The sequence below is a fragment of the Zingiber officinale genome, chromosome 7B, assembly GCF_018446385.1.
Source record: "Zingiber officinale cultivar Zhangliang chromosome 7B, Zo_v1.1, whole genome shotgun sequence".
Lineage (NCBI taxonomy): Eukaryota > Viridiplantae > Streptophyta > Magnoliopsida > Zingiberales > Zingiberaceae > Zingiber > Zingiber officinale.
In genome coordinates, this window is record NC_055999.1 from 41,617,990 (window position 1) to 41,690,078 (window position 72,089).

The window sequence follows — 72,089 nt, forward strand, 5'->3', positions numbered from 1 at the left end:
AGCTAGGGCACGGCTCGGAAGGGAAGGTTGCTCGAGTGGCTGGCAAAGGCAGTGTCGGGACCCTAGGGTTGAGATCGGCGGTGATGCGATGCCAAATCTAGGGCACGACAAGTTCCTTTAGTGGCGCAGCAGCAACTCATGAAGAGGGAGAGGCTCGACTGTGCCAGGAGATGTCGGGCGGTGCTAGGCGGCTACGGCACAGGCGCTAGGGGCAGAAGAGAGGTGCTCGGCTGCCGGCGCTCAGAGGAGGAGATGAAAAAGGTCGGCGCTATGGTTGAGGAGGAGCGACACGCGGCAGTGCTAGGGCACAAGCGACGGCGGCACTGGGTCAAACCTGGTGGCCGACGAAGGTACTGTGCAGAGGAAGAAGATGAAGAGGAGAAGGTGGAACCGTCGCGTGAGAGGAGAAGAAGGATGGCAGCGTCGGGGAACGGCTTGGCACGCGGGAGAGAAAGAAAATGGAGAAGAATAAAAGAAAAGAGAAAAACAAAAGAAAATAAAACATTTCCTCGCCTAAACGGGTAGCCAAAACAGGCTTTCCCGAGCCCCATTTTTATCCTCGTAAACTCGTCCATACGGTCTCTGAAAAATTCCAGAAAAATTTCTAAAATTCCGGAAAATTTCCCTTATCATTATTCGCCATTTTTTTTTCTCGGTATTTTACAATTTTTATTGTATTGCAGGTCTGGATGTGTGAATATGTCAGAACAATGGATCCTTACAGATGGCATGCCCTTCCCAGAATATGCAGATGGAAGTGGTCAGGCTCCTGGGTGGAGACAATAAAGGTTAGGATCGCAGAATTACCTCCTGCAAAAATAATTATTGATTTAAGTCCATCGAACCTAGAGACACACTTGCTCTCAAACGTTTCTCTAGAAGATCTTGTAGAGCATATTGATCAACAAATTGCAAAGGAATTTTTACAATTAGCTGGTGAGGGAAATTATGAACAAATTCCAAAGCAATTTACTGAACAGGCAACCGATGCTCAGGAAATTCCCCACCAAGTTCCTGCACAGGAAGCCGTAGCTCTGGAAATGCCTGAATAAGTTATTGAGAAATTAACTCTAGAATATATTCAGAAGAAAGAGGCTTGCACAAATTGTCAAGCCAGGGAGGTTGAAATTTCTCAACTGGAGTCTGTGGTTGAGGGCAAGGACCAGATCATTGCCCAGATGGAGGCCACAATTAGTGAGTTAATTCAGGAGAATAAAAAAGGTGTCAATGATTTTGAAACTTTAATAGATTGCAAGGACAAAATGATTGAGGAAAAGGACAGAATTATAATTATAAAAGATAAAATTATAGCAGAGCAAGAGAAAAAAAATCAAAGATTTTCAAAGTCAGTTGATTGCCAAAGATATAGTGACATCACCTGCTAAACAACCAATAACAAGGGGAAAAAGGAGTGCTTAAAAGAGATTCCCACCCTCAACTACAAAAGAGATTAAGTTAGTGCTCTTGGCAAAAAGAATTAAAAAAGTCACTTCCCAAGATGAGCATGAGTTAGAGATTGCTAAGGGCAGCGGAGAGGAAATTATTGAAGTTCCTGGTAAAGCGCAGAGGGTCGTGACTCATCTACTGATGTAGTGACCACAACTTCATCATCTAAACGCTTGCATGCGCTTGTCAAACACAAATATAAAATTATGAAGGTACGATTTGTTGGTGCGGGAAGCATCCGACGATCGAACCATAGTTTTGATAATGACAAAAGAGATTCAAAGTTAAGGTTAATTGTTATCTAACGAGCTTAAACAAGTTTGTAGGAAAGTCCTAATTGCGGTTAGACAGGTGAAAAATCCTAAGGGGAGGTAACCTTAGGTCCTAGGGGGCAGTAACCCTAGGTGGAGGAGAAATCCTAAGGGGGGGGGTAACCTTAGGTCCTAGGGGGAGGTAACCCTAGGTGAAGAAAAACCCTAGGTCCTAGGGGGTGGTAACCCTAGGTGGAAAGTCCAGTCGGTCTGGAGGACCGAACTGACATCAGGTATGATCTCCAGAGTGGAGTAGGTGATGATGTGTTCCCCGGAAGAGGGAACAGTAGGCGTTGGTTCGACCTAAGGTTTTCGGTCGAAAATTTGAAATCAGAACCGGACAGTCCAGAGGCTGTCAAATACTCTTTTTATTGTATTTATATGTGTGCTAACTTTGTCTTGCAAGGTATGTGGGTGTTTTGTGAATTAACATATTTTGTAGGGACTAAAGTACACATCTTGCCTCGGTTGAACAGTACTCGAGGCGCCCTCATGGAGCTTGGAGGCGCCTCGGGTGCAGAGTGTGAGCTCGCTGCGAAGAGGAGCTGGAGGCGCCTCAATGGTCATTGGAGGCGCCTTGGACCATTACTTTGAGGCGCCTCAAAGGGTGATGGAGGCGCCTTAAACCAGATAAGTTGCGACCAGTTCTGTTTTGATCCGCGCGACTGACTCGGCAAGTTGGATGCACCTTGGACAGGCTTAGAGGTGCCTTCAGTAGGTTATATAAGCAGATTTCGAGCAACACTTCGAGATATCAATTGACAAGCAATCTTTCCTCGATTAGCTGCTAACAAGATAGTCCAACAAGGCTACAACTCGACGCCGATGACCCGGAGCTTTCGAATTTTTGTTTTCTACTGTCATTGGTATAATTTCTTTTTGTACTTAGCTTGTAACACTTTTACGAAATTATAGTTGTTGCCCACCGAAAAGCAATCAATGCACTACAACAAAAACCCTCATAGACATCAGTGGAACAACAACGGTTTTAAGCAAAAATCGATGTCTTTGAGTATTTTACACCGGTTTTTTCAAAAACTGGTGTCTATGAGCGCAGATTTTCGCTCATAGACATCGGTTTTTTTAGCCGATGTCTATGAGCACCCATTTTTCATTAATAGACACCGGTTTTAACAGCGGGTTTTAAAACCGGTGTCTATGATAATTTTCTTGTTCTATCTACAAAATCGGATAGTAAAAAACTATTGTTAAAAGTGATGTTAATGAACCAAAATAAAATAATTTAATTTTCCCACCATTACTTAGCTAAAATTTTCAACTCTTCTCTCTAACCTAAACCTATATGACGCCGTCCACGGGAGGCAGAGAGAGAGAGAGTCGTCTTCGGGCGACTCACCTTCTCTGCCTCTATCTTCTCCTCCCCTCCCATCGCCGACCCAATCTCGACCTCCTTCATTCTCCCAATTCGAAGCAGACAGAAACAGAGCTCGGAGATCTATGCTTCCGATTCACCGCTCGATCCGCCAAGATGCAGATAGGTTCCGAGAAGGCGTCGTCCCTCGATCTCTTGTCGGTCGTCGTCGCCTCCCTCTCCGACGGATATGGGCTCGATTCCGGCACCGGGGATGCGTTCGTGGAGAACCGGCTGCTGATCGCCGTCCTGAGCATCGTCATCGCCGTGCTTGTCGGTTGCGTGGCAATCTTCTTCGTCTGGCGATCGAGCGGAAGGAAGCCTGCCGAAGCTGCTAGTGGTGAAGACCCAGATGGATACAGAGGAGGACTAAGGGAAGAAGAAGGTCACCGTCTTCTTCGAGACGCAGACCAGGACGACTGAGGGGTTCGCGAAGGTTAGGGTTTTTATCCGAGTAGTTCATTTTTTGAATTTTTCTCCCATGATCTTAGATTTTCGCCCCTTCTAGGCGCTGGTTGAGGAGGCAAAAGCACGGTACCCTAATTCCATATTTAAAGTCATGGATATCGTAAGATTATCTTCCTTCTGTTTCAGATAATTGGAAATACTACTGATTAATTGACTGATCTGTAGTTAGTTTCCTCAATTATAGGACGAATATGCTACTAAGGATGATGAGTACGAGGAGAACCTGAAAAAGGAGAGCTTGGCTTTGTTCTTCTTGGCTACCTAAGTTGAAAGCCAGGAATTTTTTATTTTTATAAACGATCAGTTTCCTCAAAGTTCGAGCTGATCCCTTTGTTTTCTTTAGGTATGGAGATGGCAATCCTACTGATAATGCTGCCCGGTTCTACAAATGGTTTACAGAGGTTCTGGAAACATGCACATTTAGTTAATCTATTCTACCAATAATCCTTTTGCCTTGATCGATTGCTGATTATTAGTTTTTATAGGGGAAAGAGAGAGGAACCTGGTTGGAAAATCTTCAATTTGGTGTGTTTAGTTTGGGCAATCAGTAATATGAACATTTTAATAAGGTTTGGCATGATGAAATTGTCAGTATTCTTTTTGTGGGAATTGCTTGGCTGATATATTTGTGTATTGTGTCCTTGCAAAGGTTGCTGTGGTGGTCGATGAACTGCTTCATGAGCAAGGTATATAGTTGATTTATTTAGTTTGTGATTTAACTAAGTCACATATGCTCCTAAAGCTGATTTTAAATCCTATCTTCAGTTGCAAGCTCAAAGTTCATGCATTTCATTTTTCTAGAGAATTTAACTTGTTTTGTAGACTAATTGTTACTTTAAAAACTTGTAAAGTCAACATGGTATGAGGAGTTACTAAGAAACAGTTGAGTAGTCATGTTATCTGTGAGTTTCATACATACAACTGTAATGTAGTAGTCATGTGCAAGTTTGTAGATGTGTTTAATGAATTTAAGCATCATTCGTACTTGGATATTCTTCTATATTTTTTTTCCTCTGCATAGGCGCCAAGCACATTGTCCAAGTGGGGTTGGGAGATGATGATCAGGGTATTGAGGATGACTTCTCTGCATGGTATGTAGTATCAGCAAACTTTTATGCATGCCATCCAAATTTCAATGTCGGCTACTGCTATTTTTTAGTTTTCTATTTTTTTTTCTCTTTTGCCCATCATTATCTCATTACTCCTTTTTGGAATATGAAATATCAACTGTACTTTCAGGAGGGAGCTTCTTTGGCCAGAGTTGGATAAGTTACTTCAGGATGAAAATGAGACAGGTGCATCTACTCCTTATACAGCTGCCATTCCTGAATATCGGGTTGTATTTGTCAAGCTTGAAGAAGTTCCATATCTGGACAAAAGTTTGAGTTTTGCAAATGGCCATGCCATTCATGACATACAACATCCATGCAGGTAGAGATGCTCTTTACAAAGACAAATCTGTTGGGTTACTTTACAAGCCTTTGTTGTCATTGCTAGTCTTTTGACATCCTTTGGTATTCATGCTAGCCTCTTGGTTCATCTTCAAGTCAGATGTATATGAATGCTTACTCTGTGATGCCAAAATTTGACTGTCTTGGTAATAATGCTAAAAGAATATAGCTTTGCTGAACTCCATTTTGCTTCATCATGCTTTAGTTATTCAGATGGTATAGCTAATTTACTCCTTCATCACACAGTTTTATGGAAGGTGGCTGGAAAACTAATCATGCCAAAACCAAAGGGCTTAACATCTGAGATTAAAAAAGCTCCGTCATCTAGACTTAAGTGGTCCTTTTCTCCTGGGACTAACCTGCTATCAGGTGGTGCTGCAAAACTTGAAAAAGAGTCTAGGCAAAAACTAAATGAGTTTTTCAAGGAACTTAGAACATTCAGACGTGTTGACTTGTCAGGTTAGCACACTAAACTTGTTAGAATGTATCTACAGCAAGTGATTACAGTTATTCACTCTATAACTGATTATTTCTAAATCTAATATCTGGTAATGAATATGCTGAGATAAATTTTTCAGGGGATTAAACTTACATTTACTTTACCAAGGTAATGGAATACTTGTAGATATTTAACAAATTCATGATTCTATTAGGTCGTAACTTTGGTGATGATGGTCTGTTTTTTCTTGCTGAAAGCCTTGGTTACAACAGGTTAGTTCTTTTCCTTCCTTTTCCATAACCTTACTTTTTTTCTTGTTCCTACTTGTAAACTATTACTGAACCAGACTCTTAAAGGTATGACATTACTAAAGCAAGACATTTAAGCATAACTTTTTTTAGTGTCGTTTAGCATCTCATTAGTTTTTTTTCCAAGTCTCAGGCAACAGAGGAAGTTGATTTTTCTGGCAATGGGATTACAGCAGTTGGCCTAAAGGCACTTGATGGTGTTCTTCAGACGAATACCATGCTTAAAACTACAGTTTCTGTGAGATAATCAAGACTCTTTCACATGCCCACAGTTTTCCCTTTTGTTTTTGGGGAAAGGAAAGCAAATTAGAATACTAATTCTGATCACATTCTTTTTGCAGTTCAACTTTGGGCTTCTTCCTCCACCGGCAGCCAGTGACAAAGCCCTCATAGAACCTTGCTTGTCAATATGCCCGAGTGCTAGCCGCCGCAAAGATCTTGGTACCAACAAATTTAAACAATGTCCTACAGTTTAAATGTTCAGATGTATATTTTACCTTCTCTTTCATGTTCCAGGAATGCATCCATGGTTTTTGAAAGCGCTTGAACTAGCAGTGGATCAAATATATTTATGGTAACTGGTTCTTCAGCCAATTATCTACACTCAGTGATTCCTTAAAATTGTTTGGTATTAACGCACAACAAATAAACTTGTAATTTAGCACGAAAAGATGATTGTAATTTAGTTTTCATTTCTTATGAAATTTGCATCAAGTTACCTTGTTTATTTTTTTGGATTTGTTTACCAGTTTAGGTGTTGGACTGAGGCACAGAATTTCGATATTCAGTTTCTTATTTCTTTTGGCGAATTTGAATCAGGATAGGATACAAATTGCTAGTTCTTTAATACTCATGAAATTCAATGCATGACTACATTGTTTATTGTTGAATCTCACTGTCCCAGAATTATCACTTAGTATTAGTCACTTTGTTAAGATTAAGAGAATTATACTTTTCAAGTAACATTTATTTCTTCTTTGTCATCTATTACCAGCATATTTTTTGTTTTTATAACTTTTGTCAAAATGAGTAATTTAACATTTTTTAGGTATTGATTTTGTTTTCTTTATGTGCTTATTTCTTAATAATTGTTCTCATTGACCAAGAAGTTTTTGGACATGTTATTTTACTTTACATTATTCCTATTTCTTTTCATTAGATGTTGAGATTGTGGAAATTTCCTATGCAGTGTCTTTCAGATATTTTGAAGGTGAATGGATGCATTCAGAAACTCCAGCTAAACAGTTCAGGTATTGGAGATGAGATTGTTTAATTTTACTTGTTGCAAGTTCCGGTTGTTTGTTTCTCGAGGAAGAAAGTGATTCTTGATTCTGGTAAAGTCTAAATGCTAAATATGTTATGTAGGGTGCAAGGGTTATTGCAGATATGCTGAAAGAAAATCAAACTTTATGTGTACTGGAACTTAACAATAATATGATTGAATATTCTGTATGACCTTATTCTTGGGCAATCTTTCATGTTTTTTTATGAAATTCCTAGATCTTTTACACTTTATTTCTGGTGTCCTTACTCCTTACACCTTATTTCCATGTGAAATTTTATAGGGTTTTGTAAGTCTTACTGGAGCACTAGTTGAGAATAAGGCAATTCGATCTATACATCTCAAGCTAATAAGACTTACACACACTTAGATTTTCTATCCATGCAGTTCTTTCTTGCAGATTTAATTTCTTCATCAGATCTGTTGGCTTTCCAGTATTTATTGATTGTACTACTTCTCAGCAATTATGTAAAACTATATTTCTTCTTGTTTAGGAAAAATAACACTTCTAGATATTGGCAACAATGAGATTGGTCCCAAAGGCGCCTTTAGCATCGCTGAGTTTGTTAAGAAAACTAAGTCCTTGCTATGGCTGAATCTTTACATGAATGACATTGGCGATGAGGTGTGGTTATTGACTATTGTTGCTTTTGTTAGCTAGAGCCCTAGAGCCAATCATTTGATGATTGTATTTTGGACTTATTGTATCATATTCTATATAAATAAGGGCATTTGGTTTTTTGTTATTATACTTACTTGTATTGGTGCCAAATAAACTAAGTATAATAACGTCCTTGAGTAGAAGGTTCTTACCTATATCAATCGATTGGTTGAATCGATAGTGAGATGATATAGGGAACACTACTCTTAATCATTCCTAGTCGAGTATTAACATTCAGGGACAATGTTAATGCAATAAGACTAGCATGTAGGTCAACTCGATGACTTGATCTCACAAGTCATGGATATAGAGATATCAAGTGACACATGAGTATGCATTAGAGAATGTATACTGAATGACCCGCCATGAGAAAGTATCATGGATCATTATATGAGTGTCATATACTTTCTCATGTGGCTATTAGTATGACTACTAGTCCTTAGACCTGAAGTCACCATGGTTTTCTACATAAGGAGTTATGTACTTTGGTTTCGTCAAACGTCACCCGTAACTGGGTGGACTATAAAGGCGATTACTGGGTATGTAACGAATTATGCAGAGGGATGTGAGTGATGTAGATGAGATCTATCCCTCCTATATGACGGGAGAGACATCGGTATTCTTGATAGAGTGAGACCACGAAGTACATGGCCATGCCCAAATGAGTCAATATGAGATATTGAGCTCATTTGTTTTAGTGAGTCTACTTAGAGTTCAAGATTTAGATTGATCAGAGGATGACACGGTCTATGCCTCACATTGATCAATCTAGATGTTTAGGATAGAAGGACACTTGTCATATATTGTGAGGAGTCACAAGGTGATGTTGGATCTTAACATTCTTGTAACATTGGGTAGTAATGATGTGTTGCTAGATACCGCTCATTACTTATGCTCCTAAATGGGTTTAGGGGCATTGCCAACGTTACAAGAACCTATAGGGTCACACACTAAGGACAATTAGATGGAGATTTGATTCATATGATGAACCAAGAGGATTAGATTCATTTGATGAATCAAATTGGATTAAGTGTAATCCTAATTGGGCTAACTTGAGTTGGACTCAAGTTGATTCATGTGTTCAATGAGTCTAATTTAGATTATGACTCATTGAATCAATTTAATTAAATGAATTAGATTCATTATATTAAATTGGCTTGAATTAAATGGTTGGATTAGATCAACCATGAGAGAGATTAAGTCAAGTTTGACTTGACTTGAGAGGAAGAGAAAGAGTCAAGTTTGACTTGACTTTTTGCCACATCATTAGTGAGTTGGCAAGATGTGAACCAATGATGATGGTCCACATCATCATGATTAATTAAGTGAGATGCCACCTCATGGAGGTTACAATTCTTCACTTTAATGGCTACACATTAATTGCACTTAATGCAAAATGGGAGTTACATTCTTTTGAATGTCGCCGGCCACTAGTGTGTGGAGTGGAATGAATTTTTCATTCATGTGTGCATTCACTCTCTCTTCTTCCTCTCAAGCTCTCCCTCTCCCTCTTCTTCTCTCTTGCCGTGACCTATCAATGTGCTAGCACACCTTCGTTTAGGTCTTCTCCACCTAATTAGTTCATGTGGATACTTCTAGAGGAGTATCTATTTTGATACTCTTGAGATCCGGCACCGTTTGGACGAGCGGGAACTCGAAGGGCTTCGCTTCAAAGGTATAACCCTTTTTCATGTAGATCTAGGAGTAGATCTCGGTAGAAACTCGTATTCGTAGTTTTCGAAATTTTTCTTTGCACGGATCCGTTGGCTTTGGGGCTTTCGGGGTTTTCGCGGCCAGAAAAACCCAACAGTGGTATCAAAGCCATGTGCGAAGATGAATACGAGTTTATTTTGTGTTTTATGAAAAATTTTCAGTTCTGTAATATTATGTAAATTTAGGATTTTTATAGTTTTTATGGGTATTTTTCTCGTAGAAGCGAAGCACAAGTGTTTCGACACTTGTAGGCTTCGACTACCGAGAAGAATTTTCCAAAACGGCCAAGTTTCGCCCCAAAGCTTTTTGGGACAGCGGGCTAAGGCGCTGTTAGATCGCAATGGAACCCTCGCGATGGTTAGATCGCGGGTAGGGGCGCTGCCCCTGGCCCCGCAAGGGGATTCGTTCCACGATTGCGCCCGAAAACTGCTAAACGGAACCGCCGGGAAATTGTACTCGTAAAAATTGTAAAAATTATAGAAAAATTACAAAAAATTATAGAAATATATAATTTTGAATTATATATTATTTTTGTGATAGTCATGGCCCAAAGACCCAATTTGATTGGATAATTTGTGTTGTAATTCATAATACGGCCTACGTCCCGTGAAGTGATGTGCGTGTTGTATTTTTTTTTTCGCGACCTGCGCGTCGTGCCTTTCTTTTATTCTTGTTGTAAATTAGATTTAGACTCGAATGTAACTCGAGTTTCAAAATGTAATGTAAATTTTGAAGCGGTGGAAGGTCCACTCGAGACGGAGTTACGAGGAGGGCGCGAGCAACACGAGGTGGTCAAAGGAAGGAGCTTGAGAACCTCTTGACCTTAGGTTGACCATCCGATCTTCTCATTGGCTTGAGAAGATCGTAGTAGGGCCATGACATAATCACAAAATTATTTAATTAATTGCTTTTGTGTGTATGTGATGCATGCTAGTTAATTAAGTAATTAATTAGTGCCTAACGATTAGATTAGATCTAAGTCGTGCACATGAGGCACCCTTCGATTAGATTAGATCTATCGAGTATATTATACGCATCATCGTTTAGATTAGATCTAAATCGAGTCAACTCGTAATGCCTACCATGCCGTGATACCTACCACTACCTCGATCGCATGTTGTTGTTGAATCTGCCAAAGCAGAGCAACACATACTATCTTGATAGGGTACGGAGGGACAATTTTGGTCCCGCCTATCAACGCATGGGTGAGTACAACTCAATTAGATTGAGTAACTAGTTAACTCAATTAGATCGAGTTTAACTATAGGCATTATCCAATGGTTGGTAGATAGGTCAAAATCACGTTTATATTAACTCTTGGGCGTATTAGCCAAAGCTAACTCGAGTTTTAATATACATGCGGATTTTGATGCTATAAACAAGAGTTGCATAGCGATGTAATTGGTAATCGTTACCTACTGATCATACTAAGTCTTGGGCGTATTAGCCAAAGCTAACTCAAGGGTTAGTATGATGTGGATCTTGTCTCACATGAATTATAGAATTCAGTGGGAGCATCATTTAGTTAAAGGCCTAATTAAATGATTAAGATTATGATACTTATTTCTGTATTTATTTCTGTTGTAGATTACCATGACGTCGAATACGAACACCTTCTCCCTGCGATCTGTCCTCGAGAAGGACAAGCTCAACGGAGCACACTTCCTGGACTGGTACAGGAACCTGAGAATAGTTCTCACTCAGGAACGTAAACTGTACGTTCTGGAGCAGCCCATTCCGGAGGCTCCTCCTGCCACTGCCCCGCGCGCTGACCGAGATGCTTTCAAGAAGCATCAAGATGACGCATTTGATGTGTCTTGTCTAATGCTCGCGACCATGAACTCTGAGCTTCAGAAGCAACACGAGTTAATGGGCGCTTACGATATGGTTGAACATCTTCGTCAACTGTATCAAGGTAAAGCGAGGCATGAGAGATTTGAGATCTCAAGGGCACTGTTTCAGTGCAAGATGTCAGACGGGGCTCCTGTAGGCCCATATGTACTCAAAATGATTGGGTACATAGAGAACCTACAAAGGCTGGGGTTCCCACTTGGCCAAGAGATGTCCACTGACATGATCTTGCAATCCTTGCCGGATAGCTACAGTCAATTCGTTCTAAACTACAATATGAACGAGATTGACAGGCCACTACCCGAGCTGCTTAATATGTTGCGAACTGCTGTGCTGAACCTTAAGAAGGCTAAGCCCAACACTGTTCTGATGGTTCAGAAACATAAGGGCAAGGGCAAGCCCAAAGGCAAAGGAAAGTCCCAAGCCAAGGGCAAAGGCAAGGCACTGAAGCCTAAAGGAGGGGTCGCCAAGGATGCTACCTGCTTCCACTTCGGTCAGACCGGGCACTGGAAGGGGAACTGCAAGGTATGCTTGGAGGATCTTAAGAAGAAACGAAGTGAGACTTCCTCTTCAGGTATATATGTTATAGAAGTCAATCTATCTATTTCTACATCATGGGTATTAGATACGGGATGTGCTTCTCACATTTGTACCTGTGTGCCGGTGCTGAGAAATAGCTGGGCATTGACAAAGGGTGAGATGGACCTACGAGTAGACAATGGAGCACGGGTTGCTGTTGTTGCTGTAGGAACTTACTTTCTATCTCTGCCCTCTGGGCTTGTACTAGAGTTAGTCGATTGTTGTTATGTGCCTGCATTAACTAAGAAATTATATCAGTTTCTTGTTTGGACAAGAAAGGTTTCTTGTTTACAATAAAGAACAAATGTTGTTCCATCTATTTAAACGATATGTTCTATTGTAGTGCACCTCTGATAAACAGACTCTATATTCTAGACCTTGAGAACCCTATCTATAACATAAATACCAAGAGGTTCAAGTCAAATGACATGAACCAAACCTACCTCTGGCACTGTCGCTTAGGTCATATAAATGACAAGCGCTTATCCCAGCTCCATAAGGATGGTTTGCTGGACTCATTTGATTTTGAATCATATGAGATATACGAGTCATGCCTACGAGGCAAGATGACCAAGACTCCCTTTAGTGGGCACAGCGAGAGAGCGACTGATTTGTTAGGACTTATACATAGTGATGTATGTGGCCCTTTCAATGTCGCTGCTAGAGGTGGTTATAGGTACTTCATCACATTTACTGATATGGTTATGTGTACTTGATGACACATAAGTCTGAATCCTTTGAAAAGTTCAAAGAATTCAAGAATGAAGTACAAAACCAGCTTGACAAGAGTATTAAGATACTTCGATCAGATCGAGGTGGAGAATACCTTAGCCATGAGTTTCATGACTACCTAGCTGAGTGTGGAATTCTATCCCAACTCACTTCTCTTGGAACACCACAGTGGAATGGTGTATCCGAAAGGAGGAATCGTACCTTATTAGATATGGTACGATCTATGATGAGTCACACAGATCTTCCGACATATCTTTGGGGCTATGCTTTAGACACGACAGCTTTTATACTCAACCGAGTTCCATCCAAGGCCGTGATAAAGACACCATATAGGATATGGATTGGGAGAGATGCCCAGGTGTCTTTCATGAGGATTTGGGATTGTGAGGCTTACGTTCGACGTCAAGTCTCAGACAAATTAGGACCCAAATCTGACAAGTGCTATTTCATTGGATATCCCAAAGAAACTAAGGGATATTACTTCTACATTTCCAGTCAGCACAAGGTAGTTGTGGCAAAGACTGGGGTCTTTCTAGAAAGGGACTTTGTTTCTCGAAAGACTAGTGGGAGCACGTTCGATCTTGAAGAAGTTCAAGATGCAAACAATAGCACTGAAGCCTCGATGGAAGTTGAACTGAAACCACAAAGTGTTGTGGATGATGTTGTTCCACAAAGAGTTGAGGAACAACAACCAGTTCAAGTAGACATACCTCTTCGCAGGTCTGATAGGGTACGTCGTCAGCCTGAGAGATACTCATTTCTCTTGTCTGACCATGATGACATTGTGCTCATAGAGGATGAGCCTACCACCTATCAGGAAGCTGTGATGAGACCAAATTCCGAGAAATGGCTAGAAGCCATGAGATCCGAAATGGAATCCATGTACACCAACCAAGTATGGACTTTGGTTGATCCACCTGAAGGGGTAAAATCCATTGGGTGTAAGTGGGTCTTTAAGAGAAAGACTGACATGGATGGACTTATCTATAAGGGTCGCTTGGTAGCTAAAGGTTTCAAACAGATTCATGGTATTGACTATGATGAAACCTTTTCTCCAGTAGCGATGTTTAAGTCCATTCAGATCATGCTTGCTATTGCAGCCTACCATGACTATGAGATATGGAAGATGGATGTCAAAACCGCGTTTCTGAATGGAAACCTGCTCGAGGATGTGTACATGACACAACCTGAGGGTTTTGTAGATCCACAACATACTAGCAGAGTATGCAAGCTGCATAGGTCCATTTATGGACTAAAGCAAGCTTCTCAGAGCTGGAATCTTCAATTCGATGATGCAATCAAACCGTTTGGTTTCATCAAGAATGAAGATGAGCCTTGTGTCTACAAGAAGGTTGTAGGGGATATAGTTGTCTTCCTCATATTGTATGTGGATGACATACTACTCATTGGGAAGGACATCCCTATGCTTCAGTCTGTCAAGACCTAGCTAGGGAGTTGCTTCTCAATGAAGGACTTAGGTGAGGCATCCTAAATTCTAGGGATACAGATCTATAGAGATAGATCTAAGAGATTGCTTGGCCTAAGTCAGAGTACATACATTGACAAGGTACTCCTACGGTTTGCCATGCAGAACTCCAAGAAGGGATTTCTGCCGATGTCACATGGCGTGAGTCTTTCGAAGACTCAAGGTCCCTCTTCTAGAGAGGAGAGAGACCGCATGGATCAGATCCCTTATGCCTCAGCCATAGGATCGATCATGTACGCCATGCTATGTACTCGACTTGATGTCTCGTATGCTTTGAGCATGACGAGCAGATACAAGTCAGATCCAGGTGAAAGTCACTGGATAGCGGTCAAGAATAGTCTTAAGTACTTGAGAAGGACTAATGAATATTTCTTGATATATGGAGGTAATGATGAGCTAGCTGTAAAGGGTTATAGTGATGCCAGCTTCCAGACCGATCAGGATGATTACCGATCGCAGTCAGGGTTCGTATTTTGCATTAATGGTGGTGCTGTCAGCTAGAAGAGTTCGAAGCAGGACACAGTAGCTGATTCTACAACAGAAGCCGAGTACATTGCTGTATCAGAGGCAGCAAAGGAGGCAGTTTGGATTCACAAGTTCATCAATGAACTTGGGGTGGTTCCTAGCATTGCTGACCCCATTGAGCTCTATTGTGACAACATTGGAGCTATAGCACAGGCGAAGGAACCTCGCTTACACCAGCGGACCAAACACATACTACGGCGCTTCCATCTCATTCGAGAGATCATCGAGAGAGGAGATGTGAAGATTTGCAGAGTACCTACAGAGGCTAACATCGCAGATCCCGTGACCAAGGCTTTGGAACAGAGGAAGCATGATAGTCACACTAGGTCATTGGGGCTTAGAGCCTACACTGATTGACACTAGTGCTAGTGGGAGATTGTTAGCTAGAGCCCTAGAGCCAATCATTTGATGATTATATTTTGGACTTATTGTATCATATTCTATATAAATAAAGGCATTTGATTTTTGGTTATTATACTTACTTGTATTGGTGTCAAATAAACTAAGTATAATAACGTCCTTGAGTAGAAGATTCTTACCTATATCAATCGATTGGTTGAATTGATAGTGAGATGATATAGGGAACACTACTCTTAATCATTCCTAGTCGAGTATTGACATTCAGGGACAATGTTAATGTAATAAGACTAGCATGTAGGTCAACTCGATGACTTGATCTCACAAGTCATGGATATAGAGATATCAAGTTGACACATGGGTATACATTAGATAATGTATACTGAATGACCCGCCATGAGAAAGTATCATGGATCGTTATATGAGTGTCATATATTTTCTCATGTGGCTATTAGTATGACTACTAGTCCTTAGACCTGAAGTCAACATGGTTCCCTACATAAGGAGTTATGTACTTTGGTTTCGTTAAACGTCACCTGTAACTGGGTGGACTATAAAGGCGATTACTGGGTATGTAACGAATTATGCAGAGGGATGTGAGTGATGTAGATGGGATCTATCCCTCCTATATGACGGGAGAGACATCGGTATTCTTGATAGAGTGAGACCACGAAGTACATGGCCATGCCCAAATGAGTCAATATGAGATATTGAGCTCATTTGTTTTAGTGAGTCTACTTGGAGTTCAAGATTTAGATTGATCAGAGGATGACACGGTTTATGCCTCACATTGATCAATCTAGATGTTTAGGATAGAAGTGTTGGTTGCTACTTGGAAAACCTAGAGGTTCCACTGTACAAAAATTTTGTACAAAGGTCTGAACCTTTTTCTAGCTACCATGTGTTCTTTTAAATTAAATTTTGGATCGCCGGCGGAACTTAACACGTTTGATCCAAAACTTAATCTATTTGTTCTTTTAGGTTTAGACTTGGATTTCATGCGGAACTTAACACGTTTGATCCAAATCACCTAAGTTATTAATTCCATTAAATATTAATTTCCATAATTGGTTCCCAGTACTGACATGGCGAGGCACATGGCCTTCTTGGATATGGGAACAACCACCACCGACTAGACAAAACCTTTTAAGGAAAGCTAATATTTAATTTCCTAAAATAACTTTAGGTTAACTGAAAGGAACAATCAAATCACAAGGAAAAGAAGAAAACATAAGAACACTACATCGAAAATAAATTCGAAATACTAGAATCGTAAGCCTCTTGTATTTGGTATTATTTCCAAAAATAACTAGTATGATGCGGAAAGAAAAAATACTAGTTATACCTTTTAGAAAGACCTCTTGATCTTCTACCGTATTACTCTTCTAACCTCGGACGTTGTGTGGGCAACGATCTTCCGAGATGAGAACCACCTTTCCACCTTCCTTCTTTCTTCTAAATTTCGGCCACAATAAACTCCTCCAAGGATGAAGAATTTCGGCCACCACCAATGCTCCAAGGGATGCTAGAGACGAGACTTGCTTTCTCTCCTTCTTCTCCTTCCTTGATCCGGCCACAAACAAAAGCTCCACCAAGAGATAAGTTTCGGCCAACAAGAGGAGAGGAGAGAAATAGGGCCGGCCACCAAAACCAAAAAGGAGAGGAAAGAAAAAGAATAGAAGTTTTCCTCATGAAGGCACCTCTACCCCCTCTTTTATAATCCTTAGTCTTGGCAAATAAGGAAACTTTAATAAAAAATTCCGTAATTTCTTTACCATGAAAAAGAAAATTTAATTAATTAAAATCAAATTCCTCTTCTTAATCAACATGGCCGGCCACACAACAAATCTCCAATCAAAGGAAATTTAATTCAATCAAGAATTAAAACATTCCTAATTTGTCACGCCCCCAGGTAGTCCCTGTCCGAAGAAATTTCGGCAGCATCTCCCCTGTACGGCGGACAATATGAAGCTCAGTATACATATATCTCCATACCTCGGCCACACACGGCCGGAATAATACAATACAAATAAGAACAAGCCACGCAGTTTATATCAACAATCCACATAAGTCAACATATAATCAATCCACGCAGTATAATAAGGAAAGACGATATAGAATCTCGAAGATATATGTAAACATCCTACTCCACTACATCGAAGAAAACCAAATCCACGAAGTAACGGAAAATATCTGCAGCGGAAAACAATAGTAGTAAACCCGAATGTCAATGTCTACAATACAACCCACAATACAAGTATATAAGATGCAAAAGCAGGATAAAATCCGACAAAGAAAATCCTCGCTGAATGGGGCTAGCGACTGGAATATCTCCCGACGGCCTCAACCTGAAAAATAGTAACAACGGGGTGAGTCCAAAGAACTCAGCAGGTAATCCAATAGATATGTACAGCAATATATAACTACCAGTAATATCCTAAGGTACAGCCTCCTAAACCATAAAGTCTATAGTACAGTCTCCTATCAGTATAACACATATGCATAACTGAATAAAATGCAGTAACCAACAATAGGCATGTAACACAGTCTACTGCACAAATAATAAGAAATGCGATACTGTAATAAACTGTACTCACCTGCGAGGCTTGGACAAATAACTGTGGACATGCACAGACAAAGATAGTCAGAGCAAAAGCATGTATCCTGTATGCATGTCAATCATATGCAATCACCAAAATGCATCAATCATAACGAATGCAGTCCGTGCATATGATGCAATATGACATGGTCACCCCTGTCAACCAGTCAGCCATCTCACACACAATGGTGAGACCGAGTGGGTAGGGCTGTGACACCGTGCACTCTGCCATCACTGCCCCTGAAGAGTGACCGAGTGGACGGGATGCTGTCGGAGTACACCTATCCTCCTACCTCAAACATAGTGAGGGAGCGCAATGCTCTCAACTCCCGGTACGCGATGACGGGGAGGGATCCCTGTCTGCTACCACGCTGCAGTCACACTACCCATGAGCGGACCAGCGGAGCACTACAGAGCTACTGCCATACACACCCTACTGTGCTGTGCCACTACCCATGCAGTGAAACACGTTGTGTGCAGGCCTATGTAGCCGGCCGACGAGCTCAACAATAATGGAGTCGTCAATCGCCCAGCATGCAATCATGCAGGATGGTGCATGATGCTACAGTATGTCATACCTGAACATAGCCTCCTCCATATATGTGTGCCAAAAAGGTAAACGCAGATATATGACAGAGATGTAAACAACATGAATCCAACAATATATAACAAGTATCTCCAGCATCTAATCATGGGTAGGTAAGCACTATAAGTAATCATAACCACGGACACATATACACATGGTAAGAGATAAAAGTAAACAGACTAATGTAAAGCATCTAACAGTAGAAGCATGTGATAGGTATCAACTAAGCTAAGACCAGGGAAGAATAAATCTACCATCCATCACTAGCAACTATATATAAACTATACATATCATAAGACAGTATCAAAAGATAAGTCAAAGGGTACCCGCCTCCAATAGAAGGTACAATCCAGTCCTAATCCAATGTTGAGACGTCTGTCTCGAATCAAAGTCCTGTGTAAATAAATACATTTACTGTTATTTAGCTAGAATACAACCACATAGCTAAATAAATCCTAAATAGAAATTTAGGAACAAACCCTAAACCATATCCTTCAACCTTTCTAACGGTTAATTAGGGATAGTTCCCTAATCCCTAATCAACCATTAGATTAGCAAATCAACCCTAAATCCATTTACACATGATTAATTATCTACATAATCATTCACTTAATTCCAAGCATATAAAACCGTAAGATCCAATCCAAATAACCTAATTAATCTACATAACCTAATGATGAATAAACTATCAATAGGTATCAAGATCCTACCAAATCATCTAACACCTGATCATCAATTTCCAATTTCAATACATCATATACTCAAAAGCCTTACTCATACCTCAATTTCCAGCTACTGTTGATGCTGGAACCAGAGGAGCTACTGGTTGTGGGTGATGCCGGACCAACAACAAGCAACCTCACAGAACACTTATGCTGAATTCACTTCACTATCACAGATGCTAACCTTACTGGATCAATCGGATCAAAATGAGAAGATCACAATTCAACCAAGCATTCCAAATTCAAACAATCAACTCCTCTTACCTCCAATCAGGGACTTCAATCGGCAACAATGAAAGGTCCAAGATCTGATCAGAACAGAACCACACTCTTCTTCTCCAATCCCGTAACCTCAATCTACAGCAAAGGAGAGAAGCTGTCAAAATCTGATCAAGAGGAAAAGGAAGGGATCCGACACTTTCCTCAATCCAAGCAAGAAGGATTTACTAGAACCAAACCCTAATCTGGCGAAATCTGTGAATCAATCAAGGATCCGGCGAAGAATCAAGAGGAAAGAGTTTCAATGGCTTACCCTTGAAGCCCTAATCACCCCTTCCACGCCGGCGATCGGGTGGCACGGCTCGATCCAGATCTGGACAGTGAAGAGGAGGATCGCACTATGAGTAGTGCGAGGAGAGAAGAACGGAGGTCGATCGGTTGGGAGGCGACGAATCTTGCTCCTCACCGTGCCCTAGCCACCTCGCCGTTGACGCTTAGCCGCAGAACTCACGGGACAGAACCCCTCGGCCGAAGGCAGCCTGGTCTTCCTCGGCACCGTCAAGATCCGGCGACGAGCTCCTCAGGATCGGCGGCGAAGGCGAGAGAAATCGAGAGAGATCGGGCGAGAGGAAGAAGAGAGGATTCGGCTCAAGGAGGAACCGAGAGAGGGAGTCGGGGAAGAAGAGGAAATCGCAGTGAAGAGGGTCGGGTTCGGCGTTTGGGAGAAATAAAAAGAAAATGAAAATGTTTTATAAATAAAATATTTCCTCCATTAAACGGGTATCCCAAATAGGCTTTATCCGCGCCCGAAATTAATCCCCTCAAAACTCGTCGTACGAGCTCCGAAAAATTCCCAGAAAAATTTTATAAGGCTATTTCTGAAATAACCCTATTTATTAAAATTTTCCGAGATCTCACATAATTTGTTTCCAGAAATTTTAAAAAAATTTCTCTAACAATTTATCCCTTCATGATTGGTTAATAAAAAGAAATTTTATAAATTAAAATCTTTCTTTTAAACATGTGGATAATTTCCAAAAGGAAAGTTATCTTTAAAAATTAAAATCTCCTTTCAATCTACAAATAAGGAAAGATATTAAATCTTTTCTTAATCTTTTGTAGAAACTAATAAAAGAGAATTATTTAATTTTTAACTTTCTTTTAAATCATGAACATGGTTAAAAAGGAAAGTTTTTACCAAAATTAAAATCAACCTTTTAATCTACAAATAAGGAAAGAGATTTAGCTCTTCTCTTAATCTTTTGTAGAATCTTATAAAAGGAAAGATTTAAATTTTTAAACTCTTTTTTAAATCATGTTATCCACATAAGAAAAATTTTTAAAAAATAAAAATCCTTTTATTTTAATTTGGGCCGGCCACACCAAGCTTGAACCCAAGCTAGGGCCGGCCACCTTGAAGCACCCATGAACCAAACTTTGGTCGGCCCTAGCTTGGTCTCCAAGCTAGCTTGGCCGGCCCCTATGGGATGGGTAAGAAGGTGGGTATAGTACTCTATAATTAAGAGGCTACGATAGGGACTGAGAGGAGGAATTGGTTTTGGTCTCCTGATAAAATTAAGCATCCCGTGTTCACCCCGAACACACAACTTAATTTTATCAATAATAATTCATTCCACTAGAGAACTATTATTGAACTACCGCACCAATCCCAAATTATATTTTGGGCTCCTTCTTATTATGAGTGTGTTAGTCTCCCTGTGTTTAAGATAACAAATGTCCACTAATTAAGTAAGTTACTGACAACTCACTTAATTAATATCTAGCTCCAAGAGTAGTACCACTCAACTTCATCGTCATGTCAGACTAAGTCCACCTGCAGGGTTTAACATGACAATCCTTATGAGCTCCTCTTGGGGGCATTCTCAACCTAGATCACTAGGACACAGTTTCCTTCTATAATCAACAACACACACTATAAGTGATATCATTTCCCAACTTATCGGGCTTATTGATTCATCGAACTAAATCTCACCCATTGATAAATTAAAGAAATAAATATCAAATATATGTGCTTATTATTATATTAGGATTAAGAGCACACACTTCCATAATAACTGAGGTTTTTGTTCCTTCATAAAGTCAGTATAAAAGGAACGACCTCAAATGGTCCTACTCAATACACTCTAAGTGTATTAGTGTAATTATATAGTTAAGATAAACTAATACCTAATTACACTATGACCTTCCAATGGTTTGTTCCTTTCTATCTTGGTCGTGAGCTACTGTTTATAATTTATAAGGAACCATTAACATGATCTTCTGTGTGTGACACCACACACCATGTTATCTACAATATAAATTAATTGAGCAATCTACATTTATCATAAATGTAAACATTTGACCAATATGATTCTTATTTCTAGATAAATGTTTATACCAAAAGCTAGGCTTTTAGTATACAACCTAACAAGAAGGACACTTGTCATATATTGTGAGGAGTTACAATTAGTAGTCACAAGGTGATGTTGGATCTCAACATTCTTGTAACATTGGGTAGTAATGATGTGTTGCTAGATACCGCTCATTACTTATGCTCCTAAATGGGTTTAGGGGCATTGCCAACGTTACAAGAACCTATAGGGTCACACACTAAGGACAATTAGATGGAGATTAGATTCATATGATGAACCAAGAGGATTAGATTCATTTGATGAATCAAATTGGATTAAGAGTAATCCTAATTGGGCTAACTTGAGTTGGACTCAAGTTGATTCATGTGTTCAATGAGTCTAATTTAGATTATGACTCATTGAATCAATTTAATTAAATGAATTAGATTCATTATATTAAATTGGCTTGAATTAAATGGTTGGATTAGATCAACCATGAGAGAGATTAAGTCAAGTTTGACTTGACTTGAGAGGAAGAGAAAGAGTCAAGTTTGACTTGACTTTTTGCCACATCATTAGTGAGTTGGCAAGATGTGAACCAATGATGGTGGTCCACATCATCATGATTAATTAAGTGAGATGCCACCTCATGGAGGTTACAATTCTTCACTTTAATGGCTACACATTAATTGCACTTAATGCAAAATGGGAGTTACATTCTTTTGAATGTGGCCGGCCACTAGTGTGTGGAGTGGAATGAATTTTTCATTCATGTGTGCATTCACTCTCTCTTCTTCCTCTCAAGCTCTCCCTCTCCCTCTTCTTCTCTCTTGCCGTGACCTATCAAGGTGCTAGCACACCTTCGTTTAGGTTTCTCCACCTAATTAGTTCGTGTGGATACTTCTAGAGGAGTATCTATTTTGATACTCTTGAGATCCGGCACCGTTTGGACGAGCGGGAACGCGAAGGGCTTCGCTTCAAAGGTATAACCCTTTTTCATGTAGATCAAGGAGTAGATCACGGTAGAAATTCGAATTCATAGTTTTCAAAATTTTTCTTTGCACGGATCCGTTGGCTTTGGGCCTTTCGAGGTTTTCGCGACGCGAAAATGCGGTTTTCACGGCCCGAAAAACCCAACAGCTTTATACTCTGTTGCTTCACTTCTGAAACATAAATTATCATCTAAGGTGCATATATATATCTCATTGGAAATCATATAAATGAATTGATGTTACTCATCTTTATTGCTGTTGAGGAATTTATTTACTTTCCATGTACTCTTAGTGATAAAAGTGAATTTATTATTTGCAAACTAAAAGTGAATTTATTTACTTTCCATGTACTCTTAGTGGTAAACAGTTTTGCCATTTGGGTCGACTACTAATGAATTGAATTTGAAAGATTAAATTGCTGTTTATGTAGTTAGATTAAAATTTTTGGTTTGGATTATATTAAGTTCCCAGGAATGATAGATCTATCACTATATGATGTGGTTGAGATAAATGATGAATACTTTTCTTTTTAAGCATTCCAATTAGTCATCTTGTTACTTGGTGCTCTTACTACTTTTTCAACTATGATTTTTAGTCTTGGTTTACTAATATATTATTTATGTGTTTTTACAGTTTACAAATCTCAAGTACTCTAGAGTTGAAATTGATGAAGTGCGGTTCGAGTGGATTGAATGCATGCGAGATTACATTTGAGTAGATTATTTATGTATTTTAAATACATAAAAAAACCACATGAAGATTATTTATGGATACTGTTGTAAGAAGATTATTTATGTAATTTGTGAATATTTGTGTATTTTATGAATACTGTTGAATGAAGAATATTTGTGTAATTTATGAATATTTGTGTATTTTTTTGGTTAATGTCGGTTTTTCATTGTTTCGAAAATCAAATTTGTGCTGTTAAAAAATACTGATATTACATCGGTTTTCCACCGCTGCAAAACCGGTGTTATTAACTAATATTACAATGGTCATTTACCGCTGCCAAAACTGGTGTTATTAACATACAATATTACATCGGTTTTACACCGTTGATGAAACGATGTCGTTAAGTGATACTACACCGGTTAATAATCGATTCGAAGACCGGTGTCGTTAAGTGATACTACACCGGTTTTAACCCGATGTCTAAACTGGCAGACTTTTTACATCAGCTTCATAGACATCGGTCGAAAATGAAATAGACACCGGTGGAAAACCGATGTCTATGAGGGTTTTTGTTGTAGTGACAATTGCGGGCCTTGGAGTAGGAGTCGCCGCAGGCTCCGAACCAAGTAAATACTGTTGGATCGAGAAGCGTTAGATGGGGGGGGGGGTGAATAGCACTCGTGGTTTTCATGTGTCGTAATCAGAAAACTATCGAGTAATAAACGCAGCGGAAATGAAAGCAATCACACAGAAGACACCAATGGTTTACTTGGTTCGGAGTCTAGGGTGACTCCTACTCCAAGGCCCACGCTCTTTGAGCGTTTACTTTGGGAAACAACTATATCGCGCAAAAGTTTACACAAGTATTACAACTTAATAGTAATTAAAAACTATACCGACAACAAAAGTAGTAGATTCTGAAACTCCGGGTCGTCGGTGACTTATAACAGCACTTCTGGGCGTCTCTTGGGCAGCAAACAATGGCAAGATCACTTGTGAATTGATGTTCTAAGGCTGCTGTTCGAGACCCCTTATAAAGCCTGCTGGAGGCGCCTCAAACCCCTTCCAAGGCGCCTCCATGCTATCGAGTTAGCCGCGTGGATCAATGCTGAAAACTTCTCCTCTGATCCACTAGAGGCTATCGAGTCCTCCAATCTACGGTCCAAGGCGCCTCCAGCTCAGCCCGAGGCACCTCCAGCTTTGCCGCGCGCAAGATTTATCCTTTGCACCCGAGGCGCCTCCAAGCTCCATGGAGACGCCTCAGACACTGTTCATCCGAGGCTTAAGGTTGCTCCTTTATACCTGTAAGATACGTTAGTCCAAAAAAATACTCTGCAACACAAAGTTAGCACATAATATCATAAATATAAAGTCTAACAGTCATCGGACTGTCCGGTTCTGACTTCGGATTTCCTACCGGAAACCCTAGGTCGAGCTAACGCCTACTGTTCTCTATTCCGGGGAACGCGCTCTCACCTACTCCACTCTAGAGATCATACCTGATGCCAGTTCGATCCTCCAGACCGACTGGACTTTCCGCCTTAGGTTACCACCCCCTAGGACCTAGGGTTACCACCCCCTAGGATTTTTCGCCACCTAGGGTTACCTCCCCCTAGGACCTAAGGTTACCCCCCTTAAGATTTTCACCACATAGGGTTACCACCCCCTAGGACCTAAGGTTACTCCCCTTTAGATTTTCACCACTTAGGGTTACCACCCCCTAGTACCTAAGGTTACCCCCCCCTTAGGATTTTCACCACTAGGGTTACCACCCCTTAGTACCTAAGGTTACCCCCCCTTAGGATTTTCATCACCTAGGGTTACCACCCCCTAGGACCTAAGGTTGCCACCCCTTAGGATTTTTCTCCACCTAGGGTTACCACCCCCTAGGACCTAAGGTTGCCGCCCCTTAGGATTTTTTTCCACCTAGGGTTACTACCCCCTAGGACCTAAGATTGCCGCCCCTTAGGATTTTCCTTCACTTAGGGTTACCACCCCCTAGGGTTTTCCACCTGTCTAACCATAGTTAGGACTTTTCTGCAACCTCATTCGCACATGTTAGATAACAAAATACTTTAACTTGAACCCTTTGCCATAATCAAAGCATTGGTTTGATCGTCGGATGCTTACTGCACCAACAATCTCCCCCTTTTTGATTATGACAACATGGTTCAAAGTTAAGTAAGAAATATAACAGTAAATGCAAAAACCAAACCATGAGCATAAAAGAAAATAATTTCAAAACAAGATTTTATGCTCCCCCTTTCATTATCATGTTTTAAGTTCTTTGACTTTTCTTAACTTTGACTTTTCTCTACCCCTTTGATATAAATAAAAAAGAATACAAGGAAGAGAAAAATAATTATTCTATTTAAGTTTAAGCTCCCCCTGAAGGGTAGCACTTAGTTGAATTTAGCTTTGAGAAATAATTTTATTAAAGACTTAGCTAAATTAAACTTTTGAAAATAATAGTTTTGTCAAGTATTTAGCCCTAAAAGGACTTAGCTTTTCAAAAAGAATTGTTTTGAAAAATATTTAGCTAAATTTGAATGACTTTTGAAAAAATATTTTTTAAAAGTACTTAGCTTAATTTCAATCAAGCTAAACTTAAACTTTTGAAAATACTTACTATTTGAAAAACTGAACTCTTAAGCTAATAAAAGTATTGATAAAAACTTGACTTTTTGACTTTTAAAAGATTTTCTTGATTTAAGTTTAATTACTTAACTTAAAAAGGATTTGCATAAAAGCTTAGCTAAAGTACTTAGCTTTGAAGAAAAAATATTTATCCTTTGTAAAGAACACATAGACTTAGCTTGAATTTAGCTTAAAGAAATGATTTTTTTTTAAAAAAAAATTGCTAAATAACTAAGTTTAGAAACTACCTTAACTAAGGTTAGTTTTGAAAAATAACTTAGTTAAAAACTTAGCTGAAAGGGAGTTTAATAAACACTTAGGTTTAAAAAAAGAGAATTCTTGCCAAAATAATTAGCCTTTTTTTAAAAAAAAACTTTAGCTTTGAAAACACTTAGATTTTACCAATTTTTTTTTGAAAATAACGATTTTGTCAAGTATTTAGTCATTTTTTTTATAATTTCATAAAAGCTTAAAATATTTTATTGCAAAAATACTTAATATATTAGCAAATTCTTGGTTTTTGTCTTAAAGAAATATTTTAAAGACCTATCTTGGTTTTATCTTTTAAGCTCGTTTCAACATCAAGCTTAGAATTAAGTCCTTGTAATTATAGTTCTAAGTTTTTCTTTTCTTCCTATCGGGATTGTAGCAATTGATGACAGTCTTTGAATGCACCTTATCCCGTAGCTGAATGAGTTCATTATTAGGGAGGCTGGAAGTAGCTTGTAATTTCTCCACTTTATCTTTCAAAGTTTAGTTAGTACTTTCTAAATCCTCAACCAGTTTGCTCAAATGCAGACTTGAAGCATAGAGGTGAATATAATAACAACATGGTTATATTTTGTGGTTCCCAATTAGGAAAGTTTAATTAGAAACTTACTGCATAGCTTGACGACTTTGATCATCAGTACGTTCAGATATTGTATTCCTTTTCATTTGTGCTTGCGACTGCAACCAAGACTTAGCTAATGATCCTTTTAGTTGAAGTAGCCCATATGAGGTGGGAGCAGAGGGTTGACCAAGTTGGGATGGTAGCCCATGAAATTGTTTGAAAAGGATAGAGGAGTTGGTAGAAGTAGTAAATGTTGGTTGGTCCTAGGAAAATCGTACCGGTTTCACTGTACAAAAATTTTGTACAAGTGTCGAACCTTTCCTAAACAACCTATTGTGTTCTTTAGAAATTAAATTAAGAATCGCAAACGGAACTTAACATTATTGATTCCAAATTAAACTTATCTGTTCTTAATGGTTTAGATTTGGATCGCAAGCGGAACTTAACACTATTGATCCAAATCCACCTATGTTATAAATTCAATTAAATTTTAATTTTCAAAATTGGCTTCCAGGACTGCATGGCGAGGCACATGCCCTTCTTGGATATGAGAGCATCCACCACCGCTTAGACAAAGCCTTTTAAGGAAAGCTAATATTTAATTTCCTTATATAGCTGTAGGTTTAACCAAAAAGAACAATCGAATCACAAATTCGAAAAACAAAAAAAAACACAAACTCGAAGAACAAATTCGAAAAACTAGAATCTAATGCCTCTTGTGTTTGGAATTCTTACAAAGAAAAATAACTAGTATGATGCGAAAAATAATTACTAGTTATACCTTCCTTTGTATGCAACAACCTCTTGATCTTCTACCGTATTCGTCTTCTTATCCCGGACGTTGTGTGGGCAACGATCTACCGAGATGAGAACCACCAAAGCTCCTTCTTCTCCTTGCAAGATTCGCACTAAAAGAAAAAAGCCTAACAACAACGGTTTTTGACCGTTGTCATAGCCCCTTTCGGACTGTTGTTAAATGCCGTGTTGTTAAAGAGGATGACCAAAGACAACAGTTTTTAACCGTTGTCTTTGAAGACAAAGACAACAGTTTTACAACGGTAAAAAACTGTTGTCTTTTCATTCAACGACAACAGTTGTTCACCGTAGTCTTTGAGTGTATGCCTTTAATAATAGGCTCTTTAACAATAGTTTTGAACTGTTTACGACAATGACTAAAAACCGTTGTCTTTTTAGCCAATGACAACGGTTAAAAACCATTGTCTTTTTAGCTAACAATGTTATTTAACATCAATTTGACAATGATTTTTCACCGATGTCTTTTAACGCCATTGACAACAGTTTTACATATTTAAACTGATATCTTTGGGTACAATATACAACATTTTGACAATAAATAAAAAACTGAATCTTTTCCATCATTTTATAACCATTATTTTATTTAAATAATATATCTACAAAATATCATTGATAAAAAACCTACAATCCAAACATCATCATCCAGTGCAAATTTCATTAAAGTACCAAACATCATCATCCAAACATCATTAAAGTACCAAACATCAACATCCAAACATCACAAAAGTTTACAAAACTAAATAGTACCCATAACAATATATCACACATATATATGAAGTCCAAAATATCTTGTTTTGTTGGATCAAATCTTCTTTACCTGTGCATCTTCTAAACACCTTGTGCATCTTCTAAACACCATATCGAGAACTGCAACCTTTTCTGCTTTCTCCTCCCTCCTAGCTTCTCTTTTCTTCTCCTTTCTAGGTATGGCCATTATCTTTTCCCTGAGGTAAATAACATATGATTGCAAGTTAAGTCATTTCCCAGGAGTAAATGGCATAAAGATGATGATGACAAAGACGCTGTACACATTTGAATATGATAACAATACTTCTTTCTAGGCACAAACTAAAATTACTACATACCTCACTTTCAGTTCAAGTTATCTACAAAATATCATTGATCAAGAACCTACAATCCAAACATCATTAAAGTACCAAACATCAACATCCAAACATCACCAAAGTTTACAAAACTAAATAGTACCCATAACAATATATCACACATATATATGCCAAAGTATCTTGTTTTGTTGGATCAAATCTTCTTTACTTGTGCATCTTCTAAACACCCTTTTACTTCCTGTGAAAATAAAAATCACATGATTTTAATCCAATTCAACAACAACAAGTCTAGCTAGTCTCCAGTAATATAGAGCTTTAGAGTTTGCAAAGTATATAACAAAAACTGGCTAACAAGGTTTGTTATTTGCTTCATTGTGATATACTCTAAATTAAACTTCTCATACAGTATTTTCATATAGTAGATCCTATAAAATAGAGTATCTTCCAGAACCATCGGATAGCATGAGCTGCTCCAACAGAAAAATCAAGCAGAAAACATTATGCCATGCAAGAGAAATCAAAAATAAAAACAAGAAATAAATTTCAGACTTAAAACTAGAAGGCATTATTTCCTTTATTTATTTATGTTCTAGAGAAAAGGAAGTCACATAATATATATTACTTGTCCGGTTCTTGATCAGCCAACTATTCCCCTGCAAGAAAAATGCCCATTACACATCTAATGGGAAACTATATCCATCACATTTGGCTGCAGATTATTACCTTTAACTTATAATAATCGAGCTTGATTTGATCCATCAAAGGGGAGCATTGCAAGCTTTCCAACACAAGTTGGTAATTTTAAGATTATCATTTTGTTTTAACCTTTAATAATAGTACATTTGCACTACAGCACTATAGAACTGTCTTATATTAATTATGTATTTCCCTTTTCATTGTGCTTCTTGTGCAAGTAGGTCATCAGTATTACTTCGCCCACAACTACGGAGCATCCAATTCTTTAAGAAGAAGGTAGTTGAACAGAATCTTAGAAGTAGTTGCAAAAGTCATGACCAATTCAAAAGTTATCGAATGGAAAGGGAAAACAAAATTTAATCCTTGTTCTAATCGATCTTGATAAAGTAAAGTAGTTGAACGAAGCATGATGGTAAAAGGAAGTCAACACAGTAAAGGCAAATACATCAAACACAAACTAATTACCTGACAGGGATATTGGCTCTCGTGCTAGGGGATTGATCCTTTCTCTGCCCAGTGATCCACTCGCGGAGGCCTTTCAGCATTCTCCTTAGAGGTCTCACTTTTCCTCCATGATCTATAATAGGTAGATTGCAAGTATATATTTTAAATGCCAAGTCAAAATTGTAAAAGGCAAACTAATCTGGGAAGAAAATATCCCCATATCAATATGTTAATTATTGCTCATTGGATGCTCGAAAGCTTCAGGTTCGATATGCTTAGTTAATAGCCTTAACATGTGATTTTTGCAAAACATATGACATGATAATTGTAATTAGATTTTTTTTACTTGTAAAAAATCACTATGGGCATTGAAACTTAACAAACTTTATTGATCTGAACACTTAACATCACAAATGTTCAAGCTTGCCACTTTTCCTTGCATTAATAATGCATTGAAACAAGGTATCACGCAACCAATCCAGGACAATTTGCATGTCATTCGAAATTGAAAAGTAAACTTTTGTTAGCAAAAAAGACAACTTGATAACATGCACTTTGGAGGTGGGACTAGGGGAAATTATCAGGTCATTTTACACTATAATGGAATAAATCCTGGTTATGGCCTGATTAATATGGAACTAAACAGGCTACACTATACAAAAAAGTAAATTTCAATAGAGGGAGAATACATATAAAAATCATACTTTTAGTTCAAAGATGGAACAAACCTGAGCACGAATAAAGCCAGAAAGAGCAAAAGTGGTATACTGGCCGGTGTACACTCCATTATCATCCAAGTGTCCAATATTGATTTGGACGGATGCATGATCCTTGGCAGTGATTAGTCTGTTCGTAGCAGAACTAGGGGAGAAAACGAAAGTTGGAAAAACATCACAATAATCAACATAATCGATCAATATATCCAGGCTACAGAAGATCTAATTACTGATAAGATAATCACCATTTTCTAAGGATATAAAGATTCATCATTTCACCCGCTTCGTTCTGCATCTTGAAAGTGATATCGCTTCCCTAGATTCACAAATATGTGACCAAATCACCTGATAACACAATAAAACAATTAGGGAAAAATATTTGACCAAATCACCTTATAATAAACATAGCCTTCAAGCACATAAAATACAAAAATAGAATTCAAGAAACTCAAAGACATACCACTACTTTGTGGACCCATGATAGAAACTACAGCATAGGAGAATCCATGCTCTGCCAACTTCACTGACTTCATAAAGTGTTCAAGACTCGTGACATTGAATACACCATCTCCGTCAATCAGTTGGATAGAGCAACATTCATTAGCCATTTCTGCTTAAAAAAAGAAGAAAACAGTAATTGATGTGAGGTCAAAAACAATCCTTAATCGACACAATAGACATCAATTGAATTATTGTGTTATGGAAGTGAAGTAATAATCCTTTAACATGACAGACATAATAGATTACTCATATCACAAGCCAATGCATATAATTTATCATACAACTATACTTATTGGTATTGATGGAGTCTATCTGTTGGCCCATTCCATTGGATTGTAGGTTATTTTCTTTGTAATGACTTGGATGCTGAGATCTCTAGTTATGGTATTGATCCTGTCCGGAATGGATGCCTATGGCTTCCTCAGCTCCTCTTGAGCCTTCACTTGGAAATTTGGATGCCTATCTGCGTGCCGCTGGGGAATCTGCGGCCTCTGCCCGAGCCATCTCCCATGCCGCCTTCGATAAGCTGCAAAAGTTGGAGGCGGCCTTAAAGACGAGTGAATCCTCATTGGCTTCTGAAGCGGAGCGCCATCGCGCGGCAGTTTTTGAACTGAAAAATAAAGAGGCAGAGCTGCTTTCCCGATCAACTGAGTTGACACTGTTACGGCAAAGTCAGGAGCTCCTACAAATGGGATTGGCCGATGCCCAGGCTCTGGCTCTTGCTTTCGCTGCCCGGGAGGCAACCATGCGAACTCAATGGGAAACTTGCCAAGCTACTCTTCAATCTTTGCAAGCAGATCTCTTGAAGGCCCAGGAAGCAGCATCTCAGGGCCAGAGCGACTTATCCGTGGCCCGCGCTGAGGCTGCCGAGAACAAGAACAGCTTGGAAGTGTACCAGGCTGGCGAACCAGGGCGGCTGAAAGCCTACAGACTGGCCTATATCCGCTCTTCCTTATTCCTCCGAAAGCTGGGGAGCTGGATGACCTTGCTGCCATGTTACGAGGCCGCTGGCGGGGTCAGACAAGCATTCGAGCAAGGTTTTCTACGCTCGGCACCTCCTGCCACTTTTCTGGACACAGCTCGCTTATCTAGGGAATTGCCGCAAGAAACTTTTCCTTCCTTTGAAGCGGATGATGGACTTTTTCTTCTAGAGGCTCCTCCCCTCGCGGCCGACCAGACTTCCATTGATATTTCTGCCCAGGCTCTTCCTGCTACTGTTCCTGAAGCGTCTGCTGATCTTGCGTCTTCCTCCACAGTGCTGGCCGAACCCGTGCTCCTTCCGTCGGTATCCAATGACCCTGCACCCTCTTCCCCGGATGTTGCGTAATCGGAAACATGTTGTAATGTTAACATTTATGCGCTGATGCTGTATCTTTCATGACTATACTTATCTGTGTGGTCATGCTGAACTTTTGATGACCATACTTATCCGCCCTTATGTCTGGATGGTCATACTGTTTCCCTTCCATGTATCCTTGTTAGTTAGAGCCCTAGAGCCAATCATTTGATGATTGTATGGACTCATGTATATCATATTCTTGTATATTAATAAAGGCATTTGTTTGGTTATTATACTTATTTATATTAGTGCCAAATAGACTAAGTATAATAGCGTCCTTGAGTAGAAGGTTCATACCTATATTAATCGATTAGTTGAATCGATAGTGAGATGATATAGGGAACACTACTCTAAATCATTCCTAGTTGAGTATTAGCATTCAGGGACAATGTTAATACAATAAGACTAGCATGTAGGTCAGCTCGATGACTTGATCTAACAAGTCATGGATATAGAGATATCAAGCTGACACATGGGTATGCATTAGAGAATGTATACTGAATGACCCGCCATGAGAAAGTATCATGGATCGTTATATGAGTGCCATATACTTTCTCATGTGGCTATTAGTATGACTATTAGTCCTTAGACCTGAAGTCACCATGGATCCCTACATAAGAAGTTATGTACTTTAGTTTCGTCAAACGTCACCCGTAACTGGGTGGACTATAAAGGCGATTACTGGGTATATAACGAATTATGTAGAGGGATGTGAGTGATGTAGATGGAATCTATCCCTCCCATATGACGGGAGCGACATCGGTATTCTTGATAGAGTGAGACCACTAAGTGCATGGCCATGCCCAAATGAGTCAACATTAGATGTTGAGCTCATTTGATCGAGTGAGTCTACTTGGAGTTCAAGATTTAGATTGATTAGAGGATGACACGGTCTATGCCTCATATTGATCAATCTAGATGTCTAGGATAGAAGGACACTTGTCATTATTTTGTGAGTAGTCATAATTGGTAGTCACAAGGTGATGTCGGATCTCGACATTCTTGTAACTTGGGTAGTAATGATGTGTTGCTAGATACCGCTCATTACTTATGCTCCTAAATGGGTTTAGGGCATTGCCAACGTTACAAGAACCTATAGGGTCACACATTTAGGATAATTAGGTGGAGATTAGGTTCATATGATGAACCAAGAGGATTAGATTCATTTGATGAATCAAATTGGATTAAGAGTAATCCTAATTGGGCTAACTTGAGTTCGACTCAAGTTGATTCATGTGTTAAATGAGTCTAATTTAGATTTTGACTCATTGAATCAATTTAATTTAATGAATTAGATTCATTATATTAAGTTGGCTCGAATCAAATAGTTGGATTAGATCCACCATGGTAGAGATTGAGTCAAGTTTGACTTGACTTGAGAAGGAAGACCAAAGGTCAATTTTGACTTGACCTTTTGCCACCTCATTGGTGAGTTGGCATTAGGTGGACCAATAATGATGTTCCACATCATCATGGGTGCCACCTCATGGAAGTTACAAAGCCACTCTCTTAATGGTTTCATATTAATTGCAATTAATGCAATTAATGTGATTTTTTGAAAGTGGCCGGCCACTTGGTTTTTGTGTGAAAAATTCATTTTTCATTCACAAGTGTGCATCTTCTTCCTTCTCCCTCTCAAGCTCTCTCTCTCCCTCTCCTCCCTTGGCCGAACCACATAGGTGCTAGCACACCTTGGTTTTTGGTCATCTCCATCTAGTGTGTCCGTGTGGATACTTCTAGAGGACCGGCGCTTGACGGTCTTGAGATCCGGCATCATTTGGACGAGCGGGAACGCGAAGGGCATCGCATCAAAGGTATAAAGTGTTTTCTTTTGTAGATCTACTGTAGATCGTAAAGTTTTCAAACTCTTACTCGTATTTTCGTTCAGTTTTACCTTGCACGAGATCCGTGGCTTGGGCGATTCGGGGTTTCCGCGACGCGAAAAGCGGTTTTCGCGGCCCGTGCAAGGCTTGTACGAGTTTGTTTTTATTTTTATGAAAAATAAAACCTTCTGTGATTTTCTGTAAAAATTAGTTTTTTTATGATTTTATGGGTAATTTTTCCGTAGAAGCGAAGCACAAGTGTCTCGGCACTTGTAGGCTTCGGCTACCGGAAAGATCTTTCAAAACCGGCTTCGTTTTGCCCCAAATCCATTTGGGACAGCGGGCTTGGGTGCCATTAGATCGCAAAGGAGCAACTCACGATGGTTAGATCGTGGGTAGGGGTACTTCCCCTAACCCCGCAAGGGGATTTGCTCCGCGATCGCATCCGAAATTGCTAAAAACGAACCCGCCGAGAAGATTTTTCCGAAACGGCAATGTCTCGACCCAAATCGTTTTGGGACAGCGGGTTTAGGCGCTGTTGGATCGCAAAGGAACCCTCGCGATGGTTAGATCGCGGGTAGGGGCGATGCCCCTGGGCCCCGCAAGGGGATCCGTTCCGCGATTGCGCCCGAAACCGCTAAACGGGACCGCCGGGAAATTTTATTCGTAAAATTGTAAAAATTAATTTTAAAATTTTAGAAAATTATGAAAAATATATAATTTTGAATTATATATTAATTTTTGATAGTCATGGCCCAAAGCCCAATATGATTGGTTGTGTTGTAATTCATAATACGGCCTGCGTGCCGTGATGTGTTTTCGCGTGTTGTATTTATTTTATTATTCGCGACCTGCGCGTCATGCCTCGTCTTTTATTCTTGTTGTAAATTAGATTTAGACTCGAATGTAACTCGAGTTTCAAATTGTAATGTACAAATTGGAGCGGTGGAGGGTCCACACGAGACGGAGTTCCGAGGCGGGCACGAGCAACACAAGGTGGTCAAAGGGAGGAGCTTGGAGAAGCTGTTGACCCTAGGTTGACCATTCGATCTTCTCATTGGCTTGAGAAAATCGTAGTAGGGCCATGACTAAATCACAAATAGATTAATTAATTAATTATTATGTATCTGATGCATGTTTAATAGTTAATTAATTAATTAGTGCCTTAACGATTAGATTAGATCTAAGTCGTGCACATGATGCACCCTTGCGATTAGATTAGATCTAAGTCGTGCACAAGATGCATCCCTCTCGATTAGATTAGATCTAGATCGAACCAACTCTAAATGCCTAACCGTGCCGTGATACCTATCACTATCTCGATCACATGTATTGTTGAATCTGCCAAAGCAGAGCAATACATATTATCTTGGTAGGATACGGAGGGACAATCTTGGTCCCGCCTATCAACGCATGGGTGAATACGAACTCAATTAGATTGAGTATTCCTAGTTACTCGGTTGGATCGAGTCAACTATAGGCATTATTCCAACGGTTGGAAAAGATAGGTCAAAATCACATCTATATTATCTCTCGGGCGTATTAGCCAAAGCTAACTCGAGTTTTAATATAAATGCGGATATTGATTCTATAAACAAGAGTTGCATAGAGATGTAATTGGTAATCGTTACCTACCGATCATACTAAGCCTTGGGAGTATTAGCCAAAGCTAACTCAAGGGTTAGTATGATGTGGATCTTGTCCCACAAGAATTATAGAATTCAGTGGGAGCATCATTTAATTAAAAGGCCTAATTAAATGATTTTTTAAAGAATATGATATTTATTTCTGCAAATTTTCTGTTGTAGATAACCATGACGTCAAACACGAATTCCTTCTCCCTGCGATCTGTCCTTGAGAAGGACAAGCTCAACGGAGCGAATTTCCTGGACTTGAGAAGGAGCGTAAGCTGTACGTTCTGGAGCAGCCCATTCCGGAGGCTCCTCCTGCCAATGCCCTGCGAGCCGACAAAGATGCTTACAAGAAGCATCAAGACGACGCATTAGATGTGTCCTGTCTAATGCTCGCGACCATGAACTCAGAGCTTCAGAAGCAACATGAGTTGATGGGCGCTTTTGATATGGTTGAGCATCTTCGCCAACTATATCAGGGACAAGCGAGGCATGAGAGATTTGAGATCTCGAAGGCACTATTTCAGTGCAAGATGTCAGACGGGTCTCCTGTAGGTCCTTATGTACTCAAGATGATTGGGTACATAGAGAACCTACAAAGACTGGGGTTCCCACTTGGCCAAGAGCTGGCCACTGACTTGATCTTGCAGTCCTTGCCAGATAGCTATAGTCAATTCGTTCTCAACTATAACATGAACGAGATTGACAAGTCACTGCCTGAGCTACTTAGTATGTTACGAACAGCTGAGATTAACCTTAAGAAGGTTAAGCCCATTCTGATGGTCCAGAAGCACAAGGGCAAGGGCAAGCCCAAAGGTAAGGGAAAGTCCCAAACCAAGGGCAAAGGCAAGGCACTGAAGCCTAAAGGAGGGGTCGCCAAGGATGCTACCTGCTTCCATTGCGGTCACCGGAAGAGGAACGCAAGGTATACTTGGAGGATCTTAAGAAGAAGTGAAGTGAGACTTCCACTTCAGGTATATATGTTATAGAAGTCAATCTATCTATTTCTACATCATGGGTATTAGATACTGGATGTGCTTCTCACATTTGTACTGATATGCAGGCGCTGAGAAATAGCGAGCATTGGCAAAGGCGAGGTGGACCTACGAGTAGGCAATGGAGCACGGGTTGCTGCTGTTGCTGTAGGAACTTATCAGCTATCTCTGCCCTCTGGGCTTGTACTAGATTTAGATAATTGTTGTTATGTGCCTTCTCTTACTAAGAACATAGTTTCAGTTTCTTGTTTAGACAAGAAAGGATACTCTTTTATAATAAAAGACAAATGTTGTTCTGTTTATTTGAAAGATATGTTCTATTGTAGTGCACCACTAATAAACGGACTCTATATTCTAGATCTTGAGAGCCCTATCTATAACATTAGTACCAAGAGGTTCAAGTCAAATGACATGAACCAAACATACCTCTGGCACTGTCGCTTAGGTCATATAAATGACAAGCGCTTATCCCAGCTCCATAAGGATGGTTTGCTGGACTCATTTGATTTAGAATCATATGAGATATGCGAGTCATGCCTACGAGGCAAGATGACCAAGACCCACTTTATTGGGCATAGCGAGAGAGCAACTGATTTGTTAGGACTCATACATACTGATGTATGTGGCCCTTTCAATGTTGCTTCTAGAAGCGGTTATAGGTACTTCATCACATTTACTGATGATTTCAGTAGATACGGTTATGTGTACTTGATGACACATAAGTCTGAATCCTTTGAAAAGTTCAAAGAATTCAAGAATGAAGTACAGAACCAGCTTGGCAAGAGTATTAAGGTACTTCGATCAGATCGAGGTGGTGAATACTTAAGCCATGAGTTTCGTGACTACTTAGCTGAGTGTGGGATTTTATCTCAACTCACTCCTCCTGGAACACCACAGTGGAATGGTGTATCCGAAAGGAGGAATCGTACCTTATTAGATATGGTGCGATCTATGATGAGTCACACAGATCTTCCGACATATCTATGGGGATATGCTCTAGACACGGCAGCTTTCATACTCAACCGAGTTCCATCAAAGGTCGTGATAAAGACACCATATAGGATATGGACTGGGAGAGATGCCCAGGTGTCTTTCATGAGGATTTGGGGTTGTGAGGCTTACGTTCGACGTCAAGTCTCAGACAAGTTAGGACCCAAATCCGACAAGTGCTATTTCATCGGATATCCCAAGGAAACTAAGGGATATTACTTCTACATTCCCAGTCAGCACAAGGTAGTTGTGGCAAAGACTGGGGTCTTTCTAGAAAGGGACTTTGTTTCTAGAAAGACTAGTGGGAGTGCGTTCGATCTTGAAGAAGTTCAAGATGCGAACAATAGCACTGATGCCTCGATGGAAATTGAACTGGAACCACAAAGTGTTGTGGATGATGTTGTTCCACAAGGAGTTGAGGAACAACAACCAGTTCAAGTAGACATACCTCTTCGCAGGTCTGATAGGGTACGTCGTCAGCCTGAGAGATACTCATTTCTCTTGTCTGACCATGATGACATTGTGCTCATAGAGGATGAGCCTACCACCTATCAAGAAGCTGTGATGAGACCAGATTCTGAGAAATGGCTAGAAGCCATGAGATCCGAGATAGAATCCATGTACATCAACCAAGTATGGACTTTGGTTGATCCACCTGAAGGGGTAAAACCCATTGGATGCAAGTGGGTCTTTAAGAGAAAGACTGACATGGATGGACTTATCTATAAGGGTCGCTTGGTAGCTAAAGGTTTCAAGCAGATTCATGGTATTGACTATGATGAAACCTTTTCTCCAGTGGCGATGTTTAAGTCCATTCGGATCATGCTTGCTATTGCAGCCTACCATGACTATGAGATATGGCAGATGGATGTCAAAACTGCGTTTCTGAATGGAAACCTACTCGAGGATGTGTACATGACACAACCTGAGGGTTTTGTAGATCCACAGCATACTAGTAGAGTATGCAAGCTGCATAGGTCCATTTATGGACTAAAGCAAGCTTCTCGGAGCTGGAATCTTCGATTCGATGATGCGATCAAACAGTTTGGTTTCATCAAGAACGAAGATGAGCCTTGTGTCTACAAGAAGGTTGTAGGGGACATAGTTGTCTTCCTCATACTGTATGTAGATGACATACTACTTATTGGGAAGGACATCCCTATGCTTCAGTCTGTCAAGACATGGCTAGGGAGTTGCTTCTCAATGAAGGACTTAGGTGAGGCATCTCGCATTCTTGGGATACAGATCTATAGAGATAGATCTAAGAGATTGCTTGGCCTAAGTCAGAGTACATATATTGACAAGGTACTCCTTCGGTTTGCCATGCAGAACTCCAAGAAGGGATTTCTGCCGATGTCACATGGCGTGAGTCTTTCGAAGACTCAAGGTCCCTCTTCTATAGAGGAGAGAGACCGCATGGATCAGATCCCTTATGCCTCAGCCATAGGATCGATCATGTACGCCATGCTGTGTACTCGACCTGATGGCTCGTATGCTTTGAGCATGACGAGCAGATACCAGTCATCAGGTGAAAGTCACCGGATAGCGGTCAAGAATATTCTTAAGTACTTACGAAGGACTAAAGAATATTTCTTGATATATGGAGGCAATGATGAGCTAACCGTAAAGGGTTACGGTGATGCCGCTTTCAGACCGATCAGGATGATTACCGATCGCAATCGAGGTTCGTATTTTGCATTAATGGTGGTCTTTGTCGGTGGAAGAGTTGAGCGGGATCGATGGTGATTCTACAACCGAGTATATTCTGCATCGAGGCAAAGGAGCCAGTTTGGATCCGCAAGTTCATCACTGAACTTGGGGTGGTTCCTAGCATCGCTGACCCCGTTGAGCTCTATTGTGACAACAATGGAGCTATAACACGGGCGAAGGAACCTCGCTCACACCAGCGGACCAAGCACATACTACGACGCTTCCATCTCATTCGAGAGATTATCAATAGAGGAGATGTGAAGATTTGCAGAGTACCTACAGAGGCTAACATCGCAGATCCCTTGACCAAGGCTTTGGCACAGAGGAAGCATGATGGTCACACTAGGTCTTTAGGCCTTAGAGCCTATACTGATTGGCACTAGTGCTAGTGGGAGATTGTTAGTTAGAGCCCTAGAGCCAATCATTTGATGATTGTATGGACTCATGTATATCATATTCTTGTATATTAATAAAGGCATTTGTTTGGTTATTATACTTATTTATATTAGTGCCAAATAGACTAAGTATAATAGCGTCCTTGAGTAGAAGGTTCATACCTATATCAATCGATTAGTTGAATCGATAGTGAGATGATATAGGGAACACTACTCTAAATTATTCCTAGTCGAGTATTAGCATTCAGGGACAATGTTAATACAATAAGACTAGCATGTAGGTCAGCTCGATGACTTGATCTCACAAGTCATGGATATAGAGATATCAAGCTGACACATGGGTATGCATTAGAGAATGTATACTAAATGACCCGCCATGAGAAAGTATCATGGATCGTTATATGAGTGTCATATACTTTCTCATGTGGCTATTAGTATGACTATTAGTCCTTAGACCTGAAGTCACCATGGATCCCTACATAAGGAGTTATGTACTTTAGTTTCGTCAAACGTCACCCGTAACTGGGTGGACTATAAAGGCGATTACTGGGTATGTAACAAATTATGCAGAGGAATGTGAGTGATGTAGATGGGATCTATCCCTCCCATATGACGGGAGCGACATCGCTATTCTTGATAGAGTGAGACCACTAAGTGCATGGCCATGCCCAAATGAGTCAACATTAGATGTTGAGCTCATTTGATCGAGTGAGTCTACTTGGAGTTCAAGATTTAGATTGATTAGAGGATGACACGGTCTATGCCTCATATTGATCAATCTAGATGTCTAGGATAGAAGGACACTTGTCATTATTTTGTGAGTAGTCACAATTGGTAGTCACAAGATGATGTCGGATCTCGACATTCTTGTAACTTGGGTAGTAATGATGTGTTGCTAGATACCGCTCATTACTTATGCTCCTAAATGGGTTTAGGGCATTGCCAACGTTACAAGAACCTATAGGGTCACACACTTAGGACAATTAGGTGGAGATTAGGTTCATATGATGAACCAAGAGGATTAGATTCATTTGATGAATCAAATTGGATTAAGAGTAATCCTAATTGGGCTAACTTGAGTTCGACTCAAGTTGATTCATGTGTTAAATGAGTCTAATTTAGATTTTGACTCATTGAATCAATTTAATTTAATGAATTAGATTCATTATATTAAGTTGGCTCGAATCAAATGGTTGGATTAGATCCACCATGGTAGAGATTGAGTCAAGTTTGACTTGACTTGAGAAGGAAGACCAAAGGTCAATTTTGACTTGACCTTTTGCCACCTCATTGGTGAGTTGGCATTAGGTGGACCAATAATGATGTTCCACATCATCATGGGTGCCACCTCATGGAAGTTACAAAGCCACTCTCTTAATGGTTTCATATTAATTGCAATTAATGCAATTAATGTGATTTTTTGAAAGTGGCCGGCCACTTGGTTTTTGTGTGAAAAATTCATTTTTCATTCACAAGTGTGCATCTTCTTCCTTCTCCCTCTCAAGCTCTCCCTCTCCCTCTCCTCCCTTGGCCGAACCACATAGGTGCTAGCACACCTTGGTTTTTGGTCATCTCCATCTAGTGTGTCCGTGTGGATACTTCTAGAGGACCGGCGCTTGACGGTCTTGAGATCCGGCATCATTTGGACGAGCGGGAACGCGAAGGGCATCGCATCAAAGGTATAAAGTGTTTTCTTTTGTAGATCTACTGTAGATCGTAAAGTTTTCAAACTCGTACTCGTATTTTCGTTCGGTTTTACCTTGCACGAGATCCGTGGCTTGGGCGATTCGGGGTTTCCGCGACGCGAAAAGCGGTTTTCGCGGCCCGAAGAACCCAACAATCCTTAGCTTGCCTCTTTTCTTAACAGGTCATCCACGACTTTTGTTGATAAGCTGATCTCTAGTAATCAACTCGCCCTTTCTTGTTTTGCTTTGCTACGTCACTCTTCTTCCAGTAATTGCTTTTGTACTGAGCTCGACGAGAGCTAGATTTTACTTTTTGTCTCTGATGCATGTCCTTGAAGCCCGCTGATCTGATCTACCTATCTTTCTAATGGCCCTTCTGTACACTTTTGTCCTTACACGGTGCCTCGTATCTCGAGCCCCTGCCTTTCCTATAATGCCCCTGGTTATATTCTCGAGAATCATCACAAGGCGTTCCCTATCTATCTCCACCCCTGTATCAACTGTCCGTTGTCAACTTACGAAAATGTCCTTCTTCCGCAATACCTATAAGTATCTTCTTACTGTCTTCCTTCTGTTATGATTCTCCATCACCACGGAGCACTCAGACGTTACCGCCGCAGACCGACTTCCCTTGAGACTTCTCCGAGATCCTTCCTTTTTTCCAGGCTCCTTCTTCTCGTTTGTTCTTTCTCCTTCCGGAGGTAATCTCTTTTGTAATGACCTCTTCTTCTTGGTTCTCCCTGTTAGCGGAGCACTTCCCGGGCGCTTCGACTTTTGCTGAATTGGATTGGGATGACCTACAGTATACTTATGAAATCCCTACTAGCTTTCGCCCCATCATCCCTACTGGTGTGAACCTATACTTCGATCCTCCGCCTGGTTCTTGTACTTTCTTCACTGAACAATTTGTATCTGGCCTTCGTCTACCCCCACATCCTTTCTTATCTGGAGTGTGCCGCTACTTTAAGATCCCCCTAGGTCAATTGACTCCCAATTCCATAAAGATTTTGTGTGGCTTCGTAATACTCTGCGAAGTTTGTGAGGTTTCCTGGTCAGCTCCCCTTTTTCACTGCTTCTTCGCTCTTGCTCGGCACGCTGACGGTCTTTTTTATTTCCAAGCTCGCAGTCACACTACTTTCTTCTCTCCTCTTCCTCCTCCCGGCGCTAACTGGAGGAAAAAGTTCTTTTTCCTCTGGTTTCCAGAGGAAGCAGGCTGGCCTATGCATTGGCAATCTGAGCTGCCTCTACCTCCGGCACTAGAAAAATTCCATATGGACCTCCCCTTTACTATGGCTGCAACCCAGATGGAGGATTGGCGCTTGAATCTAACAAAACTGCTATCTGAAGACCTACTTTCTTATTTCAGGCTGAGCCCCTCTTCTCCTGAAACACCGCACTCCTTAGGTAAGTTCGTGCTGAGCCCCCTGTAACACCCACGAAATTATAAGATAGGTGTATGAATATTATTTTTCCTTAGAGCATAGAAATGAAAAGAATAAGAGAGAAAGGAAAATAAAAACAAAAAGAAGAAATATAGATTAAGAAGAGGTGAGGTCAAGGATTGAACCTTGAACCTCCCACAAATGATGGAGATAGATTTATGAATAATAACCATTAGGATAAGAAGAAATAATTGGAATGAAAGGAATGAAAAATTTAGTTGAAGGAGAAAAGAAAACTAAGCAAAAGAGCAAGAGAAAACCAAGTTGCTTACCTCCTTTTTCCCTCTTGGTTAAGAAAAGAGAGCAAGCAAAAGAAGGATTGACTACTTCCCTTCCCCTCTCTATTTTCATGGGAATTAATGGAGTGAGGGAAAAGAGGAGTTGGGAGGGAAGAATGGGGACATGTCTCATTGGCAAGGGATAAATAGGATTAGAGAAGAAAACAAAAGGGATTTAATTCATTTTCTTCTTCCTCCTTCTTCCTTCTCCATTCTCACCGGACCAAGAAACTCCTTTCCTATCCTCATACCAATTTCTAAGTTAAGTTCCTCTCCAAGAAAGCTAACTACCGAGAAGGAAACTTCAAGTTCTAGCCCTTACAAACAAAGGAAACAAGAGAAGATACAAGAAGAAGAAGCTTCCACCTTCCTTATCACTAGAACACCTTTTTCTCTAAGGAAAACCACAAGCGAAAGAAGGTAAGTTCCCCTCACCTGTGGTACAATAGCTCTTATTTTGCTATGAAGATTCGGTTGCATATAAAAAAGAAAGAGAAAGCTAAGGAAACATCATGAAGGAATTCTAACCAAGATAAGATCAAAGGAAGGATTTAGAGAATGAAAGGATCTAGATTAATATGTTTGAATAATTCTCTTGTAGCATGTATTTTATGGTAAGGACTTATCTATGCTAAAAATGTTTGGTAAAACCAAGATCCATGAGTATTCGGCCATGGTAAAAACTAAGGGCCTAGAAGAACTTTAAGTTAAAACTAAGTATGCCAAGATCTCCTTAAGATAAGTCATGAAACTATTATGATATGCCATGATTATATGTTTAGTTAAACTCTATTTATGTCCATGAAGGTTCGGTTATGTTTGGTTTAAAAAAAAAAAAAAAAAGGAGAAAGCCTAGGAGAATTTAAAGCAAAACCTAGGATGCACATGATCTCCTTGATGAAATATTATGTAGCTAATCTAGTGGGCTCATGTTTATTGTGGTATGGAAATTAAATTCATGCTCTATATCATTCGGCCACTTCATGATTTAGGGCTTAGGGAACTTAGAACCTAACTCAACTATGCTCATGTTACTCCTTGATATATATGCTATAAAAGTTGTTTAAGATTTCCATGCTTTTAAGACACTTGAACCCAAATTTTTAGTCCTATAGTATTCGGCCATTACATGATGTATAACTTAGGAAACCTAGAACCTAGCTCAATTATGCTCATGTCATTCCTTAATATTTTGCTATGAAAGTTGTTTAGGGTTCTCATGTTTTTAGGGCACTTGAACCCTAATTTTAAACCCTACATGTTTCGGCCACATCAAGATCTAGGGCTTAGGGAACTTAAAACCTAACCCAACTATGCTCATGCTATTCCTTGATATATATGCTATGAACTTAAAACTAAGTATGCCAAGATCTCCTTAAGATAAGTCATGAAACTATTATGATATGCCATGATTATATGTTTAGTTAAACTCTATTTATGTCCATGAAGGTTCGGTTATGTTTGGTTTAAAAAAAAAAAAAAAAGGAGAAAGCCTAGGAGAATTTAAAGCAAAACCTAGGATGCACATGATCTCCTTGATGAAATGTTATGTAGCTAATCTAGTGGGCTCATGTTTATTGTGGTATGGAAATTAAATTCATGCTCTATATCATTCGGCCACTTCATGATTTAGGGCTTAGGGAACTTAGAACCTAACTCAACTATGCTCATGTTACTCCTTGATATATATGCTATGAAAGTTGTTTAAGATTTCCATGCTTTTAAGACACTTGAACCCAAATTTTTAGTCCTATAGTATTCGGCCATTACATGATGTATAACTTAGGAAACCTAGAACCTAGCTCAATTATGCTCATGTCATTCCTTAATATTTTGCTATGAAAGTTGTTTAGGGTTCTCTTGTTTTTAGGGCACTTGAACCCTAATTTTAAACCCTACATGTTTCAGCCACATCAAGATCTAGGGCTTAGGGAACTTAGAACCTAACCCAACTATGCTCATGCTATTCCTTGATATATATGCTATGAAAGTTGTTTAAGGTTTCCATGCTTTTAGGACACTTGAACCTAAATTGTTAATCCTATAGTATTCGGCCATGTCATGATGAAGGACTTAGGAACCTAGAACCTAACTCAACTATGCTCATGTTATTTCTTGATATTTTTGCTATGATAGTTATTTAAGATGCTCATGTTTTTAGGGCACTTAAACCCTAATTTCAAACCCTACAAGTTTCGGCCAATACATGATGAAGGGCTTAGGAAACTTAGAACCTAACTCAACCATGCTCATATGATTCCTTGAAATGTTTGTTATGGAAGTTGTTTAGGGTTCACAAGCTTGAATGATAGTCTTTAACCCAATGCATGCTTGATAAGGTTCGGCCATGATAAGTTCTAAGTCTAAGTAACCTAGAACTCTACCTAAACTTGCTTATGATAGTTCTTATGGTATAAGAAGTGATGCTTGCTTAGGGTTCACATGTTGGGATGAAGTTTTCACCATAAACCCAACCTATATGGTTCGACCACAAAGAGACATTAGGGTTAGAGATCGAATTATGTTTTCCATGTATCTTATATGCCATGATTTTAAGTTTTCCATGCTTCTATGTTTAATTATGCACACTTATGAACTATACATGATGGAAACCCTTATGCTATGGTGTGTAATATTTATGATGAAGCTATGTGCAAAATTTATGCATGAAATATATGATGTGCTGTGTGCCCAATTTATGCTTGAAATATATGATATGCTGTGTGCCCAATTTATGCATGAAACATATGATGTGCTGTGTGCCCAATTTATGCATAAAATATATGAAGTGTTGTGTGCCCAAATCTTTACATACCATTAAGATGAGCTGTGTGCCCAAAAAGTCTATATGGTATGATATGATAAGTGACATGATGTACAAGAAGAGATAAGAACCATGATATGTAAGAACATGCTATTTTACTTTATGTATGACTTGTATCAAGGGTGAGCTCCATAAGCGCCCCGGGGTCGATGGACTAAGAAACGGGTCTCGTTAGGGATGTGCTCCTAAGTGCCCCTAGGTCGATGGACTAAGAAACGGGCCTAGTATGTATGCCTTGTAGGGTTCAAGACTTGCTACCTTGGACCTACATAGGACGCACACATTTATGTGGTATAAGCCAGGGCCCTAATCATGTTAAGATTATGTTTAAGTATGTATAGTATAAGTTTTCAAAGAACATATTGCATATGTTTTCATGATACATGGATAGGAATTTACCTTGCATATACCTTATGATTATGCCATGATATTTATGATGATGTTATGATATGTCAGGGTGAAATTGTTGATTATGTTATGTTATGCCATGATACCTTACGCTTATGTTATGATATGCTATGATATACTGCATGATATAATGAGTTGCCTTCATGTGTTATGTCTTGTGATTTTGATATATGTCATACGGTTTTTGTGAGTAGGAAAGGAACTTACTGAGCCATGAGTGCTCACAGCTTACTTTCTTGTACCACAGATAAAGACAAGGAATGGATGAACTAGGGGAGCAGCAGGAGGGGCTGGAAGGATGTGTGTGGTAGTGTCCTGGCTAAAGGAGAAAGACCTGCTATTTGTTAATAAGAACCATGCCGAGTTATGTTATTGCTTTATGATTCCATGACATTTAATTTTGTGTTTGGGCATTATGACTTACAAATCATGTTAAGTATGCTATGTGATTTCTATATGTCCAGGTGATGTTGATTCATATAGAAAAAAGAAGAAGAAATGTTTCTAACTTTTATAAATAAGACTTCCGCTGTAGTAAGTAGGTATGTATATGTATGTGTAAGTAACCCCCGTCTCCTTAGCAGGAGGGGCGGGGCGTTACACCCCCCCTTTCGATCATTTTCTCTGTTAGAATGACCTTTCGTGTTGGTGCCTACAGCTGAGGTTTTGTATCGCGCATCAGAGGTTCTGCCTTTGCCCCTCAGTGATCTGGAAATACTGCGGCGCGGTTGGGTAATCTTGGAGAGGAGGCTACTCCCTCATCTTGGATCCACCTCATTTGGGGCAGCGACTCAGCCTACTTCCAACCCCGCCTCACACAACGCTTCTCCTTCACCTGCCGCCCCTAGCCGAGGTCGGGGTCGTGATCAAGCCGGCCGTCTGGCCAGACGCGTCTTCCGAGGAGCCTCCCAGGCCTCTAGACGTGCTCGCGCAGCCCTTCATCGTGTAGGTCGAGGCTCATCCGGTCGGGGCGCCACAGACAGGGGTGCTTCAGCCTTTTCAGAGGGTCAGCCTTGCTCTGATAATTCTGACTCTGACAACCAGCCCCTGCTTCACAGGCGGCGTCGGAGACTAGGCCTGACTTCACAAATGCTCGATCCTGTTCCTTTTACTACCATATTGCTCCCCGTTGCCACCGTGGCTGGCTCTAACACCACTCCCCTCTTCATTCCTGTTTTATTTATCTGGCAGCCTCCTCCAACCCTTACAGGGGAAGACCAGTGGCATTCCGCTTTGCCCCTACCCCTGCTAAGGAAACTAGCTCAAGCGAGCATCATGACACAGCGCCAACTGAGCACATTCTAGGGCCACCTCCTGCTCCTCCTGGTTCTGCCGCTGGCCCTTCTCAACCTTCCTCCTCTGCCCTCTATCGTTACAAAACTACTATCCCTTCTGAAGCTGCTTTAGCTCGGCGACATGACGTCCCCACGAGCATTCTGATGATGAAAGGCTGTCTCGGCAGTTTGTGGGAAGAGAGCATGAGTCAAATGGATAGCGCACCGCCATTAGTCCAGATGGATAGGTTCTCGAAGTCCTGGGCTAAAGTAAGTACTCCTTACTTTACACTTGTTATTAGTTTGTCTTAACTGAAGGTTATATCTTCCATCCAGACTCATGCAGAATCTTTAGTTCTGAACCAATCTTTCCACAACCTCCATTATCAAAGCAAAGAACTCTGAGAGAGAGTCTCTGAATTAGAGCTACAACTGAATGACCCAGCCCAAGCTAGTTATGCATTACGGGCAGAAATCCAAGCCTTAACCAATCAGACCAATCGGCAGAAAAGGTCCCTGGTACAGGTCAAAGATGAGCTCCAAGCTTTGAAGGAGGAGAGAAATGCATCTGAGGCAGAGTATCACTAACAACTAGCCCACCAGGCTCAGGAAATACAGTCCAAGGATACCCTTCTGCAGGAGAGGAACAATAAATTGGAGGTTCAGGCAGCTCAGTTGGAAACTCAAGGAGCTGAACTGAGGGCTCTGAGGGCGGAACTATCCCAGTCTAGGGCGGCTTTAACGGGAGTATCTACTGCCCTGGTGGTCTATCAAGAAGGAGAGAATGATCGTTGCCTGCGAAGTCGAATATCATATCTGAGCTCTCCTGAATTTTTATCCCAGGCCGGGGCACGCTTTTCTGCAACCGTGCCCTACACGGCGACTGGAGTTATCCGACAACTTCACGCACAGAACTTCTTGAACTCCATCCCTCCCGCAGACTTCTTGGATCAAGACAAGATCATTCAAGGCTTTCCGGATGCGATCTTTGCCCCTTTTAAATGATCTGTACCAACTGCTTAAACTGATGAGATTACATGTACATACGTATCTTTGAGTTTTTACTTGACTATCCTACTGTCTCCATGTTAGATAGAGCCCTAGAGCCAATCATTTGATGATTGTATGGACTCATGTATATCATATTCTTGTATATTAATAAAGGCATTTGTTTGGTTATTATACTTATTTGTATTAGTGCCAAATAGACTAAGTATAATAGTGTCCTTGAGTAGAGGGTTCATACCTATATCAATCGATTAGTTGAATCGATAGTGAGATGATATAGAGAACACTACTCTAAATCATTCCTAGTCGAGTATTAACATTCAGGGACAATGTTAATGCAATAAGACTAGCATGTAGGTCAGTTCGATGATTTGATCTCACAAGTCATGGATATAGAGATATCAAGCTGACACATGGGTATACATTGGAGAATGTATACTGAATGACCCGCCATGAGAAAGTATCATGGATCGTTATATGAGTGTCATATACTTTCTCATGTGGCTATTAGTATGACTATTAGTCCTTAGACCTGAAGTCACCATGGATCCCTACATAAGGAGTTATGTACTTTAGTTTCGTCAAACGTCACCCGTAACTGGGTGGACTATAAAGGCGATTACTGGGTATGTAACAAATTATGCAGAGGGATGTGAGTGATGTAGATGGGATCTATCCCTCCCATATGACGGGAGCGACATCGCTATTCTTGATAGAGTGAGACCACTAAGTGCATGGCCATGCCCAAATGAGTCGACATTAGATGTTGAGCTCATTTGATCGAGTGAGTCTACTTGGAGTTCAAGATTTAGATTGATTAGAGGATGACACGGTCTATGCCTCACATTGATCAATCTAGATGTCTAGGATAGAAGGACAATGTCACATATTGTGAGGAGTCACAATTAGTAGTCACAAGGTGATGTCGGATCTCGACAATCTTGTAACTTGGGTAGTAATGATGTGTTGCTAGATACCGCTCATTACTTATGCTCCTAAATGGGTTTAGGGCATTGCCAACGTTACAAGAACCTATAGGGTCACACACTTAGGATAATTAGATGGAGATTAGGTTCATATGATGAACCAAGAGGATTAGATTCATTTGATGAATCAAATTGGATTAAGAGTAATCCTAATTGGGCTAACTTGAGTTCGACTCAAGTTGATTCATGTATTTAATGAGTCTAATTTAGATTATGACTTATTAAATCAATTTAATTTAATGAATTAGATTCATTATATTAAGTTGGCTCGAATCAAATGGTTGGATTAGATCAACCATGGTAGAGATTGGGTCAAGTTGGACTTGACTAGAGAAGGAAGACCAAAGGTCAATTTTGACTTGACCTTTTGCCACCTCATTGGTGAGTTGGCATTAGGTGGACCAATGATGATGTTCCACATCATCATGGTGTGCCACCTCATGGAAGTTACAAAGCCATTTTCTTATTAACTCCACATTAATTGCTTTTAATGGGGAGTTATTCTTGTGGAGAAAGTGGCCGGCCACTTTGTGAATGGATGTGAATTCATTTTCATTCAAGTGTGGTGTATCTTCCTCCTCCTTCCTCTCAAGCTCTCCCTCTCCCTCTCCTCCTTGCTTAGCCGAATCTCACCAAGGTGCTAGCACACCTTTGTGTGAGGTTTTCTCCACCTACGTGTCCGTGTGGATACTTCTAGAGGACCGGCGCTTGACGGTCTAGAGATCCGGCAACTCCTTGGACGAGCGGGATAAGCGAAAGGCACGCTTCGAAGGTATAACCCTTATCTAGTGTAGATCTAAAGGTTTTACAAACTCGTACAAGAAAAGGTTTTTCGAAAAGTTTTGTTTACGAATCTTTGCACGGATCTACGGATTTGGGTGACTCGGGGGTTCCGCGACGCGGAAAAGCGAAGAACCCAACAGTGGTATCAGAGCCACGTGCAAAGACTTGTACGAGTTCGTTTGTATTTTTATGAAAAATAAACCTTCTGTAATTTTCTGTAAAAATTGAGTTTTTATAGTTTTTATGAGTAATTTTTCCGTAGAAGCGAAGCACAAGTGTCTCGGCACTTGTTGGCTTCGGCTACCGGAATGTTTTCTTTTAAACGGCTTTGTTTTGCCCCAAATCCATTTGGGACAGCGGGGTCGGGTGCCATTAGATCGCAAAGGAGCAACTCACGATGGTTAGATCGTGGGTAGGGGCATAGCCCCTAACCCCACAAGGGAATTTGCTTCGCGATTGCACCCGAAATCGCTAAAAACGAACCCGCCGGGAAGATTTTTCCGAAATGGCAATGTCTCGACCCAAATCGTTTTGGGACAGCGGGTTTAGGCGCTGTTGGATCGCATAGGAACCCTCGCGATGGTTAGATCGCGGGTAGGGGCTCTGCCCCTGGGCCCCGCAAGGGGATCCGTTCCGCGATTGTGCCCGAAACCGCTAAACGGGATCGCCAGGAAATTTTATTCATAAAAATTGTAAAAATTATTTTAAAATTATAGAAAATTATGAAAAATATATAATTTTGAATTATATATTAATTTGTGATAGTCATGACCCAAAATACCCAATATGATTGGTTGTGTTGTAATTCATAATACGGCCTGCGTGCCGTTATGTGTTTGCGAGTGATGTATTATATTCGCGACCTGCGCGTCGTGCCTTCTCTTATTTTCTTGTTGTAAATTAGATTTAGACTCGAATGTAACTCGAGTTTCAAATTGTAATGTACAAATTGGAGCGGTGGAGGGTCCACACGAGACGGAGTTCTGAGGCGGGCACGAGCAACACAAGGTGGTCAAAGGGAGGAGCTTGAAGAAGCTGTTGACCCTAGGTTGACCAATCGATCTTCTCATTGGCTTGAGAAGATCGTAGTAGGGCCATGACTAAATCATAAATAGATTAATTAATTTCTTGTGTATGTGATGCATATTTAATAAGTAGTTAATTAATTAGTGCCTTACGATTAGATTAGATCTAAGTCGTGCACATGATGCACCCTTGCGATTAGATTAGATCTAAGTCGTGCACAAGATGCATCCCTTTCGATTAGATTAGATCTCAATCGACTCAACTCTAATGCCTAACCGTGCCGTGATACCTATCACTACCTCGATCACATGTATTGTTGAATCTGCCAAAGCAGAGCAATACATATTATCGGGTACGGAGGGACAATCTTGGTCCCGTCTATCAACGCATGGGTGAATACAAACTCAATTAGATTGAGTATTCATAGTTACTCGGTTGGATCGAGTCAACTATAGGCATTCTTCCAATAGTTGGAAAGATAGGTCAATATCACATCTATATTAACTCTCGGGCGTATTAGCCAAAGCTAACTCGAGTTTTAATATAAATGCGGATATTGATTCTATAAACAAGAGTTGCATAGAGATGTAATTGGTAATCGTTACCTACCGATCATACTAAGCCTTGGGCGTATTAGCCAAAGCTAACTCAAGGGTTAGTATGATGTGGATCTTGTCCCACAAGAATTATAGAATTCAGTGGGAGCATCATTTAATTAAAGGCCTAATTAAATGATTTTTAAAGAATATGATATTTATTTCTGCATATTTTTCTGTTGTAGATAACCATGACGTCGAACACGAATTCCTTCTCCTGCGATCTGTCCTTGAGAAGGACAAGCTCAACGGAGCAAATTTCCTGGACTGGAACTTGAGAATAGTTCTCACCGAGGAGCGTAAACTCTGGAGCAGCCCATTCCGAGGCTCCTCCCGCCAATGCCCCGTGAGCCGACAAAGATGCTTACAAGAAGCATCAAGACGACGCATTAGATGTGTCCTGTCTAATGCTCACGACCATGAACTCGAGCTTCGAAGCAACATGAGTTGATGGGCGCTTTTGATATGGTTGAGCATCTTCGCCAACTATATCAGGGACAAGCGAGGCATGAGAGATTTCTGTTTCAGTGCAAGATGTCGACAGGGCTCCTGTAGGTCCTTATGTACTCAAGATGATTGGGTACATAGAGAACCTACAAAGACTGGGGTTCCCACTTGGCCAAGAGCTGGCCACTGATCTTGCAGTCCTTGCCAGATAGCTATAGTCAATTCGTTCTTAACTATAACATGAACAAGATTGACAAGCCACTGCCTGAGTTACTTAGTACGAACTGCAGAGATTAACCTTAAGAAGGTTAAGCCCATTCCGATGGTCCGAAGCACAAGGGCAAGGGCAAGCCCAAAGGTAAGGAAAGTCCCAAACCAAGGGCAAAGGCAAGGCACTTTGAAGCCTAAAGGAGGGGTCGCTAAGGATGCTACCGCTTCCACTGCGGTCGGGCCGGGCACTGGAAGAACCGCAAGGTATACTTGGAGGATCTTAAAAAGAAGCAGTGAGACTTCCACTTCAGGTATATATGTTATAGAAGTCAATCTATCTATTTCTACATCATGGGTATTAGATACTGGATGTGCTTCTCACATTTGTACTGATGTGCAGACGCTGAGAAATAGCAGAGCATTGGCAAAGGGCGAGGTGGACCTACGAGTAGGCAATGGAGCACGGGTTGCTGCTGTTGCTGTAGGAACTTATCAGCTATCTCTGCCCTCTGGGCTTGTACTAGATTTAGATGATTGTTGTTATGTGCCTGCTCTTACTAAGAACATAGTTTCAGTTTCTTGTTTAGACAAGAAAGGATATTCTTTTATAATAAAAGACAAATGTTGTTCTGTTTATTTGAAAGATATATTCTATTGTAGTGCACCACTAATAAACGGACTCTATATTCTAGACCTTGAGAGCCCTATCTATAACATTAGTACCAAGAGGTTCAAGTCAAATGACATGAACCAAACATACCTCTGGCACTGTCGCTTAGGTCATATAAATGACAAGCGCTTATCCCAGCTCCATAAGGATGGTTTGCTGGACTCATTTGATTTTGAATCATATGAGATATGCGAGTCATGCCTACGAGGCAAGATGACCAAGACGCCCTTTAGTGGGCATAGCGAGAGAGCAACTGATTTGTTAGCACTCATATATAGTGATGTATGTGGCCCTTTCAATGTTGCTGCTAGAGGCGGTTATAGGTACTTCATCACATTTACTGATGATTTCAGTAGATACGGTTATGTGTACTTGATGACACATAAGTCTGAATCCTTTGAAAAGTTCAAAGAATTCAAGAATAAAGTACAGAACCAGCTTGGCAAGAGTATTAAGGTACTTCGATCAGATCGAGGTGGTGAATACTTAAGCCATGAGTTTCGTGACTACTTAGCTGAGTGTGGGATTTTATCTCAACTCACTCCTCCTGGAACACCACAATGGAATGGTGTGTCCGAAAGGAGGAATCGTACCTTATTAGATATGGTACGATCTATGATGAGTCACACAGATCTTCCGACATATCTATGGGGATATGCTCTAGACACGGCAGCTTTCATACTCAACCGAGTTCCATCAAAGGCCGTGATAAAGACACCATATAGGATATGGACTGGGAGAGATGCCCAGGTGTCTTTCATGAGGATTTGGGGTTGTGAGGCTTACGTACGACGTCAAGTCTCAGACAAATTAGGACCCAAATCCGACAAGTGCTATTTCATCGGATATCCCAAGGAAACTAAGGGATATTACTTCTACATTCCCAGTCAGCACAAGGTAGTTGTGGCAAAGACTGGGGTCTTTCTAGAAAGGGACTTTGTTTCTAGAAAGACTAGTGGGAGCGCGTTCGATCTTGAAGAAGTTCAAGATGCGAACAATAGCACTAATGACATGATGGAAATTGAACTGGAACCACAAAGGGTTGTGGATGATGTTGTTCCTCAAGGAGTTGAGTAACAACAACCGGTTCATGTAGGCATACCTCTTCGCAGGTCTGATAGGGTACGTCGTTAGCCTGAGAGATACTCATTTCTCTTGTCTGACCATGATGACATTGTGCTTATAGAGGATTAGCCTACCACCTATCAAGAAGCTGTGATGAGACCAGATTCTGAGAAATGGCTAGAAGCCATGAGATCCGAGATAGAATCCATGTACACCAACCAAGTATGGACTTTGGTTGATCCACCTGAAGGGGTAAAACCCATTGGGTGCAAGTGGGTCTTTAAGAGAAAGACTGACATGGATGGACTTATCTATAAGGGTCGCTTGGTAGCTAAAGGTTTCAAGCAGATTCATGGTATTGACTATGATGAAACATTTTCTCCAGTGGCGATGTTTAAGTCCATTCGGATCATGCTTGCTATTGCAGCCTACCATGACTATGAGATATGACAGATGGATGTCAAAATCGCGTTTCTGAATGGAAACCTACTCGAGGATGTGTACATGACACAACCTGAGGGTTTTGTATAGCAGAGTATGCAAGCTGCATAGGTCCATTTATGGATTAAAGCAAGCTTCTCGGAGCTGGAATCTTCGATTCGATGATGCAATCAAACAGTTTGGTTTCATCAAGAATGAAGATGAGCCTTGTGTCTACAAGAAGGTTATAGGGGACATAGTTGTCTTCCTCATATTGTATGTGGATGACATAATACTCATTGGGAAGAACATCCCTATGCTTCAGTCTGTCAAGACCTGGCTAGGGAGTTGCTTCTCAATTAAGGACTTAGGTGAGGCATCCCGCATTCTAGGGATACAGATCTATAGAGATAGATCTAAGAGATTGCTTGGCCTAAGTCAGAGTACATATATTGACAAGGTACTCTTTCGGTTTGCCATGCAGAACTCCAAGAAGGGATTTCTGCCGATGTCACATGGCGTGAGTCTTTCGAAGACTCAAGGTCCCTCTTCTAGAGAGGAGAGAGACCGCATGGATCAGATCCCTTATGCCTCAGCTATAGGATCTATCATGTACGCCATGCTATGTACTCGACCTGATGTCTCGTCTGCTTTGAGCATGACGAGCAGATACAAGTCAGATCCAGGAGAAAGTCACTGGATAGCGGTCAAGAATATTCTTAAGTACTTAAGAAGGACTAAAGAATATTTCTTCATATATGGAGGCAATGATGAGCTAGCTGTAAAGGGTTACAGTGATGCCAGCTTCCAGACCGATCAGGATGAGTACCGATCGCAGTCAGGGTTTGTATTTTGCATTAATGGTGGTGCTGTCAGCTGGAAGAGTTCGAAGCTAATTCTACAACAGAAGCCGAGTATATTGCTGCATCAGAGGCAGCAAAGGAGGCAGTTTGGATCTGTAAGTTCATCACTGAACTTGGGGTGGTTCCTAGCATCGCTGACCCAGTTGAGCTCTATTGTGACAACAATGGAGCTATAGCACAGGCGAAGGAACCTCGCTCACACCAGCGGACCAAGCATATACTACGGCGCTTCCATCTCATTCGAGAGATTATCGATAGAGGAGATGTGAAGATTTGCAGAGTACTTACAGAGGCTAACATCGCAGATCCCTTGACCAAGGCTTTGGCATAGAGGAAGCATGATGGTCACACTAGGTCATTAGGCCTTAGAGCCTATACTGATTGGCACTAGTGCTAGTGGGAGATTGTTAGTTAGAGCCCTAGAGCCAATCATTTGATGATTGTATGGACTCATGTATATCATATTCTTGTATATTAATAAAGATATTTGTTTGGTTATTATACTTATTTGTATTAGTGCCAAATAGACTAAGTATAATAGTATCCTTGAGTAGAGGGTTCATACCTATATCAATCGATTAGTTGAATCGATAGTGAGATGATATAGAGAACACTACTCTAAATCATTCCTAGTCGAGTATTAACATTCAGGGACAATGTTAATGCAATATGACTAGCATGTAGGTCAGTTCGATGACTTGATCTCACAAGTCATGGATATAGAGATATCAAGCTGACACATGGGTATACATTGGAGAATGTATACTGAATGACCCACCATGAGAAAGTATCATGGATCGTTATATGAGTGTCATATACTTTCTCATGTGGCTATTAGTATGACTATTAATCCTTAGACCTGAAGTCACCATGGATCCCTACATAAGGAGTTATGTACTTTAGTTTCGTCAAACGTCACCCGTAACTGGGTGGACTATAAAGGCGATTACTGGGTATGTAACAAATTATGCAGAGGGATGTGAGTGATGTAGATGAGATCTATCCCTCCCATATGACGGGAGCGACATCGCTATTCTTGATAGAGTGAGACCACTAAGTGCATGGCCATGCCCAAATGAGTCAACATTAGATGTTGAGCTCATTTGATCGAGTGAGTCTACTTGGAGTTCAAGATTTAGATTGATTAGAGGATGACACGGTCTATGCCTCACATTGATCAATCTAGATGTCTAGGATAGAAGGACAATGTCACATATTGTGAGGAGTCACAATTAGTAGTCACAAGGTGATGTCGGATCTCGACATTCTTGTAACTTGGGTAGTAATGATGTGTTGCTAGATACCGCTCATTACTTATGCTCCTAAATGGGTTTAGGGCATTGCCAATGTTACAAGAACCTATAGGGTCACACACTTAGGACAATTAGATGGAGATTAGGTTCATATGATGAACCAAGAGGATTAGATTCATTTGATGAATCAAATTGGATTAAAAGTAATCCTAATTGGGCTAACTTGAGTTCGACTCAAGTTGATTCATGTATTTAATGAGTCTAATTTAGATTATGACTTATTAAATCAATTTAATTTAATGAATTAGATTCATTATATTAAGTTGGCTTGAATCAAATGGTTGGATTAGATCAACCATGGTAGAGATTGGGTCAAGTTGGACTTGACTAGAGAAGGAAGACCAAAGGTCAATTTTGACTTGACCTTTTGCCACCTCATTGGTGAGTTGGCATTAGGTGGACCAATGATGATGTTCCACATCATCATGGTGTGCCACCTCATGGAAGTTACAAAGCCATTTTCTTATTAACTCCACATTAATTGCATTTAATGGGGAGTTATTCTTGTGGAGAAAGTGGCCGGCCACTTTGTGAATGGATGTGAATTCATTTTCATTCAAGTGTGGTGTATCTTCCTCCTCCTTCCTCTCAAGCTCTCCCTCTCCCTCTCCTCCTTGCTTGGCCGAATCTCACCAAGGTGCTAGCACACCTTTGTGTGAGGTTTTCTCCACCTACGTGTCCGTGTGGATACTTCTAGAGGACCGGCGCTTGACGGTCTAGAGATCCGGCAACTCCTTGGACGAGCGGGATAAGCGAAAGGCACGCTTGGAAGGTATAACCCTTATCTAGTGTAGATCTAAAGGTTTTACAAACTCGTACAAGAAAAGGTTTTTCGAAAAGTTTTGTTTACGAATCTTTGCACGGATCTACGGCTTTGGGTGACTCGGGGTTTCCGCGACGCGAAAAAATAGTTTTCGCGGCCCGAAGAACCCAACACTCCAGGCCCTTCGCCTGACCTGGCTTACACCAACAGAGTCAGCACCCCTCAAACCCGATAGGGCTATAGGTAGTTAGAACTCCAAGGTCGGTCTAGCTTCCTTCCTTGAGCATCCTGCAAATAATAGGCCCCTGATGCCAATTTCTTGATAACTTTGTATGGTCCATCCCATTGAGGCGCCAACTTTGTCACTTCCCCTAAGGGTTTCACCTGCTTCCAGACTAGGTCTCCTACTTCGAAGAATCGGGGGATCGCCCTTCTATTATAGTTCTGTCTCATCCTCTGTCTATAGGCTTCCAACCTGGCAGCTGTTTGTTCACGAATTTCGCTGATGAAATCTAGTTCGGCCAGCCATCGCTCTGTGTTCCCTTCATCATACATCATTCTTCTGACGGATGGTATCCTGACCTCCAGAGGTATCACTGCTTCATTGCCATATACTAAATGGAAAGGTGTCAGACCTGTACTTTCTCGGGGTGTCGTACGATTAGCCTACAAAATGCTCGGCAGCTCGTCCACCCAATTGCCTCCCGTGTGATCTAGCTTGACTTTGAGCCCTCGCACTATTTCTCGATTGACTACCTCCGTCTGACCATTGCTTTGAGGATGAGCCACCGAAGTAAAGGCCTGAGTTATGCCGAATCCCTTGCACCAATTTTGTATCTTGCGTCCCTGAAATTGTCTGCCATTGTCCGACACTAACTTATGAGGTAAGCCGAATCTGCAAAAGATATTCTTCCACAAGAACTGGATCACCGCATCTTTAGTAATTTTGGCCAGAGCTTCCGCCTCTACCCACTTGGAGAAGTAATCTACTGCTACCAACAAAAAGCGTCTTTGCCCTGTAGCCATCGGGAAAGGTCCTACAATATCCATACCCCATTGGTCCAATGGACAAGACACTATAGAAGTTCTTAGCAGCTCTGTGGGTCGGTGCGTCAAGTTCTGATACTTCTGGCATGACAAACAAGTATTCACCAGCTTCTGTGCATCCTTTTGCAGGGTAGGCCAGAAATACCCGACCAGTAGTACTTTCCGAGCCAGCATTCTTTCGCCTGCATGATTGCCACATCACCCCGAATGTATCTCCCGCAAGGCCTGATCTGCTTCTTCTCTATTCAAGCACTTGAGCAGAGGTTTGGAGAAAAACCTTTTGTACAGTTGATCTCCAATCATAACATAAGAATGGGCCTGTCTCCTGAGCATACGCGCCTCTTCTAAGTTGGTTGGTACAATTCCTTGCTGGAGGAAATTTATTATGGGCGCCCTCCAATCAATTACTCCTCCCAGGTTATTTTGTAGATCTATCTGAGCTATAAGGAAGGTCTGTGCTATAGATCTGTCAAGTACCCAAGTGGTCAGGGAGCTTGCCATTTTAGCTAATTCATCCGCTCTTTCATTTTCAGCCCTGGGAATCTTAGTGACTGTGACTTTGTTTAAAAGCTTTCCTCATCTTCTCATAGGCTTCCTTGTAAACTTGCATCTTTTCGTTGTTTGCCTCAAAATGTCCGGTCACCTGTTGAGTTGCTAGCTGTGAATCTGAATATATTAACTCAGCTTGCCCCCACATGCCGAGCTGCTTGCAAGCCTGCTAATAGGGCTTCATATTCTGCCTCATTGTTGGTAGCTCTAAAATTTAGCCGTACAGCCAGCTGCATAATGTCTCCCTACGGAGATATTAGAAGTGCACCTACACCACTTCCACGATGGGTAGCCGACCCGTCTACATAAACTTTCCAAACCTCCTCTAGATCCGCTTGATAAACCTCTGTCAAGAAATCCGCTAGAGCCTGTGCCTTGATCGCGGTTCATGGATGATACTGTATATCATATTCCCCTAGCTCGGTTGCCCATTTGATAAGCCGACCTGCTACCTCCACCTTGGTGAGAGCTCGACCCCTTGTACTGTTTGTCAGGACGGTAATAGGATGAGCCAAAAAATACGGTCGGAGGCGCCGAGCCATGAGAACAAGTCCGTAAACCAACTTCTCCAGGGCTGTGTACCGAGACTCAGCCCCCTTCAATAGATGGCTGAAAAAATGCACTGGCCGTTGTACATTGCCCTGCTCTTTAACTAGCACGGCACCCACGGCCTCGGGGGTGGCTGATAAATAGACCCAAAGGGGTTCTCAAACAACAGGTTTGAACAGCGATGGTAAAGATTCCAAGTATTGCTTTAGCTCCTCAAAGGCCTGTGTGCACTCTTCCATCCACTGGAACTTAGCTGCTTTCCTGAGCACTTTGAAGAAGGGCGCGGCTCGATTTGCAGATCTGGAGATGAATCTGGACAGCGCCATTATCCTGCCTACTAACTTCTACGTTTCCTTCAGATTCTGAGGGATCTGCATGTTTCGGAGTGCTTGAACCTTCTCAGGATTGGCTTCTATCCCTCATTCAGTCACCAGATATCCCAGAAACTTCCCTCCTTTGGCCCCGAACAGACATTTCAGAGGATTCAGCTTTACACCATATTGTCTCAGAGTCCCACAGGTTTCTTCTATATCTTTTATTAGACTGGACGCCAGGGGGGACTTGATTAAGATGTCATCAACATAGACTTCAACGTTCCGCCCGATCTGACTTCGAAAGATTTTGTCCATCATCCTTTGGTAGGTGGCCCCAGCATTCCTAAGTCAAAATGGCATGACCGTATAGTAGAAAGTACCATCAGCCGTTATGAAGCTAACCTTCTCCTGATCCTCCCTAGCTAAGGGTATCCGATGATATCCTTGATAAGCGTCCATCATGCATATCCTCTCACAGCCAGTAGTTGAATCCACCATCTGATCGATCCGCGGGAGAGGATAACAGTCTTTGGGGGTGGCTGTATTGAGGTCGCGGAAGTCTATGCACACCCTCCACATGTTGTTAGGCTTCTTTACTAATACAACGTTAGAAAGCTAGGACGGGAATTGCACCTCCCGAACATGTCCCGCCTTCTTGAGCTGATCCACTTCAGCTCAGATAATTTTATTTTGGTCGGCAGAGAAATTTCTCTTCTTCTACTTGATTGGCTTGGCTTCAGGTATTAAATGCAGCTTGTGCTCAGCTATCTCTGGTTTGACTCCGGGCAGTTCTTCCGGGGACTAAGCAAAAACGTCCCTATTATGGATCAAACACTGTATCAGCTCCGACTTATGCTCCGGTGGTAAGTCACTAGCAATGCGAGTGATGCTCTCTGCTCTATCAGTATGCAACTGAATCTCTTCCCAAGGGATAGGCTCCTCGGCAATAGGCAGAGGCTCCTCTTGGATAGCGTGCACACCCCCATCCTGAGTCCTCCTGCTCTTGCGTGCCTCCACCCGGACCATATCAATGTAGCAACTACGAGACACCTTCTTCTCTCCCTTGACTTCTCCGACCCGCTCGCCGACCGGGAACTTGATCTTCTGGTGAAAAGTGGAGACAGCAGCCCTGAACTCATGCAGAGCTGGCCTTCCTAGGATGACATTGTAGGAGGAAGGAGAATCTACCACTATAAAGGTGCTCCTTCTAGTGCGCACCAGTGGCTCAGTGCCCATGGATATGGCCAGCTTAATCTGACCCATGGGCTTGACTTCGTTACCTGTGAACCCGTATAAAGAAGTGGTTATGGGTTGGAGCTCAGCGGCATCAATCTGTATCTCCTCGAACGCAGCTCTAAACAAAATATTGACCGAGCTCCCGGTATCCACAAAGACCCGAGCCACTCGGCTGTTAGCAATAACGACCTTGATTATGAGAGCATCGTCGTGGGGTAGTTCCAGACCCTCCAAGTCTTGTGGCCCAAAGCTAATAACAGGGCCAGACGCCTGCTCGTGGCTGCACCCCACAGCTCCCACATACAACCGCCGACCGTGTGACTTACGGGCTCGGCCTGAGTCCCCGTCAGTGGGCCCTCCTGAAATCATGCCGATCTCTCGTACAACAGCGTTACCCCGATTTTCCAGCTCCCCGACATCTCTTCGATCTTCCACGGGACCAGCTTGGTTAGAAGGACCGGCTAGGTCGGGTCGGGTCTGATGAGCACGTCCGACTGCGGCCCGTTCTTCCTCCATTCCCTGTACTTGGGGCGCTAACTCCGGGGGAGGCAAGCCCTGCTCTACAGCTCGCCTGGAGTCACGGGCGAATTGGAAGCAGTTACTGAGATTATGCGTCCTAGACCGATGATATGTGCAATATGGTACTCCCCTTGGTCCAGGCCTGGGCGCGTGTATGGCAGCAACTCGTGGAGCTGGTCTGACTCCCTGAGCGGGCCGAGGGGCAGGCCTGGGTTGAATGCGCTGAAGAGGCTGAGCTGGCTATGGTGCTCTCCTTTCAGGTCGGTTGCCAGGAGCCACTGTCTTTTCGGCCTTCCTCCTAGCTGCCTGAGCTTCCTCCACTTTGATGTAGCAAGAAGCTTTCTCCACCATATCATCAAAACTTCGGGCAGGGTTTTTAATGAGGTCCCTGAAGAATTCCCCTTCTAGAAATCCGTGGGAGAAGGCACTCATCAGTATTTCTGAGGTGGCGGAGGGGACGTCATTGGCCACCTGACTGAACCGATTGATATAGCTTCGCAGAGGCTTGGTCGGACCCTGTTTAAGAGCGAAAAGACAGTGGTCGATTTTGTGATACTTACGACTGCTGGCAAAATGACGTAAGAAGGCCGTTTTGAAATCCAAGAAGCGATTGATGGACTCTGGGGGCAATCCATCGAACCACTTCTACGCCGAACCCGACAGGGTATGTAGGAATACTCGGCATTTGACAGCATCGCTGTATTGATACAACATAGCCGCGTTCTTGAACTTTCGCAGATGCTCTTCCGGATCATTGCTTCCATCGTATTCTCCGATTTCGGGACTCGATAACCCCTTGGTAGGTTTTCCCTCAAGATCTGAGCCGAGAAGGGTACCTTGTCATCCGGGTCTTCAGGCAAATCTTTGGCAGAGATTATAGTTTTTCCCTTTCCTGAATCCCGGGGTGGATGTAGAGAGCTTTCCGCCACCGACGCCTGCAGCTCTTCTTTTTTCGGACTACACTCGCGAGGTCCAGGTTGATGATAGTTGTAGCGAGGCTCTCGGAATGAAGTACGAGGGGGTTCTTCTGGTTGCTTCCTCTTTGAGCCCCTGTCGGAGACAGGAGCTGGTTCTTTGGACGCTTCAGGCGCTAGGCGAGGTCGTGAAACTGTTCCTTGTTTTTCAGAGGCGGCTCGCTTTTTGACCTCCTTGAAGAGCTCGTACTCCCCCGCAGTCATGGTAACATTAATCCTCCTGCTGGAACTTCGACCAGAGTCCTCCATCTTCACGCTTCGGATCAGGCTGTTGTGTTTCCCACAGACGGCGCCAAATTTGATCCTGTCCGGAAGCTGAGTCGGACGAAGGCTGGGCGTGACGGCCTGGTTGTTGACTGAAAGTCGTGGGTGATCCGGCTCCCACGGGCGGCTGACGATGCTGCAGGACCCTGCACACACTTAGACGATCCCCCCTCCTCACGTTAGAGACCAGAACCCAGGGAACAATTCCCCGGGTCAGGCCCTCCGACGCTCAAGTCAGGTCCTTTTTCCCCAGAAAACGCAGAGAGAAGGAAAAATTGACTGAAAGTGAAAAGTTGTGGAAAAAAGTGACGAGTGAGCGTACCCGTGTACGAAGAATCCTCCTCTTTTTATGCACCGCCTTGCTTCTAGAACCTGGAAGCCTATCAGAAAGCGTTAGACGCGGGGCTTTGTCGTGTAGTCCCAGACACCTGTCGTGCTGCTATTGGTTGTGAAAGCATCTTGTTGTTTAGGAACCTCCGCCTTTACACATGGGTTTTGTCTTGTAACGAAGGACATCTGTCAGGCTGCTATTGGTTATGAGGACATCTTTTCGTTTAGAAACCTCCGCCTTCACACATATCGCTGGTATGTGATGATTACCCCTTGACGGACAATTGCGATTCTCCGACTCCTGCACGGCTTAGCTTATCCGATCTATTGTGGTCTATATCCGCCTCGCACCCTCCGACCAGATCTAGCCTATAAGCATCACCTGCTAGTCGGGCTGACTCTGAACAGCTCTGTCGATCTCGGTTGGTACCCTGTACCTTGTATACCTTGGCCCTCGACCGTAGGACTGTAGATCGAGCTGCCTTTAAACAACTCTACCGATCCCGACCTGTACCCTGCGCTTTGTATTTCCTGGCCCTCGACCGTAGGCCTGTAGATCGAGCTGTCTCTAAACAGCCCTGCCGATCCCGACCTGTACCTTGCGCTTTGTATTTCCTGGCCCTCGACCGTAGGCCTGTAGATCGAGCTGTCTCTAAACAGCCCTGTCGATCCCGACCTGTACCCTGCGCTTTGTATTTCCTGGCCCTCGACCGTAGGCCTGTAGATCGAGCTGTCTCTAAACAGCCCTGCCGATCCCGACCTGTACCCTGCGCTTTATATTTCCTGGCCCTCGACCGTAGGCCTGTAGATCGAGCTGTCTCTAAACAGCCCTGCCGATCCCGACCTGTACCCTGCACTTTGTATTTCCTGGCCCTCGACCGTAGGCCTGTAGATCGAGCAGTCTCTAAACAGCTCTGCCGATCCCGACCTATGATTTGTGACTTGTACTTCCGGGCCTTCGAATCGCAGGCCTGTAGATCAAGCTGTCTCTAAACAGCTCTGCCGATCCCGACCTGTGATTTGTACTTCAGGGCCTTCGAATCGCAGGCCTGTAGATCGAGCTGTCTCTAAACAGCTCTGCCGATCCCGACCTGTACCCTGTGTTCTGCCTGTCGTCTCCCTTTGTCTTTCAACTACTTTGCCCCCTTGATCGACAAGTCTGCCTGACCTCTGACTACCCCATATGCTTGACTCTGACTACCCAGTCAGCTTGACTATTGACTGCCAAGTCACCTTGACTATTGACTGCCACATCATCTTGACTTTTGACCGCTATATGGCCTTGACCCTTCTCACCCTTTCCTTTTGGGCCCCTCCATTGCCAGCCGTATCAGGTATCATATCCTAGAAGCCAACATGACTACATGAAAGGCAAGCAAGGTCATGGATTCTAGTGAGTACTTAGATAGACTTGAACCTTCCTATAGTATCATCTCTAGTTATGGTACAATCGTTTTTCAGAAACTTAAGGGGAAGTTGTTGATGTAGTTGTACTTGAGTTGGACTCATTTTAATGTGTTAGCAAAATGTATGACGTTATGTTTAAGTTGGACAAAACCTCTATATCCTGAAGCTTTAATCCATACAACAAACTTTAATGAGAAAAGTAAATGACCAAATTAAAGATAAAAATATGTTATAGCTACATGCGCAAAAGGCAAAAATAACATATTCTGATGCATAAAGCAGTTTGTCAACAAAACATGCACTTGTCTAAGAGTTTTCATACCTGATACAGAGATGACTCAACTTTTGCCTAGCTGTGTGTAATTGATTCTCAAGTGCAAAATTAGATAGCATCAGAGCATCCCATTCCTGTTTCAGCAGAAGAAAAACAACATTAAATTCTTTAAGGATCAATACATTGGTTGTAAAGTATAAAGAAAGATTATTCTAGAAAATTAGGATAAGGACAAGCCATGGCAACAAACTGATACATGCAAATGATTAGACCACACAATCAAATCTATACTAATTGATGCATAATAATCAAGATTAAGGTCTAAACTAACACTATTGAAGAGGTGAAATTACTCAAAAGATCTTTTTTATATTATCCGCCATTGCCATCTATCTATCTTACAAGTCGTGCAAAGATTAAGATTACATCATAGGAAGAAGAAACTTATCCTCAACCCATTTACTAGAAAGAACATAAAAGCATGTCAGATTATTTAAAAATTCATGTAGCACATAGAATTCAAGGAAAAAGACATTTATTGCATTCAATTGATAAGACAACTAGACAGTTAAGGTAACTAAAAGAATATATTGCAATCCATATTCAAAACAAAGAGTTCAGAATACACATATTCTGGAGCATTCCAAGCAGCCCAGGAATGCTGGCAGCTTGCAACGGTCTTGGCTTCGCCACCTACCAGAAGAATAATTTAAAAAAATCATGGAAGACAATAAATATAAAAAATAGCATTGTTCAATTCCATGCATTAATTTATTAGCTTGCAATGATTGTAACATTTCATAGTTAAGGAATCAACAACGCATGGGGTTGTAAAAATTCTCAACCAAACAAAATGGGATTAATTGTTGTTTATGCATATGGTATTTTGAAAGTAGAGTTGATCCTCCTACTACAATGAACAATCAAACAAGACAAATTAGTGAGTAGGACAGGGATGGACACTATTAATGCAGTGTTGTTGTTGTATCATGGCATGGGAGCAAATCCTAGACCCTATACATTAGAACATTTAGAATCATAGAAGATTGGTCACAACTAAGTCTCTCCTACCATCCTCACCATTAACAAAAGTAACCATTACAATCAAATCTCTACTTTCTTTTTATGGCAATGAATCCACGAGAGCAAAAAAATGAAAGAATAAGAGAAAGATTGTATTTCTTATAAGATACAATGAATGATGAGTTGCTGAGGATAAAATCAATTATTCTGTGGGGGGCTTAAAGAGACAAATAAATGCTCGTCTTTTTTTGCACATCCACATAATCAAGTCACAATACAATCCACCACCCCTTGCTTCTTCCACAATACTTTCATATATATATATATATATATATAAAATAATTAAACCATTTTGTAACTTTCATCGATTTCTGAGGTTGACATCTTTACAATACATCCCCTACAACATTCCAACTCATAAAAATGACACTTGGTAGCTAGACAAAATGACTTGAAATAGTCAAATTTTTCATTCATATATGTACATTATATCGCACTTTGTAGTTGCTGATCAATTATGATGATAGATCGTCACCATTTATATTACGAGATAAATTAAAGAACTTGACGATTTATATTATTTGACAACCCAACCATTTTTCTTCTTAATCTTGGTAGTTCAATCACCTTTAACTACATTCCTGAAGAAATTAAAGGAACAAAATTAGCCAGGGAAAATTAGAGAGCACTGAGCTACGTACAGAGTACAAAATTAGCTAGCCAGGGAGAATTACGATCAATCTCTTGCAATGAACAATTGCATCGTAGATGGAGATATCAGCGGTGTTATGACACCACTGCATGTTGGAGGAAGAGGTCGCTGCTGCAGTGGCGTTGGAAGCGCTGCTGCTTCTGGCGGAGTCTTTGCAGCCGCCCCGGGTCGACGTCGACTTGGAAAAGGAAACTGATCTCGAACACCTGAGAGTCAGGTGCGCCGAGGGGACGAGGAAGCTCAGGCACTTTTGCAACGTCTGCTTCGAATCCCTCATGCAGCCCCCGAACAAGTACTCCAGCTTCCAAATCTTCGACGAAGGAATCAGATCTATGGAAGATGATGAGTTGATTATTGGGATGCGCGAATAATCCAGCTTTGCCTTGCAGGGAAGCTTCGCCCTCGCGGTCAGTGACGACTGGGAGGAGGATTTGTAGAACTAGAGTTTTGTTCCCCGAGCGCTAACCAAACTTCATGAACTTGTTTCACCCTCTCGACCTGTTTCTGGTTGTCCAGGACGACGGCAGCGCAGCTTGGAAAGGAATGGAGAAGGGGCGACGAGTTTAGGGCTTGGAGAGGAAAGGAGAAGGGGCGGTGGGTTTAGGGCTTGGAGAGGAAAGGAGAAATAAAAATGTGAAGTAGATGAAGAGATCGTAAGGGGGGGGGGGGGGAATGCGCCGGCAAAAAATTTCGAGGAGAGGGAAAGAAAAAACGCGGCGGCAAAAAATGGCGAAAGAGAAAAAAGGCGAAGGGAAAAAATAATGGTATTCAACAATACTTAATAGACAACGGTTTTCAAAAACTGTTGTCGTAATCCCAAAAAATAGCGCACATAGACAATAATTTTCAAAAACTGTTGTCGTAGCCTTTAAAAACTGTTATCATAGCCCTAAAAAAGCATAAATAGACAGCGGTTTTTAAAAACCGTTGTCGTAAGCTAAAAAAACTGCTAAAAGACAACAGTTTTTGTTAAAACCGTTGTTAAAAGGCAAAAAGACAACGATTTGGCATAAAAACGTTGTCGTTTGAGTGTTGTTGAATGGGGATTTTCTTGTAGTGTCGGCCACCACAAGTACTCTAAGAATAGATGAGGTTCGGCCACCACCACCAAGCTCCAAGGGATGCTTCCTTTCTCTCCTTCTTCTCCAAGCTAGAATCCGGCCACCTTCAAGCTCCATGAGATTATAAGGTCCGACCAATGAAGAAGAAAGAAAAGGAAGAGGGAAAAGCAATAGGGACGACCACCACCAAGGAGGAAAAGAGAGGAAGAAATAGAATAGAGTCGTTACCCTTGAAGGCACCTCTACCCTCTCTTTTATAATCCTTGGACTTGGCAAATAAGGAAATTTAAATAAAAACATCCTTAATTCCTTTTCCATGAAAAGGATTTTTTTTATATTAAAAACAATTTCCCTCTTCTTAATTATAATGGTTGGCCACCTATAAACTCTAAACAAGGACAGTTTTAATTAACACAAGAATTAAAACTTCCTAATTTATTTCCGAAAATTTATAAAAAATTTCTCCAATAATTTTTCCCTTCATGGTGGGTTATAAAAGGAAATTTTATAAATTAAAATCTTTCTTTTAAACATATGGATGATTTTCAAAAAATAAAATTTTCTCTAAAATTAAAAACTCCTTTCAATCTACAAATAAGGAAAGATATCAAATCTTCTCTTAATCTTTTGTAGAAACTTATAAAAGAAAATTTTTAATTTTAAAACTCTCTTTTTAAGTCATGAACATGGTTACAAAAAAGAAAAGTTTTATCGAAATTAAAATCTTCTTTCAATCTACAAATAAGGAAAGATTTCAAATCTTTTCTTAATCTTTTATAGACACTATTAAAAGGAAAGATTTAAATTTTAAACTCTCTTTTATAAAACTATGTTATCCACATAAGAAAAGTTTTTAAATAAAATACTTTTAATTTTATTAGGGCCGCCCACATCATGCTTAGGCTCCAAGCATTGGCCGACCCCTCCATCTTTGCTCAACCCTTTGCTTGGCTGGCCTAAGCTTGGTCTCCAAGCTTGCTTGGCCGACCCCTTTGGGTTGGGTAAGGAGTGGGTATGCGGTGGGTATAAATCTCTATATACAAGAGGCCACGATAGAGACCGAGAGGAGGAATTGGTTTTGGTTTCCCAATGAAATTAAGCTTCCCGTGTTCGCCCCGAACACCCAACTTAATTTCATCAATAATAATTCATACCACTAAAGAATTATTATTGAACTACCGCACCAATCCCAAATTACATTTTGGGCTCCTTCTTATTATGAGTGTGTTAGTCTCCTTGTGTTTAAGATGTCGAATGCCCACTAATTAAATGAGTTACCGACAACTCTCTTTAATTAATATCTTAGTCCAAGAGTAGTACCACTCAACCTTATCGTCATGTCGGACTAAGTCCACCTGCAGGGTTTAACATGACAATTCTTATGAGCTCCTCTTGGGGACATTATCAACCTAGATTACTAGGACATAGTTTCCTTCTATAATCAACAACACACACTATAAGTAATATCATTTCCCTACTTATCGGGCCTTTTGATTTATCGAGTTAAATCTCACCCTTTGATAAGTTAAAGAAATGAATACTAAATATATGTGCTTGTTATTATATTAGGATTAAGAGCACACACTTCCATAATAACTAAGGACTTATTCTTTTATTAAGTCAGTATAAAAAGAACTTTCATTAAATGGTCCTGCTCAATACACTTAGAGTGTACTAGTGTAATTTATTAGTCAAGATAAACTAATACCTAATTACACTACGACTATTCCAATGGTTTGTTCCTTTCCATCTTAGTCGTGAGCTACTGTTTATAATTTATAAAGAACCGATAACACGATCTCCTGTGTGTGACACCACACACCGTGTTATCTACAATATAAATTAATTGAATGACTACACTCAGTATATACAAATGTAGATACTTGACCAATGTAATTTTTATTTCTAAATAAATGTTTATACAAAAGGTAGGCTTTTAGTATATACTCTAACAGTAAATGGTGAAGAAGGAGGAAGTTCAGAACCCCGTGGAGAGCGATCAGGAGATGGAAGGCTAGCTAATGAAGGATCCTATTCAGTGGATGTTCTGATGGGCCTGGAGGTAATTGATCTCCTGCAAGGAGTTCTTTTGGCACAGGGCTTGGTGGAAGAAAAAGGTAGAGCCGGAAGAAGGGGCAATGAAGTCATAGGAATAGTTGGTGCTTCCTCAAGTGAAGGAACAACTGGAGGAATATCAATAGACATAGGAATAAGAAGTCTTGACCTCATTATATTCAAAGCAGAATTAGAATGAACATGTGTAGGAAGGGCAGGTTCCTTACCTTTTCTAAGGGAAATTTCGGAAGAAGTAATAGGAATCTGTTCAAAAGTAGCTATGGTGGAAGAAAGTGAACACGGGGAGGAAGCACGAGGCTTTTTTACGTTTCACAACAAAGGGACCCTCCTAATCTGATGAGCTTGTGGATTTTTGAGGTTGCTTAGACGGAGGTAGTAAACCAAGAGAGGAGGAAGGGCGATTGAGATGGCGATCCCTTAATAATTCTTTTCCCATTTTAGTCATAGCTGCTAATGTGAGTCGAGTATTCTTACGGGAAGGACAACATCGGTTGGAAAAAAGAAAAATTCATGTTATGAACAATATTATGATGATTAAAAACACGGGTAAGGAGAATAATCTTACCAAAGGAGACATCCAAGGTTGTGTCGGTTGTGCTAATACCAAAAGTAAATAATAAGCCTTTGATGATTAGGGCAGACAAGTTAAACTTTACGCCTTTTAATTTCCCCATAGAGGAATGAAGGATGGGATCTTCGAAGATATCGTCTAATTGGGGAATAGGGGAAATATTTCGATGCCAAGTTATCGGGTATGGCGGTGGAGAAGGGAGATGCATAAAAAATAAATTATCCCGTAACTCTCCTTGGGGAATTCTATGGAATAAAGTGGTTTTAGAGCATGATTGAAACTTAAAAAATGCTATCTTCCACTTGACGAGGAATGAAAAAGTGATGGAATAGTCGAGGAGATAAAGGAAAATCAAGTAAATGAGAAACGACAACAAAACCAACTATAATAGAGAATGATTGGGGGATGAGTTGATTCAGGGAAAGGTCAAAAAGCATTTGGGGAAAATTGTTGTAAGGGAATACTAAAATATTGACTTATATCTATTAAGAATGGAGGAATAGGAAAGTATAAATCAGCAACTGATTGATCTTTGAAAAAAGTAATGCAGTTATCAGGAGGGAGATAAGGATGAGCATCAAGTGCGATATTCTTTAGGGATTTCATATTCAGAGCGGATGGAAGTTTGATCGATAGTAGTAAAGGAAGAATGAATTTGAGCATACCAAGAGGTTAAGGATTCTTCAGATAGGACTTAAGGTTACCGCCCCTTAGGGTTTTCCACCTGCCTAACCGCAGTTAGGACTTTCCTACAACCTCATTCACACACATTAGATAACAAACAACTTAACTTGAACTCTTTGACATAATCAAAACACCAGTTAGATCGTTGGATGCTTCCCACACCAACAGTTCATTCAAGGATTAAACTGAAGAGCAGATTACACAAAAGAGGGAATGAAGTTGAAAAGGGAGTTGTACCAACTTGACCTTTATGATCTGAAATAATTTGAGTTTAAGCTTACATTGATTAAATACTAAAGGAAATAATTTATAGGAATTAAATTTCAAAGCTTGATCAGGGAATAGGAAGGTGAAAATTATGAAACTATTAAATTGTTGGAATTGCCATGGGACTGGACAAATTATGTGCAAATGTTGTAAACCATATTAGGCTTGATATTTTGTAATATCAGGATCATATTGGGGTCGATATCTAACATATCAGGACCACCATAGGCTTAATATGTTAAATATCAAGCCAGCAAAAAAAAAATTCTAGGGAGCACCTTGTTGAGTTTCATTGCTCGAGACTGTTGGTGCGGGAAGTATCCGACGATCGTGTAACGCCCGCCCCTCCTGCTAGTAGGGCGGGGTTACTTTACTTAACCATTACTATTGCGAAAACATACATGCATATTAAAACTTCTTTCGAAAGTAAAACCGTAGAAATATCCTGAAGTCATGCGGG

The 72,089-nt window shown here is 41.0% G+C and overlaps 1 protein-coding gene and 1 long non-coding RNA gene across 2 annotated transcripts; both read right to left on the bottom strand.

Annotated features, from left to right (window-relative positions):
* Window positions 1-18,926: 18,926 nt before the first annotated feature.
* On the bottom strand, window positions 18,927-19,811 carry LOC122003714. The gene is made up of 3 exons (XR_006118050.1): window positions 19,421-19,811; window positions 19,153-19,245; window positions 18,927-19,076 (listed from the first exon to the last, which is right to left on the bottom strand). It is a non-coding gene; the product is annotated as an uncharacterized LOC122003714 (long non-coding RNA).
* Window positions 19,812-29,413: 9,602 nt separating this feature from the next.
* On the bottom strand, window positions 29,414-30,935 carry LOC122004314. Its single transcript, XM_042559222.1, has 5 exons — window positions 30,788-30,935; window positions 30,720-30,736; window positions 30,573-30,643; window positions 30,340-30,472; window positions 29,414-29,458 (listed from the first exon to the last, which is right to left on the bottom strand). Exons 1-5 carry the CDS (start codon window positions 30,933-30,935, stop codon window positions 29,414-29,416), a joined length of 414 nt encoding a protein of 137 aa, XP_042415156.1.
* Window positions 30,936-72,089: the final 41,154 nt, after the last annotated feature.

Coding starts and splice junctions, on each gene's coding strand:
- LOC122004314 (XM_042559222.1), bottom strand. CDS start 30,935: ATGGCTAATGAATGTTGCTCTATCCAACTGATTGACGGAGATGGTGTA. Junction 30,473..30,572: donor CTTTATATCCTTAGAAAATG/GTGATTATCTTA, acceptor TTTCTCCCCTAG/TTCTGCTACGAACAGACTAA. Junction 29,459..30,339: donor CTGGCTTTATTCGTGCTCAG/GTTTGTTCCATC, acceptor ACTACTTCTAAG/ATTCTGTTCAACTACCTTCT.